This window comes from Aulonocara stuartgranti, assembly GCF_965226115.1.
Source record: "Aulonocara stuartgranti genome assembly, chromosome: 10".
Lineage (NCBI taxonomy): Eukaryota > Metazoa > Chordata > Actinopteri > Cichliformes > Cichlidae > Aulonocara > Aulonocara stuartgranti.
Genome location: NC_138946.1, coordinates 27063430 through 27134919, shown reverse-complemented (window position 1 = coordinate 27134919; position 71490 = coordinate 27063430). Strand labels below are relative to the sequence as shown.

General features: G+C 41.7%; 3 protein-coding genes across 9 annotated transcripts in view; 2 read left to right on the top strand and 1 right to left on the bottom strand.

Annotated features, from left to right (window-relative positions):
* The window catches only part of LOC309716032 (uncharacterized protein), a 116948-nt gene extending 110018 nt beyond the window's left edge, over window positions 1–6930 (top strand). For both annotated transcript variants that reach the window (XM_082549593.1, XM_082549592.1), the window contains exons 7-13: window positions 999–1073; window positions 1204–1335; window positions 1489–1590; window positions 1676–1846; window positions 1941–2043; window positions 2597–4099; window positions 4221–6930. In XM_082549593.1, the coding sequence (XP_082405719.1) occupies window positions 999–1073; window positions 1204–1335; window positions 1489–1590; window positions 1676–1846; window positions 1941–2043; window positions 2597–4099; window positions 4221–4246 (2112 nt within the window). In that variant the 3' untranslated portion in view covers window positions 4247–6930. The remainder of the gene's footprint in view (window positions 1–998; window positions 1074–1203; window positions 1336–1488; window positions 1591–1675; window positions 1847–1940; window positions 2044–2596; window positions 4100–4220) is intronic.
* A 7202-nt stretch (window positions 6931–14132) lies between these two features.
* mtmr4 (myotubularin related protein 4) lies at window positions 14133–68003 on the top strand. Of its 6 annotated transcripts, none has more exons than XM_082548588.1 (18): window positions 14133–14760; window positions 32442–32542; window positions 49933–50022; window positions 53841–53957; window positions 55533–55615; window positions 56222–56581; window positions 57938–58051; window positions 58148–58338; window positions 59530–59658; window positions 60403–60514; window positions 60940–61135; window positions 61277–61462; window positions 61706–61876; window positions 62932–63086; window positions 63239–64652; window positions 64792–64902; window positions 65024–65112; window positions 66298–68003. In XM_082548588.1, exons 2-18 carry the CDS (start codon window positions 32540–32542, stop codon window positions 66473–66475), a joined length of 3699 nt encoding a protein of 1232 aa, XP_082404714.1. In that variant the 5' UTR covers window positions 14133–14760; window positions 32442–32539; the 3' UTR covers window positions 66476–68003. The 6 variants fall into 6 exon arrangements, with proteins under 6 accessions (XP_082404714.1, XP_082404711.1, XP_082404713.1 ...); XM_082548585.1 differs by lacking the exon at window positions 14133–14760 and adding an exon at window positions 24708–25151; XM_082548587.1 differs by lacking the exon at window positions 14133–14760 and adding an exon at window positions 25488–26882.
* Window positions 17782–23507, bottom strand: hpda (4-hydroxyphenylpyruvate dioxygenase a). Its single transcript, XM_082548605.1, has 14 exons — window positions 23397–23507; window positions 23147–23173; window positions 22867–22929; window positions 22450–22554; window positions 22318–22360; window positions 22135–22217; window positions 20865–20954; window positions 20663–20769; window positions 20310–20387; window positions 19876–20038; window positions 19703–19774; window positions 19470–19592; window positions 19262–19378; window positions 17782–18111 (listed from the first exon to the last, which is right to left on the bottom strand). The coding sequence occupies exons 1-14, from the start codon at window positions 23397–23399 to the stop codon at window positions 17998–18000; spliced, it is 1188 nt and encodes a 395-aa protein (XP_082404731.1). The 5' UTR covers window positions 23400–23507; the 3' UTR covers window positions 17782–17997.
* Window positions 68004–71490: the final 3487 nt, after the last annotated feature.

Genomic DNA, 71490 nt, shown 5'->3' with positions numbered 1-71490 from the left:
TCCTGCTCTGGGCCGGGGGCAGTAAGCTGGGAATCACTGTTGAAGGCTAGCCCGTGTCATTAGGTGTTTAAACTCATGTCTTGTCCTTATTAAGCATTGGCAGATGCCAAACACTTAAGAACATGTGATGAGACAGCTGCTATTTGGCGATGGTGCAGAAAGCAATTCTGGGCTTTTGTAGTGGAGCAATTAGATTAAAAAGGCAAAATTTAGAGGGGTATAGAAATGTAGGCTCAGAGAGCAGGCCTGACATGCACAGGACGATATAAGGCAAACCCAGCTCTGAGGACTTAGAACCTGGTCAGTAGCTCGGGTAGTATAGTACTCACGTGAGCAGTTTCACCGACTGCAATTTTCTTGACTGATTCTACAATAATAAAGAGAAACCCCCAACAGTACTTGGCAAGCACTTGGTGACAGTAGGAAGAAAAAACTCCCTTTTAACGGGAAGAGACCTTCAGCAGAACCAGGCTCAGGGAGGGGCAGCTATCTGCCATCAGTTAAGGGTGAGGACTATAGTTTTAAAAGATATGTTACTAGCAATATTAAATGACTAAGTTAACAGCGAGCCACAGATTCGACAACACTTGTTCTAGGGCATAGGAAGCTCTTTTTTGTTTTTGGTTTGTTTGTTTCTTTGTTTTTTGGGTAATCAATCTGTAGACAATCAGCAATATATACACCTGCCAAAGTACTCCAAACCTGCTTTGTAGTACTTTCTAATACAATTTCTAATAATCATGGCACAGACAGATTGCACTATAGCTACACTTTAGCTGGCAGTCAGACAAAATAATGCCTTCATGTTCACCATTAACACACTTGTAGTCTGTGTTTGGCTTCTGGAGTCAGCTAGAGCTCACTTTGTCTATGAGGCCTGAGTCTCATGACATGACTGCCACCCAGTGATGGTTTAAGACACTGACAGTCCGCTGTATATATGGCCTCTGAAGAACTCACACTGACACACTGCTGTCTCCCTGTTCTGTCCCCTTCAGGCTCGCATGGCACTGGATAAAGGAGCCCAAGCGGTGATCTTTGATATCAGAAACGATGCCAGTGCTGCTGCTGAGGTGAGTGTTCAGACCCTGCTAAAGCTAGAGTTGCCAATAAGGAAAAAGCATGCTGAAGTTTCACATTCAGTATGATGTTTCTGTCTCCTCCTGCTTTGTTTACTATCATATTTTTGTAACACACACACAGCTGCAAGAAGTAGACTCCCTTCCCCGTCCAGTTGTGCTGGTGGAGGATAATAATGCTAAGGAGCTGATGGATTTGGTCAACAAGAACGAGGAAGCCAAAGTTGTCATTGAGATCAAGATGGAGCCAAAATGGGTAAGCATGCTGGAACAAGCCGGATGCTTTCTGCAAAGCTGTGTAAATCTAAAAATTTCAATTGTCTTAGTTAAGAGGCAACTTTTTATCTATTTATGTCTTTTTAATATGAACCTAGCGAGTGTATAGTGCAATCTTCTTTTCCCTTTTCAGCCACATTATGATGTTGGCATCCTGCTCACCATTGTCCTGGCTATTCTCACCATCATCCTGATCTTTGCTTTCCGCTACAAGTGCAAGTCCAACAGAACTTTGGTGAGTGACAGCAGCAGTGTTGGTAGGAAAGCCCACTAAAATGGATTCAAAGGTTTACCTAACGCTCCTCCTCTTGTGCATGCAGGACTCCGTCCATCAGCAGACCATGCGGGCTATTAGTCAACTGGAGATCAAAATCTACAGCTCTCAGGGCTGCTCGGGCTCGCAGCGCCACCGTGCAGCCTGGGGTTCGGCCAGCAGCTCCAACTCGAGCCCCGTCTGTGCCATCTGCCTGGAAGAGTTCCAGGACGGGCAGGTAAGAGGAGAGGGTGAGGGTGCACATTGCAGCTGTAGATTTAAGCATCGCTTTTCAGTTGGACATTCTAAGAACCACCTCCTTTTCGTCCCAGCTTCTGAGGATCATTTCCTGTGCTCATGAGTTCCATAAAGACTGTGTTGACCCGTGGCTGCTGCAGCACCGCACCTGCCCGCTCTGCATGCACAACATCATGGGTGAGGACGAGCAGATTTCTAGTTGTTTTTTGGTGAAGCTGCTGCAGAAACTGATGGTTTTCTTTGACTTTACAAGACAAACAAAGTTTAACTGACCACTCTAAAGCATCCATCCATCCATCCATTCTCTTCCGCTTATTCTTGTCAGGGTCACGGGGGTCTGGAGCCTATCCCAGCTCTCTTAAGGCGAGAGGCAGGGTACACCCCGGACAGTTCACCAGTCTAACACATAGAGACAGACAACCATTTGCACTCACATTCACACCTATAGGCAATTTAGAGTTACCACTTAACCTAACCCCACTAACTGCATGTCTTTGGACTGTGGGAGGAAGCCAGCGTACCCGGAGGGAACCCACACAAACACAGGGAGAACATGCAAACTACACAGAAAGAGCCTGGCCTGATGGTGGAATTTTGTGATCCAGATCTTAAATCTAAAGCCCGATTTTTTTTAAAAATATTTTTTGCATATCATAAATGTAACATTCTTCTTAATAAGTGCTGTATTTGCCAGTAATTGCTTTATTTTACCTTCTGCTTTGGTTCACAGGGCCGGAGCGGCAGTCCCAGAGGAACAGACTCCAGCAGAACACAGAGCAAAGCCAGAGCTTCTTACATCCTCAGCCTTACAGCAGTCCCCACAACCATCCCTACCCCCAGCATGCTATCCCCTTCTCTATGAGGCCCCACTATCCTCGTGGACCCTCTGGACCTTATCCCAATCTGGGCCACTATAGTGGCTCCTCTCCCATGGAGACTCAGACTGTACGTTTCCTCACCAGCAGGCCGTTGGGCTCAGCCTGTGGGTACCACCTTCCCACGGAGGTTCCTGGGAGGCCCCACAGGATTGGCGGTAACTGTAGGACCTCCACCCACCACTACACCCCCCGCCGGTCCTGCTATAATTACCGCTCATCCTGCCCAGGCCAGCGCAGCGCATCCAGCTCAAGACTGCACCACACGGTCACGCCACAGACCCGTGGGGCACCTGCCCACAGCCGGCAGGACGAGGGAAGCTGCTCGGGTGGCAGCTACCGTACGGAGCGCAGCGGATACTTAGCTGACGGACCAGCGAGCGACTCCAGCTCAGGGCCGTGCCACGGCTCATCCAGTGACTCAGTTCTCAACTGTACTGATGTGTCCCTGCAGGGAGTTTATGGCAGCTGGTCCACCTTCCGTAGCTCTCTGAGCAGTGACTATGACCCGTTTGTTTATTGTGGACCAGGTCCCGGACATGCGCCCCGCAGGAACAGCCTGGAGGTTGGTGCCCAGGCCCGGCCCAGGTCCCTGGATTCTGTGGTGAACAAAGCAGGCTGCCCTGAAGAACAGCCACAGACTGTATTCAGCCACATCCACTACCACCGTCACAGACACCACCACTATGAGGAGGGGGAGCACAGCCAGGGTGCGAGCAGAGGTTCAGATGAGGAGCAGGTGGCCGCCACTGCCACAGCTGCACCTGCTGTTCCTGTCCTGGACAAAGACTCAACCGTGTCCCCTCCTAAGCACAGCCCCTGCCACTGCCCCAAAGCAAACTCCACTGATCGGCCTAGCGCAGGGCCTGAGTGTCCAGACCACGACGCCGGCAGTGCCGCAGGACCTCCTGTGCTTATGTCCCCAATCTCCTTACAACTCCAGCCCCACTGCTGCCACCAGGGACACGGACACCCTCCTGCTCCTCTCGGGAGAGTGGGAGGATGTGTGCTTGAAGGACCCTCTGTTCGCTTCCATCAGAATATGGAGCTGCAGGATGACCGCAGCATCCACATCCACTATGGTCAGGGCCCGGGCTTCTGCTGCTCTCCTCCTGAGCTGCACCCCACCTTGCTCCCTGTGCCCCTCATTCTGGACTCTGGTGGGATGGAGGACTGGCCTTGCTGTGCTGGGGCCCATGTTGTGTGGCAAAAACGGGTGCAGCAGGCCCACTCAGAGCCTCAGCTCCTGGGGCCTGGGACCTCTATGGACAGGCCACCCTGTAGGTTCCATCAGGGGCCTGCTGCTGAGTGCAACACAGACATTTGTTTATACTGCCAATCATTACAACACAATCAGGGTGGGTGTCACTTCTTTGTCATAAATGCCATTGCTAGCTGTGTGGTCTCAAACTAAAGCCTCTTTGTTTACTGTGTTTATCATCATAGAATGAACTAGAGCTTTTTTGTGTGTGTCCACAGGATCAGAAGAGGAGTCTGGAGTGTGAGAACGTATTGCATCCCCATTATCACACTGCTACACAGGAGCCAGACTGGACAAGCCTCTCATTGGCTCTCGTGTCTTCCACAGATGTCTTTCCACCAGCAGTGCCTTCACACAGATGATCCCCCAAGCTCAAACAATCAAACGATCGTCACTATTAAAAGTGCAATTAAGTGAAATTTTAGAGTCATTCTCAACCCTCGATGATATTTAATAGCAAAATATACTAAAAGGAATATGTGAAGATGAGGAAAACAAGTTCATATAGCAGAGAGGAAACGCCCTTCTTCTGTGCATTTACTCCTTATCACCTCGTAGGAAGAACGCCCATGCTATCACAAGTTCCCATGCTCCTTGGTGACAGCTATCGAATGGTCCTTGCTGAAGGTGTTGAGCCCTCGTGAAGTGAGACTCTGTCTCTGCAGCGTGTCCCAAACTCTCTTCTCTCACATAATAACTTGATTTATCTTAGAGGTACTTCATTTTCACTTCTTCGTCTTCCTTTGCTGAGTCCAGTCTCAGCTTGAGAGATGCTTTTCTCTCCAGCCTACCTCAGCTCAGATTTCTTAACACGCCTCAAACACGAGGTCCTTAAAGGTACTGCTGTAGTGATTTTATTTTTCCTTTTTATGTCACGACCATGTAGCTCCCACAAACTCAACAAAATCTCTCTGCAGTCTGACCTGTCCAAACAGAGAGGAAAGGTTGATGCTCAGCCCCTCAAGCAAATGAGCATTCACTGAGGTTGCTGAGCTTTGCATGGGCCTTTTGTTTTCACTATTACAAATATGGCAGCTGTATTTTTTCTTCTTTTTATTTCATCTGTCAAAATGAATAGATTTGACTGAATTATGTTATCGTCATTACAAGCTATCGTCTTGGTATTGTCATTTCTTTTGCCAGTGGTTACATCACGTTTGACCTCAGTGCTGTTAAACCCCCTGATCTGTGCACAGTGAACAGGCCTCAGCAGAAGGACGGTCATCTGCTGCTTTAAACTCATCACAATGTTGTAGCGTCCTCCACAGAGCTCATACTCTCCACTTGTCTTCCAGCACCTAAAGCTGTAGAAATATGCCTTAATAACTAGGTATCAGTGTAACTGGAGTAAAGCCATGCTAGATACACCTAGCAGTCCTGAACATCACTTTAAGGAGCACCAGTGTCCTTCTTTTGCTTTCCCAATGTGTAGATCCCGAGTAATGTCTCAGGAGCAATCAGACACTGGAGAAAAATCAAAATAAAATGCCCAAAGCGGTAAAATAATTTTTTTTTGTTATTTTAAATGTGCGTTGCCAATCTGTGCCAATCATGAAGAAAGTGCCACCTCAAATCATAAGACATCCACGCTGTGCTGAACACTTGATAGAATTAACTTTTAAACCTTTGTTACCTTGGTTTCCCATCTATCCTCCACAGGCTGTATCTAAAAATGGGCATAGCCCATGTGGAAGTGCCTTAAACCTTTTTGTAATGGCCACACATCCATCTTTTATGTAAAGCCTATTCTAGCCACTCTGATAGATAACAGTTGGCCTGACGCTATCAATAACAATGACCTGCTTCTTTTCTAATTAACCACAGGCTTCTTCTTGTTGTACCAGACTAGAAAATCTGAGATCAGAGCAGTAGGAATTGTGTTTTAGAGTGGAATTCCTCTCAAGGCTCAGCGAAAATGTGAAAGGATTTTACCTGCAGTCAGACTGCAGACTGAGCAGAGAAAGCATGGACATTGGCCATGTAACCAGTAGCACTTACTAAACTCTTACCGGTGCCTTATTCATGTAAACAGGAACACACTAAGCTCTTACCTGTCTAACCAAAGAGGCAACTTCTTGAACACAGTTAACTCTTAATATGTTGTGCCTTTCTTTTCTTTTCTTTTTTTTTCTGCTCCCACCCATCTTTTGGATCCCACTGTGTGCTCCCACTGACAAGAGAGGACATGCTAGAATAGAAGTGGAAATTATTTTTGGAAGCTTTTTTTTTTTTTTGGCCTGCGGTCCCTCGTACCAATACCTCACTTTGAATGTGTCAACTCAGTGTCCTTTAGCTAAAGCATCAGGGTTTCCTTTTTCTGTCCAAATGGTCCCAGAGACTGAGATGGAAATGACTGAATGATAAGCAGCACTTTGGCTCAAGTAAATTTTATAGAAAAAGAAAAAAAAACAACATAAAACTTTATATAGTATTAATGGAAAGTAAGCCCGGAACCATCAGCACATGGGAAAAAAATTGCATTAAGTGATGCCACACAATATCTAGTGTGATTTCATCCTGTTCAAGATCTTTCTCTTTGTGTCATTTATGTGTTTGTATGTTGTTTTTTTTTAATGTTTTGCAAGAATAATGAGCTGAAACTGCCTTTTCTAATAGAGTGGGAAAAAAAGAAAGTCCCTCCAGAACTTTAAGGGATATGTCAGTATATTTTGGATACTTTGTGTATAAAAAAAGCGAACAACAAAAACAAAAATGAAATAGTGTTGTATTTTATATATAATAGAACATTTCAATATAGTGACATGTCACTAATATATTTATTTACTAATATATTTATCCATTTTGCCCAGGTTTGAAAGTGGTTTCTGTATAGACTGAATGTTCCTATATGGAAACTGACCGGTGCCATCACAGATGTATCAACCTGTCTTCATTCCAATTATATGCAAATAAATTATTTTGAAATAAGTCCTCACTGCTCAATTCATTATTTTCTTATTCTTGTTTTGCTTGATATTGCTGTGCAATACTCCAGATTTTGGTACTGATTTTGATCTGATACCAAGTAAATACAGGGCCAGTATTGCTGATGCTGATACTGATACTCTCATTGTTAACCTATAAGGGGTTCGGTAGGGGAGAGCAGTGTGTTGTGATTTATGGGATGAATCATCATGAACTTGGCAAATTCTGAACACATTTTAATGACCACTAAATGATACGATATGATATTTATTTATCATATTTATCATTTATCTTCTTTCTTTCTTTTTCTTTTTTTTTTTTTACAAATGATATAGTGCTTATATTTATGCCTGGCCTGTATTATTATCATTTAAGGTACCCTACCTTCCAAGTTAAAATAAGCCCCCAAAACTAACATTAACAAACCTATACATTTCATCCAGCTAGGGTTACAGAAACGCAGTTAGCATAAAAGCTAACTTATTTTGAAATGGCTCAGCAGTGATCGCACAGTGTTTCTGCTAGCTACAGTCTCACTCAGAAAAGTTGTAATGGAAGAAATGCATGGAAATATTTTGCAGCAGCAAAGTTGGTGGTAGTGATGTAACTTCCAGGAGAAAAGGCATTTAAAACTTTATTTGTGAGTAACTTTTAAATAATCTTTTTATCAGATTTGACCAGACACTCAGTTTAGGCAGTTTTTTTTGTGTTAAGTTACAAGATAATGCTCCATAGTGTCCAGATGTGTTTCAGTTTGGTTTCAAATTGGAGTTGCTTGGGGAGTTGAACAGGAGGGGATTAAAAAAATGTTCACACTGAATTTAAATTAATTTAAATATGATGCACACAGCAATGCATTAAGCCAGTACTCTGGCTTTTTTGGACCCTGGCTGCTTTTAAATGCATTTTCAGTCCATCCATTGGACATGACTATTTTCACTGACTCACAGTATGAATCATTTAATTATTAAAAAGGCGCTTTATCCAAAAAATTAACCAGTGTTTTATCCACACATTTCAAACTGTAATTTTAGTAGCTTTATTAGGAGCCTGTTGCAAAAACACATCATTTGTTCTTATGTCTTTAGTTGAGTTTATGAAAACTGCCAAAGGTAACACAGTTTGGCAAACATAAAATAGTACTTTTGCACCAACATGGTGATTCCCAAAGAGATATTAGCTGAAAACTTGTTGTGTAGATTTACCTTATAAAAACTGAGGAAACTGAGCAAGTGGAGGATGAAATAAGAATTAGCAATCTACAGCAGATGGAAGAGGTATCTGAAAGTCATGTCCTTAAGAAATCGGGGGAGAACCCAATAAAAGACCTGACACAGAACATGATACACCTGGGCCTTTAGTTGATCCATCTGCTATTCACTGCTTCATCATTAAAAATCTCCATGGAAGCGTGGCTGTTGAGAAGCCATTTATGACAAAGAGAAACAGGCTGAGGTAAACTGCTAAATTAAAAAAGAACTGTACTGAAAATCAGTGGCAACAGGTCTGATGGAGTGATGAAATTTGAAATGTTTTAGTTCAAATCAGAGTCCTTCAAGATGCATGAATGACATTCCAACTATTCCTGAAGACTATGCCAAGAAATGACAAGAAAGCTTCCCTAGGAGAGTTCAGGTTGTGCTGAAGAACAAAGTTGCTTATTGACTTTCAAGCGTTTTAGACTTGTACAAACTCTGTTTTTGCCTTATTAACTGTGTTTCCTTTTATGTTTGCAAGTTTCAACAAATCACTACAATAGTTTCCCATTTTTCCTATCAAAATATTCAATTTTATTTATATAGTGCCAAATCACAACAACAGTCGCCTCAAGGCGCTTTATATTGCACTGTAGATCGTACAATAATAGATACAGAGAAAAACCCAACAATCATATGACCCCCTATGAGCAAGCACTTTGGCGACAGTGGGAAGGAAAAACTCCCTTTTAACAGGAAGAAACCTCCGGCAGAACCAGGCTCAGGGAGGGGTGGCCATCTGCTGCGACCGGTTGGGGTGAGAGAAGGAAGACAGGATAAAAGACATGCTGTGGAAGAGAGACAGAGATTAATAACAGGTATGATTCAATGCAGAGAGGTCTATTAACACATAGTGAGTGAGAAAGGTGACCGGAAAGGAAAAACTCAATGCGTCATGGGAATCCCCCGGCAGCCTACGTTTATTGCAGCACAACTAAGGGAGGATTCAGGGTCACCTGGTCCAGCCCTAACTATATGCTTTAGCAAAAATGAAAGTTTTAAGCCTAATCTTAAAAGTAGAGATAGTGTCCGTCTCCCCGAATCCAAACTGGAAGCTGGTTCCACAGAAGAGGGGCCTGAAAACTGAAGGCTCTCCCTCCCATTCTACTTTTAAATACTCTAGGAACAACAAGTAGACCTGCAGAGCGAGAGCGAAGTGCTCTAATAGGGTGATATGGTACTACAAGGTCATTAAGATAAGATGGGGCCTGATTATTTAAGACCTTGTATGTGAGGAGCAGGATTTTGAATTCAATTCTGGATTTAACAGGAAGCCAATAAAGAGAAGCCAGTACAGGAGAAATATGCTCTCTCTTTCTAGTCCCTGTCAGTACTCTTGCTGCAGCATTTTGGATTAGCTGAAGGCTTTTCAGCGAGTTTTTAGGACATCCTGATAATAATGAATTACAGTAGTCCAGCCTGGAAGTAATAAATGCATGAACTAGTTTTTCAGCATCACTCTGAGACAGGATATTTCTAATTTTAGAGATGTTGCGCAAATGGGAGAAAGCAGTCTTACATATTTGTTTAATATGAGCATTAAAGTACATGTCTTGGTCAAAAATGACTCCAAGGTTCTTCACAGCGTTACTGGAGGCCAAGGTAATGCCATCCAGAGTAAGAATCTGGTTAAATACCATATTTCTAAGCTTTTCAGGGCCGAGTACAATAACCTCAGTTTTATCTGAATTAAGAAGCAGAAAGTTAGCGGCCATCCAGGTCTTTATGTCTTTAAGACATTCCTGCAGTTTAACTAATTGGTGTGTGTTATCTGGCTTCATGGACAGATAGAGGTGGGTGTCATCAGCATAGCAGTGAAAATGTAAAAATACTATGTCTTCTAATGATGCTGCCTAAGGGAAGCATGTATAATGTAAACAGAATTGGTCCTAGCACTGATCCCTGTGGAACACCATATTTGACCTTAGTGGGTGAAGAGGACTCCCTATTTACATGCACAAATTGGAGTCTATTAGATAGATATGATACAAACCACTGCAGCACAGTACCTACAATACCTACAGCATGTTCTAATCGCTCTAATAGGATATTATGGTCAACAGTATCGAACACTGCACTAAGGTCTAGCAGGACAAGCACAGAGAGGAGTCCACTGTCAGAGGCCATAAGAAGATCATTTGTAACCTTCACTAAAGCTGTTTCTGTGCTGTGATGAGCTCTGTATTTTTATCTGTATTTACTGTACAGCACTTTGGTCAGCCTTGGTTGTTTTTAAATGTGCTCTATAAATAAACTTGACTTGACTTGACTTGAAACCTGACTGAAACTCTTCAAATAAACCATTCCTCTGCAGATGACCTGTTAGCTGTTTGACAACTACTCTTTCAAGGATTTTTGATATGAAAGGAAGGTTGGAGATTGGCCTATAATTAGCTAAGACTGCTGGGTCTAGAGATGGCTTTTTGAGTAAAGGTTTAACTACTGCCAGCTTGAAGGCCTGTGGTACATAGCCGATTATTAGAGATAGGTTGATCATATTTAAGATTGAAGCATTAATTAATGGCAAGACTTCTTTGAGCAGTTTTGTAGGAATGGGGTCTAAAAGACATGTTGATTGTTTGGAGGAAGTAATTATTGAAGTTAACTCAGAAAGATCAATTGGAGAAAAGAGTCTAAATGAATATCAATGGTACTGAAAGTAGCTGTAGATAATATTACATCTGTGGGATGATTATTAGTAATTTTTTCTCTAATGATTAAAATTTTATTTGTGAAGAAGTTCATGAAGTCATTACTAGTTAACGCTAAAGGGATAGTTGGCTCAACGGTACTCTGACTTTTTGTCAGCCTGGCTACTGTGTTGAAGAGAAACCTAGGGTTTGTCATGGTCCTGAGTCTGACTCAGTGGTTTTGGTTTTGATTATTATCTTATGTTTTAGGTTCATTCTTGTTGGGAATTTCTCATTCTCAGGTTTTGTTTCTGTTTTGTATTTCAAGCTCCTTTTGTTCTGTGTCTCTGTGCCTGCTCTGGGGTCCGTTCTTCGTACCTCGCTAAGTAAGTTAGCTGGATTTGATTGTTGACGATTTCGCGTGATCCTGGATCGTTCGGTTCTCCGAAGCTCATCCGGGACTTGCTGTCATAGCAACAGATCCGTAAGCGTAAACCTGCTCGGGAGCAGGCTTACTTTATGTAAACAGGATTAGATCGCGGCCACTCAGGTATGTCCGCTTCATTTATACGAAAGCAACAGCGATATTTTACCACTGTTTTTCCATAAATAAATATTATCAATGTAACTAAAGATAATGCAGTATTTGATCCTTTTATTGATTCCATACAGATACATACAGGTCATTTCCCAAAAAAAGGGAAATGTACTATTAATCATTCTATTTCATGTATTTGATTATTTCAGATGTAATTCATATTTTAGAGTTGTAATAGTAAATTACTTCGTGTAATCAAGATGAGAGACCACGGCTATAAAAGCGAAGGTGGATTTGGGAAGTCTGTCGCAGCCATGTCCTGTCCGTATACGCGAGCAGCCCATTGCGGAAGGTGCAAGATTGATAAGGAGAGTTCTCAGAATTCCGCGTATATTGCGGGATAGACAGGATCCTTTAGCTCAGCGCGACAGTGTGCTCATAGAGAGATATCGATTTTCCCGTGAGTATTATTTACTTAACCAACTTGTTGACGAGGGGGTGCAGGACCACCACCTGTCTTTTTTTGCTCTGCCCTTTTCTTGGTTGCTGTTATAAACAAACAAACAGATTATTTCAGGCTCTCTTTTCAAGAGACTAAAAGCAATATAAGTGATAAATATTACCATTCTGTAGAATATTCTTATATTTCACTTTTACTTGTTCCCATGTTCTAGTGGGTCCTGTTGTGGCTCTAATGTGAAAGAGGATATAATGTAATATAATATAATATAATATAATACAGTTACCCTACCGCCTGCTGGTGATGGCCAGAGGGGCCGATGGCGCGATATGGCAGCCTCGCTTCTGTCAGTCTGCCCCAGGGCAGCTGTGGCTACAACCATAGCTGCCTCCACCAGTGTGTGAATGTGAGAGTGAATGAATAGTGGCATTGTAAAGCGCTTTGGGTGCCTTGAAAAGCGCTATATAAATCCAATCCATTATTATTATTATTATTATTATTATTATTAAATTACTTACGAGTTTAATTTGTCAGCAACTTTCTGCCAGCCCTCTCTCCTTGCTTTTGCAGCCTTTGCAGTGTTCCCTTGCGTTTTAATTAAACTCTGAAACTCCTGAAATCCCTCAATCAAGAGTTCTTGCTCTGCTGCCGAATAATACCAAGCGCGCTCCTTCGACATTTTCGCCGACCAATCAAAGGGTTGCCGATCAATGTTTCTACTATCGATGCGTAGCCCCTGTTAAGCCACCCAGTGATCTCACATTACTTCATTCAGCTATACTAATCGTCAACAACAGGTGTGTTCGGAGAACCGGAATAGCGAGCTCAAAGTTAGCGCGATGATTTGATCTTGGATGTAGTAAGCGAGGTACGAAGAACGGACCACTGGGCCCTATTTCAGGAAGCCGGTTTAGAAAACTCAGAGTGAAAAACGATACACGGGGTTGAGTAACCCCGAACTGTCCAACTCGGAATATTCGGTTTCAGAAAGGCTGATAACAATTAGTTCAGTCAACGCGGAGTTGCTTTAACCCCAAGTTAAGCGCGCGCACGAGGATACATAAAGCCCTGATTAGTGGAGCACAGATTAAGCGAGTCACCATGGAGACGGAGGGAAAGAAGGCGCGGTCAATGTATCTTACAGCGCTTGAGGCCGAAATTCTGATGGCAGCATATGCCGATAACATGCAAATTTTGCGGAAAAAACGTAACACAGCCTCAGCTGCAAAAGAAAGGGAGCATGCATGGCAAAACATAGCCGACAGAGTCAATGCGTGAGTGTTAATTTAAACATTGATCTAGGGATTTCCACCCATATAAACACGTTATTTTATTATATATTATTTTATTTTGTATTTTATACATTTTATTTTGTGATGTGATTTGAGCGCAGGTGCAACCCAACAGGCCCCAAACGTTCCTGGCAGCAAGTAAAAATGAAATATAAAAATATAGTCCAAACAGGTAAGGTGTAATTGTATTATGAGCCATAGTGCTTGGTCTGTTTGTCCTATGTAAATCGATTGCAGTTAGAGGCTACATTAATTTCCCCTCTGTAAGCACTTATTGAAATTATCTGAGCACATTACAAGTACATATTTGCTTACTCTGTATGCTCAAATGTGACCCGTTATAGCCAACAGAAAAAAAAGCAGAGGCCCGAAAAACAGGTGGGGGTCCTCCACCACCACCACTCACAGAGGCTGAGCAGGTGGCTTCCACATTTGTGATAATGTTGGCAGCATCACATATGATCTTCACAGTGCAGAGAACACAAATTAGCATCCATTACTATAATGAAATAATTTGTTAGTTTGAAATGCTACAGGGAACTATGTACCTGTACATTAATGCTGTGGAAAGACTTCCTGTTCACATAGTCTCCTTCATTTACTGAAGGAGCAATGATTGGAATGTGAGTGCCATCTATACAGCCAATCACGCCTGGGAACCGTGAGAATAAATGTAAAATTTAAGTAGTAGTTAAAATATCACCACATCATGAATTAAGTTTCGTTCATCCTGATACCTGCAATTTTGTGGCATCCCTCTTTGATAAATCTTGTGGGTCTATGACCGGGGAACACCACAAACGAGTACAGGAGACGTTTCAGTGCAACTGTAACATTCCTGACTGCCCGACAGACGGTAGCCTTGGAAACGTGCTCAGCGTCACCAATATTATACAGAAAGCTCCCGTTTGCAAAAAACCGAAGTGCAATACAAATAATATGTACAGAACTGAGAGGATGTCCACGATGTGTCACATGAGCAATAGTAGGCCTGAGGATGTTATTCAAATGAATTATAGATTGTGCTGAAAAACGGTAACGTTCACACAGGAAATCATCAGGAAATGATAAAATGTCCAAACGCGCTCTAATCACTCTCTCCTGGCGGAGAGCTCTGCGGAGAATTTGGGCTTCAACATCTACTGGCTCTTCAAGGAAGGGACACGCCATGTCTGACACTTCCTACAGTCAGGTTTCCGACACAGAGGCGGAGAAGGTCAGGGTTAGTTGAAGTAAACCTGCTAGGGAGCAGGTTAGCTTCACGGTAGAGCTGGGCGATAGAACGATAACGATATGTATCGCGATATAACTTTTACTCGATAGAGAAATTAAGCTATCGCGATAGACCTCACCGCTCTTGTCCTCTTAAAATAAAATAAAAATAATAATACAATTAAAAAAAGGTCAGCCAATCCAAATTAAGTAGCGCAGAGCCGAACCAATCACAGCCACAGCGTCACGTCGCGTGACTTGTTATGTACAGCACAAGTGCCAAGCCGCAAGTGTGTTTGTTTGGGAAGCAGCCAGCGGGTAATGGAGGACATGAGTGTGCCGACTAGAAAAATCAACCGAGCGTGACCGAAGAGAAAACAGATAATGGTTCCAATGCCGGAGAGACTGTCGAACGGAAGAGCCATAGAAGTTCTGTAGTGTGAAGGTATTTCGGCTATTTCAAGTCTGACAAAAAACAGAGTAGCGTGCACTGTAAATTGTGCCGAAAGCAAGTCTGGAAATACAATAAACTGGTGCATGCGTCACACTGTGCGCCACGTTATTGTTTCGGTGAAATGAATTTCTACAATACTGTTACTGTTAATTCTACTCTCTGCAGTGTTTAAATGCTTACATATACACACAGTTACTGTCCGTCCACACATACGACTCGGTTCTGCTTCTATGCCGCAGCTTTGTTTACTTTTTCCCACCGAGGCTTCTAGACTTCTGATTGGCCAACATTTCTGCACGGTTAGGAATCTAGCGCCACCTGCTGCTTTGGCATGTTCATAGCAGCGTTTTCCTTCATTTCTGCCTTTATGTGTGGACGGGATTATTTTTTAAAACGAAAACGGAAAATCTCCGTTTTCAAAAATACCCGTGTACGTGTGGACGTAGCCTCAGTCTCTGACTGGAAGCGCTAATTCGTCATTCGGCTTTTGTCAGACTAAAGTAACTGTTAAAACTGTTTGAAAAGCTAAGCTATACAACAAGGAGAGATCGAGAATTTCCTTTTAGTTCTCAGTTTATTTGATATTGACAAAAGTTAGTCAGTTTTGTCTGTTCTTCTGTAAAACAAACTAAGATTTATTTTTAGAATTAATATTTTGTTTCTAAGTGGAATTGACAATTTAGTCTGTTTCGTTTGTTCTATTTTGAAACTTAAACGCTTTAGCGGCTGCCTTTTGTGTAGTTTGCAATATTTGCCTTTATTTATCTGAAAAAGTCTCATGTTCCTTAAGTACATCTACCCTGTTGAACTTATTATGGGAAATAAATATTTAAATAAAAACAAGCTGCTGATTATTTCACATTTTACTTGTGAGCAACGGCACATTTAAATCTTACAAATATAGTTATTTGGCTTATATCGTGATAGATATCGTTATCGCCTGAAATGGAAAAAAAAAAAAACATATCGTGATATGAAAAAATCTCATATCGCCCAGCTCTACTTCACGGAGTGTGTCGTCATAGTAACTCACTCAGAATTAATCTAAACTCGCTTTGTGAAACCGAAAACCCAGAGTTTTCGTTAACTCAGGGTATACTTACTCAGAGTTTGCACTAAACCGGCTTCCTGAAATAGGGCCCCGGTCCCACATCTTTGTGTTCCCTTCCCTGTTGCCATGTCTTGTGTTAAGTTCGTGTCTGTGCATACCTGTTGTACTTCCTGTTTTTATTCTGAAGGTTTCTGTCTCATGAGAGTGTTCTCAGCTTTACGTCTGTGTCTCGTCAGCCCTGATTTCTCCCAGGTTTGTTCCCCTCCTGTCTCCCATCCTACGATTAGACCTGTGAATATTTAAGCCCTGTGTGTTCTCCTGCTTGTTGCTGGTTCATCTATCCAGAGTCGTACGTAGTGAGGAGGTAAAATTATTAACAAGATGATCAACCTCTGTTGGAGTAGCGTTCAGGTAGCTGCTCTGCTCTGTGTTGGTACAGGGCATTGAAGATGATAACAGTGGCTGGATTATATTCTTAAATTTAGTTACAGCGCTTTCAGAAAGACATCTACTGTGATGAAGTCTACTCCCCACTGCTGTGTAATCATTATCGTAAATGTAAATGTTATCAGGAAATGATCTGACAGGAGAGGGTTTTCAGGAAACACTGTTAAATGTTCAGTTTCTATGCCATATTTTAAAAAAAGATCTAGAGTGTGGTTAAAGTGGTGGGTGGGTTATTTTACATTTTAAGAGAAGCCAATTGAGTCTAATAACAGATTAAATGCCATGTTGAGGCTGTCACTTTTTTGCATCTACATGAGTGTTAAAATCATGACAATAATTATTTTATCTGAGCTGAGCACTAAATCAGATAAAAAGTCTGAGAAATCAGACAGAAACTCTGTGTAAGGCCCAGGTGAACGATAGATGTTAACAAGTAAGACTGGTTTCTGAGTTTTACAGCTGGGGTGGACAAGGCTAAGCATCAGGCTTTCAAATGAACTAAAAGTATTGGTCTTTCGTTGATTAATAGGCTGGTGTGAAAAATTGCTGCCACACCGTCCCCTCTGCCTATGCCTCGAGATTTCTGGTAGTTAGAATGAGTCGGGGGTGTTGATTCATTTAAACTAACATAATCATCCAGCTGCAACCAGTTTTCTGTAAGGCAAAGTAAATTGATTTGTTGATCAATTATTAAGTCATGTACTAACAGAGACTTGGAGGAGAGAGACCTAATGTTTAATAATCCACATTTCACTGTTTTACTCTTTGGTTCAGATGTGGATACTGTATTGTTCTTTCTTTGTGATCTTTTTTTTTTTTTATGTTTAAGTTGTTTGTTGCTGGTTTTTAGTTTGTTTTTTTGTCTGTTTGGGAACTGACACAGTCTCTATGGACATGGGGTTTGGGGGGGGGTGTAACAGGAGGAGAGAAGCTGCAGAGAGGCGTGTAAGACTGCAGCTAGTAGTACTGTTGTGTCACCTTGAAAAGCAATCTGCATAAAGCCTAAAGTGTAAGAAGGACATATGATCAATCCTGGATAATGCTTTTAGTTTTTAGAGGGATTGCATGCTACTACACGCTCAGCTGGCTCTTTGGCCTCTTTTCCACTCTTTGTGCAAAGAAGATATGAAATGAAAAATTCATATCCCACATATTATAGTATAAATAATGTGTGCAATTGTTCCTTTGGTACTGTTGTCTGGTTATTTCTCTCTGCCTCACTATACTAAATCACACTTTAAGTTTATTTGGAGCAAAACAGAGAATTTTTTTTTTTTAATTTATGTACATATCACGGTGATGTTTGATTATATTTCTTTTGAATTTCTGTAGTAATAGTGGTGTGTCATACAACCATAGTACCTACACACATAACTGTCTCCTGGCTGTGGTTCAGCATGAAGATGTGAGCATGTCAGTCTTCACAGCTAACCCTCCACAATAAAGCATAGCAGTGTCAGACTATTCCTTTAATATTTGAACCTCTATTTACAAACCACATATGCCAGCCCACATGAACATTTGTTTCTTTATTTAGCCAAACACCGTGCAATCTCCTGACAGCTAAAAGCATATCTGATAACACTCTCAGCTTGTCACACTCAGATATTCAACACTGCGTAAGTGTTTGCCGTGCTGCAGTCGTGGTGGGTGTTGTCGACCGCCTCTGAAACGTACAGCCGAGTAGATAAGAGTCCCAGTGTGGCTTGGCAGCATCAGACGTCAGCGGATCAGTAGAAGGCTTCAGCCTGCCCTTTGGGTGTCAGCACAGTGAGGTTGCCCCTGGCGTCTTGGTCATTCTCAATAGCCTCAAAGAGAGACTTGAAGTTTCCTGCCCCAAAGCCCTGGTGAAAGAACAGACACACACAGATGGCTAATTACCCAAAGATCTACCTTCTTCTGTGTCATTTGTTATGGCTCTAGGGATCTTCTCTCAGACAACGTTCAGGGTGTTTAACGCTTTGATGTTGGATCACTAATGGTACATAAATATCCTCCCAAGGTTCAAACATCTCCTCTGTGACAGCAAGCTGCGCTCACCGGGCGCTCGCAAATTAATCATGTAAATATTTTCACAGGTAACCCAAAAAACAAAGATCAAGTGTTGGTGGTTCCTCTGAGAAATTCTTTGCTGTGGTTCAGATGCAGTTTCTCACTTTCATGCATTGTATCCACATCTGTAGACACCGGAGAGTGACAAGATGAGCGTGTTCTGACAAGCAGAACGGGCGCCGAGTGTTATGAATTGAGTGCCACAGGGTGCAACCCAATCCAGAGATCCCCCTCGCTGTGAAGCAGTGAGCCTTTTAATCTGCATCTGTGACAGATTTACTGAGCTTTTACAAGTACACTGCTCTTGTAGCATTCATGCTGGGTGGGAGCTGTAAACAGGTGTTCTTCCTCAGGTTCTTGAAGGTGGCAGAGGCGTGAAACAGAGCCCTAGGCCTGTAAATCCCACCAGTAAAGGCTAGATTACCTACGCATACTGGGCACAGTGGGCAACTGTCCCAAAGGTCTGGTCCCTTCAAAAGCCATATTTCTATTCAGTAAAAACTTTATCAGAAGTTTGCAGCATTCAAAAACTGCATCACCTGAGAGAGAATTGTCAACATGTGGTTTCAGTGGTTTTAAATGTGTTTTATGTGTTATAATCACATCACTTCCATCTTTTGATATAATTACCACGCAATAACTCTTTGAAAATAGATTATTTACATCATAAAATGTCCCAAAAATAGTCTAAAGGACTATTTTTTAAATATTCAAAAAGTCAATAACCAAAAAGTGCCATAATGAAGCAAAACTTTTTGAAGTAAACCGTGAATTCGGTCCAAAAATACGTATTAGTCAGGGTTAAGTTGTGCCCAACTAAAATATTTGCCCTCCATACTGATGGGGTTAATACAGGTGTGATATGAGAGGCCTTAGATATAGCAAAGCCCTACTCTCTGTTTATACAAGTTATACCAGTAGACTGCCTAACTGGTCACTTACAAAGTGGTTATGTCTCTGAATGACCTCCAGGAAAAGTGTTGGTCTGTCCTGCACAGGCTTGGTAAAGATTTGAAGGAGGTAGCCCTTGTCATCAAAATCCACTAAGATTTTTAATTCCTTAAAAAGAAAAACAAAAGATCTTTTAGATTTAAAGACACAAAGAAAAAAGAACAAAAAAAAAATCAGCCATGCCAAAAGCAGTCCTCACCTGTAAACGGTCGAGGTCTTCAATTACTTTGATTTTGGCAGTTTTGAGATTCTTCCTCAGGGTGTCGTAATATGTGTCAGGTGCTGAGAGGAACTCCATCCCTCGGGCGCGCAGGTTCACTATCTATTTAGTGACAAGAACAGAGGGAGAAAAAAAGACGAATCTAAAACAGGCCCTGCAAGCATGAAGCTTCAAAATAGCCTGGAGTTTTCCTGCTAATTACACAGACTCACAGATTCAATAATGTTCGATGTGTTGAGGGCGATGTGCTGAACACCTGGCCCCCCGTTGTAGTCCACGTATTCCTGTGAGGACACAACACAGGACATCACACACACACATTTTTGTATCAGACCCCTCGGGCTGCTGGGATCCATGTCACAGAGCAAACCTCTGAAAGCCTCACCTGGATCTGCGACTTCTTTTTCCCCGTGGCAGGTTCGTTGATTGGCATCTTAATGGTCTCTTCGTAGTTTGTGACAACTATAGACCTCAGCGCGCTGTACTGTGTGTGGATCTGCTTGTCATCGATTGACCAGAACCGGTGAAACATCAGACATTTCTGGTACCTAGAAATTCAGGAATACGAGCTAAGCAATACTAATCATTGGAGTTAAAAAGGAACTACATTTCCTCTTGTTCCTTCTTTCTTGGAGCAATCTTTGAATTTTGTGAAGAAGTCATTTTGTATGAGGGCTTGCTGTTTTGAATAAATGCACCAACATTTTCCAGCAACAGCGGTGGAGCGACTGCTTGTGGTGTTTGTTTACTTTGTCCTTTTGCCCTGTGTGTCTGCTGCACCCGCAGCGAGTGTACGTGCACTGGAGACAGGAGACCTACCAGTCTGAAATTGGCACCATTTGGTCATCTGGCTGGTTTCCCACAATGTGATCGATGAAGTTCAGACCTGTTGGTGGACTTTGAAAGAAAAGAAGAATAAGCAGTCAGGCTGCTTAATGATATACAGATGTGATCAAAATACACATAATCATGTTTTGTTGTGATTTTATGATAATCTTTTAGTCTATAATTCCACAGAAAAGGGAAAATATGTACTAAAATGTTATCAGGGACTGACAGTGGTGAAATCTAGATTCATCTTACTTCTTCCATGTGTATGCACAAAAAACACCAGAGGGAAAAAAAGGCACACAGGTTGTAGCAGATGAGGTGGTGTTGTGGGAGAGACTCACAGATTAGCTAACAGGGGATCTCTAAACAGAGGCTCTTTGTAGCTCGGCAGGAAAAGGCCCTTGTAGGGACTTAGGTACTCGATGAGTGTGTGTGTGGTATCTCCATACTGAGGACAAAACATTTGCACAGCATTATTATTGGCTTTCAGTTTCTTCAATGTATTTACACAGGGCTTTCTAATGTGAGTCACCCTTTATGTACCGTCTGAATCACTGCAAACTTGACCCTCCCATGGCTGTCCTGCTCCACCCAGGGCTCCTTGACGACCACAGCTCCTCGCTCCTTGGCCGTCTGTCATTGGAGAGATGTCAGGATGGGTGTAAGATAACGGGAGTTTGCAACAACTGTGTGTCTGTGGCTCCTGGAAGCCCTCCAGTGGCCAAAGGGAAAATATCTTCCTAAGAAGCTACAAAATGGTGGTTCAGAGAGCAAAGGCTGTTGATCCCTGCAGTAAGTAAATGGCCTGCATTTGTATAGCGCTTTTCTAGTCCCTAAGGACCCCAAAGCTTCACACTACATTCAGTCATTCACACACTGGCGATGGCAAGCTACATTGTAGCCACAGCTGCCCTGGGGCGCACTGACAGAGGCGAGGCTGCCGGACACTGGCGCCACCGGGCCCTCTGACCACCACCAGCAGGCAAACACGGGGTTAGTATCTTGCCCAAGGATACTTGGCGTGCAGCCAGGAGGCAGCCTGGGATCGAACCACAGACCTTCTGATTAGTGGCTGACCTGCTCTGCCACCTAAGCTACAGCCACCCTAAGTGCGCATTGATTCGGTATCTTTGCAGCCACCTGATAGTCCACACGGCAGTTTATGGCTTGCCTGACCTTGTCTGAGGTAAAGAGAGTTCACAGGAGCAGCTAAACCTCAAGGCTGCAGTAGGAGTTGTCACAACACTGGCCTGTTTACCCCAATTTCAACACACTCCTCACCCCATGTCAGTATATATAGTATGAGGTAAGAGGATTAAATCTCAGTCACAGAAGTGAGCTAATGTGAGCACAGTGGAGCTCTAATTATTTACTATCTCCTAGTATTATTAATATGAACCTCAGACAAACAGTGGATCAGTGCAGCTACTCTATATTACCCAACTTTTGTCAGGAATTTCCCAACTTTTGGCACAAGCATGTAAGTTTTTATCTTATCTTAGTCTGGATAAGCAGAGACTGAAACTAACAGATAAAAAATGAAACAAATCACTGTCTCTTTATGGCTAATGTTGGTTTACCGTGTAGAATTATCCACAATCGTGCACCACAACCAGTTGCACAGTTCAAGGGACACAGAAAAACACGGAAATTTAGAGTGTTGTGCGAAATTTCTGTGTTCTTCAGTTAAGCCAACTGGGACAGGGACTTTTTTAACCCCACAGTATCAAGAAGTTGTTTTTTTTTTTTAATTTTATTTTATTCTCACGCTAGAAAGATTTAAAGTTTACCTGAAAACAATCTGTCATCTTACCTTGAATAAGAAGTCACAGTCCTCCACTTGGAAGGCAATGTCTTTAACTCCGTCTCCATGTTTAACTAAGTGTTCTCCCATCTCTGGGGGGGCCAGAATATAAATGATTTATAAAGCAGAATATAAATCATACCGTCATGTCACCTTTTTTATAATCTTAAGTGATCTGATGAGAAAACCTGCCTTCATTTCCAGGATTCAGAGCAGATTCAAATGCAAATATAATCTGTGAGGAGAGCAGAGGAGTAGTTATGTTTTTGCACTGAGGGTGAGATCTTCTGCCAGGTTGAACACTGTGAACGTTACTGTTCGTACCTTATTCTGTCTGATGACATGTGACACCACCTCTCTGCTGCCAGTCTCCAAACCCTTGTAGGCCAGGGGCTCGAAGCCCAACTTATCACAGTAGAATGAGGCTGCCTGTGAAGTAACCACACTGTTACTCTGATGAAATCTAACGATGCGAGACGTACTGAAGCTAGGACATGCCACAGTGTGATGTGTAGTCTCACCTGTATGCTGAACAATAATCCACAATAAAACTGTTTTTACTGATTATTCTGTTTATTTATTTAATTAATTTGACATTTTATTTTTTTCGGTGCAACCAGCTCTCTGACCTGTATATGAGTCTGTACAGGCTCAAAGTCAGCTCACAGATGGATGATACGGTAAAGATTTGAATAACTAACAGTGAGCTTCTGGTCATGTGTAGAGGGTTTGGATACTGACCTGTTTGGCGTTGCCGACCCAGAAGGTGATATGATGGAACCTGATAAACCTTCCCCTTGCAGGCTAGCAAGTAAAAGCAGAACTCAAGATTGACATTGGAATGTGTGCAAATTCTTCAGGTGACAAGTAACACAGTAACCAGTTATAATGGGTAGTTGAAAAATAATTCTGGGATGGTTTATTTTTTCCTGCACCAATTAACCATCTGTGACTATTACGCAAAAACACAGTAGCACACATAACAAAACATCAGACACCACAGAGAAAATATTAATCTCACCTTCTCTCCTTTGTCTGTGTAGCTTGTCTAAGAAGAAGGAAAAGAGGAAAATCATAATAGCTTCATTAACACGCGGTCAGCAAAAACCTGCAGTCAACTGATCTCGTATTTCTAATGTGACTTAATTGGTTCTTATCTGCTGAAGAGGCCATTATCTCCACAATTACTCAGCTGTGGGAAGGCCCAGAGTCCCACAACTGACAGCATCTGCTCATTATAATTGGCTTTGATTATAGTCGAGTCTCCTTACCATACTGCGATTTCAGATGGGGCTTGGCTCGAGAAGAGAAAGATTGGAAATCAGGGCCAAGCCAAAAATGAGCAGATAAGTACTGACCTGATGACCAACTGTGATTGGTCCTTTGGGGTCTACACCCACCTGTCCACCTCCTCGCTTCCTGAAACTTCGGCAGCAGTGACCCAGGTTTTGGTGCCTCTCCTGTCATTTTTGTGTCTAATCAGTGTCCAGTCCTTAGTCGTGCAGTCGTCATAGAAACATAGACATAATAAACAAAGCCAGGGAAAACATTACAGACACAGATCTTTTTCTTGAAACTAAACTTACCACTTGCCACTGAAATAAACAAACAAACTTTTAAAAATGTATTATTTAACTGAGGCTGATGAAAAGCTAAAAAACAATCATAATGCATCCACAGTGTGCAGAACTGAACTGGGAGTTCTGCACTAAGCAAAGATGCGGTGTTGTTAAAGGTGAGGATAAAAAATATTCTGAATTTCTGAAAGCCCTCTGTGGTTTCTGACTTCCACCGCCAGAGGGAGCAATATTGCCGGACAAAATAAGCACTTACTGTAAGATTAGTGTGTGCCAGCTTGGATGTGATGTGATTTGAATTACTGTCTCCATACATTGTGCTAAGAGTCATACATTTACATGTTATACATTTACTGAAAACAGATTTTCACTCAGTTTTTTTATTTTTGCATTAAGGTATGTGGCAAATAAACCATCCCTTTAAACAAGCATATACTGTAGTGTTTATTTATCGATCTATTTATGTATTTATATATTTAGGGTGCTTGTAGTGTCTTGGGTGCTTCAGGATAACTGTGCAACTAACTAGTTGCATTGGTCGCATGATTAAAGGTTTTAAGTGTAAATTTAAAGGGTTGGTTGTTCACGCTACAAATTAATCAATACTTTCTAATTATTCTATTTATTGAATTAACCATATTTAATATCTGATATCAAATATATTCCAATATAACTCACATCTTACAGCTATTTATTAGATTTATAGTGTACATGCTTGCACTATAAGCAAGAGAGTAATGCATTGCGCAATCTCAGTCTTACTGTTCACTCTACTTTAACGTAATTGCATTTTTATTCTCTGTGTTTTGTTTTGTTTTTTTAAATTATTCTCACCCTATTAGGCCTTGACTATGCGCCTGTGGCACGTATGTTTGACTATTTTGTTTATTTATTGTAGACTATACTGTTTTTATTCTTTATCCTGCTGCTGTAATACAACAAGTTCCCTCGTGTAATCAAAAGTTCCCTCGTGTAATCAATAAAGTATCAGTCTATTTATTTAAATAGCTATATTACAAATAAATTATTTCGTTTGATTTCTTATTTTAAAGATAAATCATCGATAGTTCAGTTAAACAATCAGCTCAAGCGTACATCTCGCGTGTTCCGCTAATGTGAAAACCCTGCTATGTTCCAGCTGGTGTGTGTCTGTGTGCCGAGCTCACGTACTGCACGTTGTTTGTGTGCCTCCAGTTGGTGCCGCGCTGTGATTTTCTATTGGTGCGCTTCAGGAGTGTAGTGGCACCTGATTGGCTCCGCTGTGGGCGTGTTTGACCCGCTGGCTTGTCTGCTCTCAATTCTCATTGGTTGGTGAGAATTCTGCAGCGTCGTTGGTCTCCTAGTGCTCGGTTACCTACTCGATTATTGGTTGCGGCTTTTGTCATCGGGCGAGAATGCGGAAGTCGTGCAGTCTACTGAGTCACCGTTGTGACAGCTGATTGTTTCTGAGTGAGTAACTCGATTTAATTTTTTAAAATGAAGTAACTTCTAAATGATATATTGTATGTGACATGTTCTCAGGCCGTCAGACTTGTCTCGAACTTGTGGACCTTGAGCGGTTTTGTCGTTTTTGTGGGCAAATGAGCGAATTTTAGTCACTAGCCTGTATCAGTGTTGCTATCCGGTAGCTAGCACAGTGCTAACATTTACGCGCACACACGCACACTTTCGGTTCACCAACTAATCGGCTCCTAGTATAGTGCCAGGCTGTGCTGGGGCTGTGGTCCACTTTCACTTTCACCATACGTTTTTTTTTTTTTGTTTGTTTTTTTTTTTTTAACTTCAGCCTCCTCGTCATCGGTTCACACCTGTTGTGTTGTCACCAGTCAAACCGGTCACCTGACATTTAAATGGAGCTCACAGTCAAGAAAGCTGGAAATTTCTAGACCGTTTATGATCAGAGGAAAAACACCCCGGAATCCCCTACTGTACTTGGAAATTATTTTTATACGGAAAGTAAAACCGGCTCCCCAAAACAAATGGCTCTTATTGTTGTCACTTCCTGATTTTTATTTTTATTTTTAAATTTCCCCTCAGTTTACATCAGGGCACTTTTTTTTTTAAATTAGCAGCCTATGGAGAAGTGAAGAAACTAGTACCTAGCTTTTCTTCAAAATGTACTTCTGTAGCTCGCACTGCTGCATCACAGTGCTGCTTTTGTTTCGCTAGCAGTCCACAACCTAAAGGTATTAATTTTGCTGTCACACGAGTCAAAGACAAGATGCTCACAATGCTGTTTTTGGTTACTAGATGTTTGTCCTTTTTGCTTGATGTAAAGTGGACATACAAAAGCTCCATATTTTTATTCTTGGCCTGCAGTAGAGTAGCTTTACGGGATTCCATTTAAAATGATTCTTATTTATAATACTGGCCCTTGGAATAAACTGAGGGACTGCCCCGTCTTGAACAAGCTGCTTTAGCTCCCCTGCCTTTAAGCTAACTCTATTCTCATTGGTGGATCATGCAAAGAAAGAGTTCAGTGTTTGAGTTAACCATATTATGGTTATCTCATTGCTATGACATAATACGGGGCCAAGAGCAAAAAAAAAACCCCTGAAACAGAGTGTTTAGAGGGAGAGTGTTAAACATGAGGTCCAGGGACCAGAATTGGCCAACAAAAACTCCAATCTGGCCTACTGGACAGCTTTGGGTAAAATGAAGGACGGCATAAACTTTGGCCTTTCAGCTGTAACTTGGACAGGTTTTCCTGTTGATAAATACCTCCCACATGACCATTCATACTACACTAAAGTAATTAAGTAATAAGAAGTTAGTAGTAGAGCTGGGCGATAGAACGATAACGATATGTATCGCGATATAACTTTTACTCGATAGAGAAATTAAGCTATCGCGATAGACCTCGCCGCTCTTGTCCTCTTAAAATAAAAAAAATAATAAAAAATAAAAAAGGTCAGCCAATCCAAACTAAGTAGCGCAGAGCCGAACCAATCACAGCCGCAGCGTCACGTCGCGTGACTTGTTACGTACAGCACAAGTGCCAAGCCGCACGTGTGTTTGTTTTGGAAGCAGCCAGCGGGTAATGGAGGCAGCGCGTAATGGAGGAAATGAGTGTGCCGACTAGAAAAATCAACCGAGCGTGACCGAAGAGAAAACAGATGACGGTTCCAATGCCGGAGAGATTGTCGAACGGAAGAGCCATAGAAGTTCCGTAGTGTGAAGGTATTTCGGCTATTTCAAGTCTGACAAAAAACAGAGTAGCGTGCACTGTAAATTGTGCCGAAAGCAAGTCTGGAAATACAATAAACTGGTGCATGCGTCACACTGTGCGCCACGTTATTGTTTCGGTGAAATGAATTTCTACAATACTGTTACTGTTAATTCTACTCTCTGCAGTGTTTAAATGCTTACATATACACACAGTTACTGTCCGTCCACACATACGACTCGGTTCTGCTTCTATGCCCCAGCTTTGTTTACTTTTTCCCACCGAGGCTTCTAGACTTCTGATTGGCCAACATTTCTGCACGGTTAGGAATCTAGCTCCACCTGCTGCTTTGGCATGTTCATAGCAGCGTTTTCCTTCATTTCTGCCTTTATGTGTGGACGGGATTATTTTTTAAAACGAAAACGGAAAATCTCCGTTTTCAAAAATATCCGTGTACGTGTGGACGTAGCCTCAGTGTCTGACTGGAAGCGCTAATTCGTCATTCGGCTTTTGTCAGACTAAAGTAACTGTTAAAACTGTTTGAAAAGCTCAGCTATACAACAAGGAGAGATTGAGAATTTCCTTTTAGTTCTCAGTTTATTTGATATTGACAAGAGTTAGTCAGTTTTGTCTGTTCTTCTGTAAAACAAACTAAGATTTATTTTTAGAATTAATATTTTGTTTCTAAGTGGAATTGACAATTTAGTCTGTTTTGTTTGTTCTATTTTGAAACTTAAACGCTTTAGTGGCTGCCTTTTGTGTAGTTTGCAATATTTGCCTTTATTTATCTGAAAAAGTCTCATGTTCCTTAAGTACATCTACCCTGTTGAACTTATTATGGGAAATAAATATTTAAATAAAAACAAGCTGCTGATTATTTCACATTTTACTTGTGAGCAACGGCACATTTAAATCTTACAAATATAATTATTTGGCTTATATCGTGATAGATATCGTTATCGCCTGAAATGAAAAAAACATATCGTGATATGAAAAAATCTCATATCGCCCAGCTCTAGTTAGTAGTATGTGAGTAAGGTTAACAGTGAAATAATCTACTGTTTTCGTTTTGTTTTTTATTGGGGTTTTTTAAAACAAACAAATAAACAAAACAATGGTTCCACAGTTAAAATAAATAAATAAAATGGGACATTCTCTGTGACGAGAAGCCTACTTAGAATTAAAGTGGGCTGCGTTTGGCCCATCATGTGAAATGAGTTTGGCCTTTCCGAATCAGAGGAATGTGAAGCCTAAGCTTCTGGCTCATAGGGATTATCTATGTAAAACTTTGCTCATGTTTAATCCACATCTTTAACGGTAAATATTGACAGAAAATAAGGGAGAGCGTTACTTAAATTTGTTTTGTCAAAATTATTATCAGGTTGTCTCTTCTTGAGTAGCTTGTAGACATATTTGTGATTCTTGCATGGAGGTTTTTTTGTTGTTTGGTCAGTTTAGTTTTGATTTGGTCTTTAGTTTGGAAATGGGTTTTGGCTTGATTTTGAGTAATTCCAACTGTAATGATCAATTGTGAAATAGGGCTGCAAAACTGGACTATTTTCATCACTGGCTGAGCTGCAGATTAGTATAAATTTTGTTGCGTTGTGGAACATGGCAACATAAAAATTTCATAATTTTGAAATTCCAATCCTTTAAATTATCTTGTTCATTTGACAAACAGTCAGTAATCCAGAAGATAATTTGTTTTCAACACCCAATAATCTTCTCAGTTTTGAGAAGAAAACAATTGTGTCAAAAGGACTGACTCGTTTTTGTTTGACCACCTTATTGATTAATGAATGCATTTCTGCTTGTTCCAAATATGAAGGACAAGAATTAATCAGACTTATGTGTTCAACAGTATACTGCAGTATACTTCAGTGCTTCCTTAAATGTGTCCATAGCGCAGAGGACTCAAAGTAACAAATGATGGCCTTGAATGATACATACTTCTGTTTCCCCATTTCACAACACAGTTCCTGATTTCATCCTTTATTGAGATCTTGTTACATAATCTGTTTTTGTTAACCAGAAAAATTCAAACCATACCACCCCTTTAACTAATATCAACTACATACTATATAGTTCTTTGACTGTTTTTAACTGAGTAGTGTCTCAAAACGGCATTCGACATGCATAATCATGCACATTTCTGACAATAGGTGTGGTTTGTACCTGGAATTAATTGTGACATCACCTCCTTATCTTTAATATCAAAATAAACACTACCGTTTGTGGAATTTCAGTTTTGATTTCCGGATCAGTCATGTCAAACGTCTCTCACCGTCAGCACTACATTACCTGAGCTCAGATGCTACCTTCAGGGTAGGGCTGGGCGATATATCGAGTTTTAAAAAAAATATCGATATACTCCTTCACTGAATACAACTCCCCCTCCCCCATAGCTTCACCTACAGGCAGCGACCAGATGGACACGGCAAATCTCCGTTAGCGAGTTGTGGGGCTGGACGGCGTCAACCACGCTAACGCTAACGACATGCAGCCCACAGGGGCTGCACGGCCTAAAATCCTTTCATTTTCTCAAAAGTTGACAGCGCGCCTTATGTATGAACTTTGGTTGTGCTTACTGACCGCGAACCGATTTTAGGTGGTACACGGCGCTCAGCAATCTGTCAAAAAATGTTTTACGACTTTGGTAAGCTATGGAACTGCAGCGCTTGATGGATTGTCGGAGCATTACGGCTACCGTAGTCTGGAGCCTCGCGGAGTGATACGTACTGTGCTTCGACGTAATATTACCATATTGTGTGTGTATAAGGACCATAAATGGCACCTGTTAAGAGACATGGTTACGAAGCGGATTTCAAACTCAAGGCTGTCAGTCACGCTGTAGAAGCTGGGAACAGAGCAGCTGTGAAATCTGTCTTTGTTATTATGCTCAGCGTCTGTTAGTTTACATTTTGACTGCACAATTATGAGCTTTTTGTTATGCACAAAAACAACATTGTTTTCTTTTATTTATGGAGCATGATTATTTAATAAATGCTGATAATTTATTTTTGAGTAATTTCTTCATGCAAATCTATGCTGTATGTAAATAAAAATGCCTGTGTGAAATCTGGGACACAGTGTGACTAAGAACTCTCTTTTTGTTCTTAACTTATGGCTTTAAAAAAATATATCGCCACCCAGCTAAAAAATATCGAGATATGAATTTTGGGTCATATCGCCCAGCCCTACTTCAGGGTAATATTTGTTGTCACAAGCATTTCCCATACACTGGTGTCAGTGTGAGTGAGAAGGTATTTCATCACAAATGTAGTCGGTGTTTAGATTTACAGCCTGCTTGCTTTCAGTTTCACAACCGGGATGGTACATGCTAACATTGCTGCTCTCAGATTAACTGTAACTGACATTTATATTTAACCCTCAATCTGCTTTGAACTACTTCTGTCATATCGTGGCTCAAATATAAGTTTATTTAATATATAGCTTTATTTTTTTTAAAATTAATAGCTTTATTTAATAGTTTTTCTTCTAAATGTGTCTGTTTTGTTTTTTGTTTGCTTGTTTTGTTTTGGGTTTTTTTGTTTCTTTCTTTCTTTTTTTTTAAAGCTTCAACCAATTCAAATCAGATTTCAGTTTTTGTTTAATTAAATCTCATGGGGCTATTTATGCTGAGTCAATAGATGACTCACATTACCTGAAGAGCAATATTGGACCCTTTTCCTCTCCTGAAAATGGTTGCCTGCATGTGATTTCTGTATTTATTACTGATTAGCAACAAAAGCAGTCCCTTCTGATCATGAGTCACGAGTTTGTTGTAGTTGGGTGAATTGTTAAGAGTGTTTGCCCTGTAGTATGGCTTCTTTCACTTTGAGCAGAGTGGGAGGGAGAAAGAGTAAGCAATAGAGACAGAGCGTGAGAGGGAGGGAGGCATGCCATGCACTGGACTACAACCAGTTTGTATTTGGGAGACGGAGACTGCTGCTACTCTGCAAAACTCTTGAGCTTTAATCAACCCCAAAAGCTAGACAGAAGCTTAAAGCAAAAGTTTGATTCGATACTTTGAACAGGTAAGAGAAGTCTGCTTTGAGACAATTTTGAGAGTTGAGTAGTTTTTTGGTGTTTGGTTTTTGTTCTTTGAGCTTTGAGCTGTGTGCAAAAGGGGGTGTGTCGGGTTAAAAAAAAAAAAGCAGTGTAGGGAAGTGAGATGAAGGCACTGCACAGTGAGAATCTAGTTCAAAGCTGGGTGCTTGCATGCAATCAATGTGTTGTTAAAGTCTGATTGTTTACCCAAGGAAGTGAAGGCTCTATGTTTTGTCTCACTGCCTGTGTGCCACTCTTTTCATAGTAAACTTCCACTGAACATAGTCGCTCCCTCCTGACTTGGCTCGTATATACACAGGAAGTAAGAGTGCAGTATCAGTGTCACTTTGCATGCAGTCATTAAGTGTTTGTTTTCAGAGTAGTGCTTTTTTTATTGTGTACAGCTGCTGGATCATTGCCTGTCGCTGTTCCAATATGGCACACTGTCCAATCCAGGAGCAGCAGATTCAGCCCGCTTATGTTTCTGCAGTGTTGAGATGTAAATGAGTTGTAGGTCACCCGTGTTTCTGTGACAAATGCACATCAATACACAGTCACTGTAGAACATACAAACCTACAAAGTGCAGATTTGTGCTTACAGACGGTGTTTACAGTGTCCTGTCTGTGAGGTGGTTTAGAAGCTATTAGAGGATACGGACATTCACCTCAGCACCTTTTTTTGTTTTTAATGATTTTGGTGGAAAGAAAAGTCGCAGAGTTTGTTCACATCTTCTGTCTAGCTCCCGTGTTGTTATCTGTTCTGCTGCTGATAATCTGCAGAGGAATGTTGAGTTTGCATTTCCTGTAAATCAGAGTTTCTCCCCTCTGGCCACGTCAGATCTGCACCAAAGTCTCTTTCACGTTGTCAGATCGCACACATGTGCCTGCGTGCTTGTGTGCCGTGTTGTTACACTGACTTGACCACAACTGGAGAGGGAACTTCTTGGCCCAGGCAACCAGTTAAACTTGCATACCTGACATTTTGTGAAGAACTCTTGGGCCACGAGGTTTTGTGTTGAGTCATTTCTGTAAAATAAAAGTATATCCATACTCAACTTCCTCAACAGGTTTATTGTTTTAGTGCCAGCTCCTTATTCTGTACTTTGGTCCAAGACTGTTTGAAATCCAGCCCTTCACACCATGGCACACATTCCCTAACCCATCAGGGCGACTGTGGCTCGGGGGGTTGGGAAGCGCATCTGTAACCGGAAGGTCGCCAGTTCGTTCCCTGGGCTCTCTGTCCTGGTCATTGTGTCCTTAGGCAAGACACCCTACCGCCCTACCCCACCTACTGGTGTTGGCCAGAGGGGCCGATGGCACGATATGGCAGCCTTGCCCCAGGGCAGCTGTGGCTACAACTGTAGCTTGCCTCCACCAGTGTATGAATGTGAGAGTGAATGAATAGTGGAATTGTAAAGCGCTTTGGGTGCCTTGAAAAACGCTATATAAATGCAATCCATTATTATTATAACCACCCACACACAAGTCTGAAGGTTGTTGTTGTTTTTTTTTTATGTTGGCAGGAGGCATCGCTGTCCCGACAGAGCCCAGTAGGCAAGAGGAGAGGGAGGGATCTGAATAGGAACACCCAGACTCACTGTCTACAGCACTGGCTGACAGCATGGTGAGCCAATCACACTCCTGACTCCTCACTATTGTATATGTTTATATGTACTCTGCTGTAGATGCCTGACTGCTTTTAAAACAGGTGCCAAACTCCCTACATGATTTTCTTCATGGTAAACTGGCAAGCTGGGACTTTACACTCACACAGGAAATGGCAGAATGCGGTTGCAAGCCGAAAACAAAGCACAGACTGTTGCAACACATATAACAATACACAACGCTAAAGCAGTTTTGTAAATGCCAGTTTCTTAAAAAAAAAAAGTCTTGACATTTCCCTTTATACTGTATCAGTTTGCATTTCTGACCACTTTCAATCAGAAATACAAAATTGTTAGGATTTACTTGCAAACTAAAATATAGCAATGAAGCAGTAAAACTGAAATGATTTTGCTGCAAACAACAGATTTCTAAGCTCAGCATGTTTTACGTGCAGGAAGCCAGTGCATTAGTGACTCCAGCTGGTTCTTAAAGGTGCCCGTGGAGAGATATGGCGTCAAATCCCTTCCCAGTCTTAAACAGGGACTTGTGGAACACTATTTAGAGTAGGTAGGTGAAAGTAGATCGTCCTCTTACAGAGTCTCCTCGCCCAGACACTAGTTTTCTCATCAGGGATCCAGCTTCATTGGCCTGTTGTTTAGTCCTACGTGTTTCTGCTTTCATGAAAGTGCTATGTAGCACCTAACAGATGTTACAAGTCTTTGATGTAGCTTGTTGCCACGTGGCCCTCGTACAACTGTGTTTTGGAGTACACTAAAACCTGTTGGCGTCCTATTTACATGAAGGAGCTCAGCGCATTACATGTGGCATTTCAGAATATGAGAAGCACAAGTCCTGAACAAGGCAATGAGCATTTAGTTCTCTAAGAGCTGAATGCTCACTCTCAATGTAGATTAAAATGCTCTTAGTGTAGCCAAGTGGTGAAGGTGTCTACTTCAGTAAATGCTGATTATCTTCTGTGTGCCCTCTAGTGGATACTATTGGCTACTCATTTCTGTGGTTTAACTGAGACTAAATGGTTTCTTTGTGTTATGTAAGGTCACAACAGTAATTGGTATAAAAAAGATGGAGGTGGAATTGTGCTGCTTCAAGTTTCTACATGCATTTTTGTTTTGAATTTTTTTTTGCTGATTCTCACATTTTGCGGTTCTTTGTCTAATCGCACTGCAGATGTTGGCCTGAGGGTTTTAATTCTATTGGAGTACAGAAAATTTAACACAGATCTGAGACTATTTGTGGATAACAGGTCTACATGTATTTGAAATGAGCCATGCGACTGTGTATTTTAGTCCTAATTTAACCTGATTAGTGAGTACAGCATATTATTTTCAGATGTTAAGACATGCAGAGCTTTTCAATTTAAGGAGATCCATAACTTTTAGGAGTTTAAGTATCCAGTATACAAAATGCATTTGTAATTTTCTTTTTTTTTCTTAATTTTAATTAATTGCTCCATCATAGAGAGTAATTTAGGACACCCTTAGTCACCTGATGGGCCGTCTGCTTGTACCTTGTCGGGCAGTGAATGGGCTTCAGAGTAAATGGTGCTTTAAAAGAGCGGAAGCAGCAACCAAATGAGTGACAAATTCCTCTTGAAACTAATGGGAACCACTTTTATGGGACAGACATAGGAAGTGTAACAGGAGGATACATATCCCAAGGTTCTGGTCAAATGGGTCCACAGAATGTCACTGTGGCTGGATGCTCCCAGCCTTTTTATGGGAGCCCTGGGCTTAATTGATGGCATAGCTGATGAACAAACAATGTGCCCACAGGAGCATAAAATGAGGATGCAGAGCTTCGCTGTCTAGGGTTGAAGAGTGTTTATGCATTTATAGGAAAGCTAACCTCTTCTTGGTTTGGGTGTGGTCAGAGGTATGCGCTGCATGAGTAATCAAAGGCTCAAACTTATCAGGTGGCATGATCACACCCTAGAATGTTTCAGATCAGCCTAAGCAGTATTTGAAGTACAACTGTGATTTAGAGATGTGTACATGATGGTAGTGTTCGATCAAATATGAAATTGTAATCGTTACTGTGCATGTTACATTAATAGGACCTTTTTAAGTTGCCCAGTGGCCACAGTTAGGATGACAGATGGGAGTATCATTACCTTTTTGAGCTAAGGGTTATATTCTCAGGTGGGATTGGGTTGTTCCTCAGGTAATATGATCGTTTTTAATCCTCTATGTGAAGCAGTGCTTAATTGCTTCCCAGCCTTGAGCTTGCTTTTTTTCCATCCACTGAAACAAAATGGGAAATATTGAGCTCATGTTGTTGTCCACTCATGCTATTGCATTGTTAGCAAGATAATGGGAGCACGGAAACGGGTATAGCAGGATTGTTTTTACTCTGCCTACACTGCGTGCATCGTAGTGCTACTATATAAGGTTTGTGCACAATTGGAAGGCAAAGTTAATGTGGCAGCACTATGGAAAGCCACATGATGCTCTCACTTAGGGTTGTAGTTAAAGCGAGGGCTGTTAATGATTTGAGTGCAGCCCTACTTAAAGGCACCTTTGCCTCAAACCTAATCTTGGTTGGGTTAAATCATTCTGGCTGGCTGTCTCCGGTTCCTCATTCCTACTTTTCATTCCATTCAGATAATTGTTAACTTTATTTTTTGTTCAAAGCTTTGCGTGTGTGTGTGTGTCCGCAACACTTCCCGTCAGAGCCTGCTTAGCTCAATCTTTTTTAAGATGTTGCCTGGCAGCCAGTCAGACGTTACTCTAGTGACAAATGTCAGTGAAATGTATGGCCTACATTTATATGCCTGATGAATTATTTTAATGTTTGTAATGGATCATATTAAGCTAAATACTTGTCCAGACTGAAGTCACACTTCCAAACACTAACTGTACACCAAACCCCCATACCTTCTTGTTACTGCTTCACTACTTAAAAATTACTTGTTACTTAAATTTCAAGTACTTTGGTTACATCTATGAAAGGCATCCAAACACATACATGTATTTACAGAAATACTCAATTTCTGAAAATTTAGCTTCATTTGGCCCTCCTTCCCAATGCTTCGTGTCTTTTTCATATCCTGCTTCTATACCTGTGTGTCAACATGTAGGCTGACACCCTGCATTGGTTACTGGCTGACCTCCTTTCCTAAAATACAACCTGAAACAGAGGAGCCCAAATCTTGTGCTCACTTCTACGGCTGGTTCAGCCAGTACTGGACAAGCAGAGGGAGAGAATTTATAGCTCAGTATTTGGACTCTGGACCAGTTAATGATACATTTGTCAGTAGTGATCCTAAATACATTTATTTTTTTAATGGCCATAAATGAACTAAAAAGAGCTTCACAACCTGCTCAGTGAACTGATGATTCAAAACTCTTGGTTGTATATGCTTTTTTTTTTTTTTCATTTAGATATTGCCAGTCAAAAAATAACCAGGTTTTACATAAATACATTTTCAAAGATGTACATGCTACAGTTCTAATATAAGATTTAATGATGAGTCAGAGTAGCTGGAGATCTTTAAAGTTCAGCTAAGCTCATAAAGGAAAAGCCCCCTACACTCTCTCAGGGGTAATGAGGTATCAAACTTATTTGGGACTTGAGTAGGGATGGGTATCGAAACCGGGTTCTTGTTGAGAACCGGTTCCCGCTGTTTCAATTCTTTGGAATTGTTTGCCATTTTTGCAAACGATTCCCCTATCGACTCCAGTCGCCCGAATGACGTCACCACGTTACGGAGCGTCATTTACCTGGCAAGAAAGATGGTACCTAAGCGGCTTGTAGGCAGGGACATTACTGGATATTCTTGTGTAATTGCTACAGAATAATTTATGTTATACTTTGTTATTGCTACAGAAGAATATTTATTTTATTATTTTACATTTTTTTTTTTTCCCGGGGAACCTGTGACACCCCATTGAAGAGCCGTAGCCTGTGGATCTCACTGTTGGGTTTGTAAGGCCATGTTACTCCTAAATTTCTATCTTGTTCAAGTGTCAAGTGTTCTCCTTTTTTAAAAAAAAAAAGAAAAAAGAATCGATAAGAGAATCGATAAAGAATCGAATTGTTAAACAGAATCGAAAACTGAATCGGAATCGTGAAAATCTTATCAATACCCATCCCTAGACTTGAGAAGTCTTAATTATTGGGATTTTGCCAAAGGAAAGAAATCGCTTTAGACTGAGTTGCTAAGCAGACATCAGAAAACTTGGTGTAGCTCCTAGAGTGTACCACCTTCTTCTCCAAAGCCATGAATGTGTGATAAAGCTACAGTGAGAGGTGCACCTGTTTGGGCTTAGCTGTAATGTTGTATTTCACTTCTTCATTCCACTGGTGGAAAATAAATGTAATGGGCCACAGTTTCAAACCGTGACATGCAAATAGTTCTCGGTAAGGTTTTGTTTAATTTATGGAGGTGGATCTTATAGCAGCAGATGCATGCTCCCATTAACGTGATGAAATGGAAACCATTCTGCACACAAGTAGATTGCATCCCTTCTTCTCTGCTTCCTTTCTCATGGTCTCTACAGACTGTATACATTACATTAGATAAATCTTATAGACCTATATAGAACAGAATAACCTAGAATAATCTACTGCATTGATCGATTTAATATGTAACCTTGGGCAGCTTGTCTATTGTTGCATAAACAGTGTCGTGGACATTGAGATCTTCTTCCTATAAAAGACTTGCAGAAGAAGCCAAACTGTTTGATGTGCAGGGGGAAATATGATTGAAATCCAAGTGGGAATGTCTTGTTTCTACATTGTCAAAGTCTGTGAAATCACCTTAGGCATTAATTCCAATATCATGTTGGACCTCTCCCCCTTGGCTCTTGACGGAAGCGGTCGCACTTTCTCCTTCTCCCTTATCTTTCCTGCTTGGCTTCTCATGTCTTTTGTATAGTCTCACTTATTCTCTAACCCTAAGAGAGTCTCCCAGACTTGTTCTCTAGAAACATAAAGAAGAATTATGGATTTGATCAACTGGTCCCTTAACGGAATTGACACCCTCCTGGGCTTGGGAGAGCCCGATTGTCCTACGGAGACATTTGCTGCCAGATACTCGATGGTCGGTTGCGTCGTGCGTCTGGCAACACTCTCGATGGAGGACTTTGAACGACATCTACCAATTCTGAACTACGGTAACAGAGTTCTGGCTGATTGGAGCTGGCTCAGACCTGGCTTATCAAAGAATAAGAAGTGGCTACAGCTGTTCAAAATCCCACAAGGCTGCCCGACATGATAGACGATGGGCAGGGCTGTGAGTGCTCAGACTGTTGTTTTGTTTTTTTTGTTTTTTTTGTTTTTTTTTGTTTTTTTAACGCAATATGGATAACATCTTGAAGAAGGGAATTGAGAGACCCGGTGACCAGTGACGGACATTAGACCAAATTGGAAGCAGTTTGTTCGCACTAACCAAAACAACTACCATCTTCATCTCATGTCACCCCCCTGGATGCTCAAGGCAAAAGCTGATGGGAATAAAAATTCTCCCTAGATAATAAGACTGTTTGTTATGACTCTCTCCCTCCTCATTCAAGGTCACCCGCGTCTACCGAAGATTGTTGACTTTTGCTTAACCGGGTGAAGGGACACTTTCTCTCGGTTGAACACGGAACACACACACGCACATATACGCATGTACACTGACACAGACCTACACTCACTCCCTGTTGGAACGCAGTCTGGGGGGAGTTCTTCTTTTCTCCTCGACTTTCCTCATGTTGTGCATTTTCCATTGTTGTTAGGTTCCAGGCCGCTGCTCGTGCGGCTGACCGGCCAGTTACCTAGCCTGACCTGTCTCCCCAATGTGATGTTTGTGTATTGTATGCACGATCGGGAAGGTCAGTCTCTTAATTGCCCCTTGGGGATAAATAAAGTCTTCTGAATCCTGAATGAATCCTGAATGTTCATCAGCTTAAGTCCATGTCAGTCATTATATTCCTGAAATATGTATTCATGCCTCATAAACAGCTGAGTTCTGTCTGCTGGAAGGAGACGCAAGCATCCTTAGGAGAAGCTTCTCCTCAGTGTTCACATTTGGATAAAAGGATTCCAAATGGTAACGCTTAGAACAATTCAAAACTTAGCAGGTGTCAGCATGGCAGTTGTAAGCCCTACTTCTGCCTCTGAGGTTCAAGTTCTCGCCACTAACCGTTGCAGACAGCATACTTTACTCTCTGCTTTCAAAAGCCTAGAACTATGTTGTTCTCTTGGTAGAGAGATAATCAAAATCTAACATTAAGTGGTGCTTAAGCACGAGAAATGTTGACCATGCAATGACCCAGAGCCAAGGACATTAACACCAATTACTGGGCTTCACATGTATTTGCTGCAGATGCATTTCAGACTGCATTCTCTCACTGATATTAGGACGCAATCCACTGTTATCAAAATTATGTTCTCAAGGCAGAAAGTAAACAAATTTAAAGTACATATTCTATATATGTACACACAGTGTATACAGGATTGCATCTATAGTTTTATGAAGCTGCCTGTGAAAATGGCCTTCTGTGTTTATAAATGGGTTAGAACTGCATGGGTGCAAATGTAACAATATTAGGGATACCTCCCTGTTAAAATACAGACTTCCTGATCATATTGTAGCTACTAGCACACTGCATTACAACCGGCTTCCTAGTTTCAGTTATATCCATCCAATATCCAGGCATATGTAAATGTGTGGACCCCATGATCCACGGTTTCAGCATTGATTTAACTTCCTTTGTAAAGCCAGTGAATAAGACTTATGTCTCTGCACCAGCTGTACACTGTCAGCTGAAGCAGTTCACTTAATACACTTGTGTTGATGGTTTCTTTACACAAATTGCACTTAAGGGCAATAAACATTTACCCGCATGTGGAAATTCATCCTGTTAAAATGAGGCAACACCTTTTGCTGGTGAAATTAATCCTATTTAATAGTGCTGTGTTTAGCTTATGCTGCATGTACTGCGTTACGTAATGTGGGGTCATACAGCTGTAGGTGAGTGGCTGTCACGACTCTAACAGGAAGGAGGTTGGGGTAAGAGGGAGGAAGAGCTATGTCTCGCCTAGAAGTATATGTGCAATCAGTGTCCTTCCTTGATATGATACAGTGACGTGCAGGATTTATAGTATCTAAAATTGTTTCAGGATAATGTGACAATGACACTCGGAAGTGGGGAAGAATGTCTGTAAAATGCTGTGTCACCAGCAATCTCTGCATCCACCGTCTCTTCTTGTTGCCCTCCCTCCCTCTGTTCTCTGCCACGTATTTGCCTTCTGCGCTACATCAGTAGCTGCTAGTGTGACCGTTTTGTGGTGGGATACTGTCCCAACAGTGGGATGCGTTCTGTCTCTCTGTTGGCTTCAGGTTGTGCATTCCTTTTTTGGGGGCATTTTTTGCGCATACAGCTATCAGTAAACTGTGTGTGTTTGAGCCACAGCGTACTGCAGTCAGTGGCAATCGGAGCATCTTCTGGTGGTCAGCGATGCACTCGAGGCTTTACCACCTTGTTGCTGAGGGAGAAGCATATTTCTGAAGGGATGTCGGTGAAGGGTGAACAAGGAGGAGGTGGGGGGAGGAGGAAGAGATGAGAAGGAGATGGGGAGAAATGCAAGCATGCGAATGTGAGAGAGGGAGGGAGGGAGGTAGATGCGCATGCAGAGGGTGGAGCTTAGCATCAGGCAGTTCCCTCCGTCTTCCTTTCTCTCCTGTTTTCTCTTCTCACAGTTTCCCCTCATCCACATCGCTGGGCACATCTGCAGTCATTTCCACTCTTCTGCTTTTGTCTCACTTGTAACTCAGCTGATCCACTGGACTGCTGCGCCTCTCTGTACAGTTTTTCCAATTTTTTTTATGGACTATCATCCTTTTTGCCAGCAGTGCAACAGGGGCTGTCTTCAGACACGAGCGTGCACCCCTTTCTGGGAGTGGTGGGGGGGTGGGGTGGGGTGGGATCCTGACTTAGAGCCAGGGCTGCTGTGTTGTCCCACAAAACCTCGAGATAAGGGGCAAACCTGCAAAAGCTGCGGGGGGGTGGGAAGCGGGGTGGCAGGCAGAGGGGGTCGAAGCAAACGAAGGGTGGAGAGGCTCAGGAGAAGAATGGTTATGCCGGCTCCTCGTGCTCTGGTCGTGCTGCTCCTCCGTAGGCTGCGTGTCATTCAGGCACAGTCCTGCCTTTCCTCGACATGAGCCTCGCAGTAAGGGTGTCCTGCTCCATGCTCAACTGCTTTGTAAGTGTTTCATTTGTTTCCGATGGGTGTGTTTTAGGGCCCTCCTCTCTCTATCTCATCCGCCTGTGTGTTTCTGCCTCCTTTCCAGGTAGTGGAGGGTGGGGGTGCTGCTCGACACACGAGCGCTGCAGTTATTAAGTAACAGCAGTAACTTGATATAAATAATTGAATTATCTCAGAATGTTCTAGAGTACGAGGCGATGAAAAGGTGCTTCTGTTGCTGTCATCATTCACCTCTGTCGGATGGACAGCTTTGAGCTACTGGTATGTTGACTGACGGGGAGGAGAGGGGGGTGGGGAGCTGCCGGGACTAGGATGGGTAAGATGTTTTCATGCATTCACTGTTGCAGTCCCGGAGCACCAAAGTGTTCACTGCAGTGAAGGTCCTGCTTCTGAGTTAGGATGTACATGGGCTATGAGGAAGAGGCATGTAGAACAGGTGTTTGTTTTTGTTTATGCCTTGAGATGGTAAAGAAAAGGTTGACAACCAAGGATGTTGACCTCTGACCCCCTCAAGGTTAGCAGGTAATGAGCACAGGCAGTACAATGTGGCCATTAACTACTAACCTTCAGGAGGTCAGCTTTTCAACTACGCATTAAATCAAATCACACTTTCCTGCCAAGAGTCCCATGTTAGTAGCCACCTAAAGTTCATTTTTTGAAGCTGATATAAACAATGTCTGGTAAGATACCTAGTAAATTTAAAAAAAAAAACAACATCTTCATACACAAATGCCAGTAATTTGAGATATACATTGTTTAAAAAATGACACTTACCTTTGAAGCCAGCAGACTTTCCATAGCCAGACTTTCTTTGTGTTAGCTATTTTGTCACTAGTATGAGGACAGTAGTTATCAACTTTCTTTGTTAACTCAGACTTTCTGTTTCATGCTCACATAAAAGGGGGTGTTTGGATTTTACTTTCTTCCCATACAAAATTGGCAGATCAAGAGCCAGCTGCTTTGGCCAGAGACATTATCAGAGGAACAGGTGATGAAACTTTTTTAAAGGATATTTAAAAGAAAACAGCAAAGGAAATACAGGTGGTGAAAATAATCATTAATCTTGTGAATTCATAGGTGAACGTGTTTATTTTCACCACTCGGTGAAACTTAATTACTCGCAAATTATAAAGCTAGCATTCTTTCAGCTATCACGCTTTGAGTATGTGGTCGATAAAAGAATCAGTGAAATTTTAGCCCTTCCACGTTTTATAATATAATATAAAAAAATGTTACTTAGCACCAAGAAAGCATCAGTAGTTTTGCAGGTATATAACACATCTAGAGGGAAAGATGTATTTCAAAAACTTTCATGGAAATGACAAGTTGAACAAAATATTTTTCTTCAAAAACTACAAATGTGAACCTTTTGAAAGTTTTGGGAACTATGAAATATGAAAATGAGACATTTCTAGCCTCTGGGACACATGCCAAGTCTGTACTAGTATTTCATAGTGATCCATAGTGTTTCAGATGGTTCAGCCACAGTAGAGGACTGGCATGCTGAGATCCTTTCAGGATTATCACATATATTTCACCTAGAGATTTATCAAGCTATTCCTCTGTTTCTTTATACAATACAGATTCCAAAAAAGATTTTAATAATACTGGCGAAAATTATATTGTCACAGTTTTTCTTAAAGAAAGCTTTGTTTGAAAAGCTGTCAGGTAGGATGAGTGCAGCTGCTCCTTCTCCCTCTCCTTTCTCTGTGAACAGATGTAGCCAGGCGTTCCGCAATTTATGATCTCTCTCCAATATGTCTGTGACGCAGCTGAGTCGGCACTTCTCCTGCGTCAGTGTCTGTATAATTTAGTATCCCCATCCTTTGTTGCTTAAGTGGATCAGAGCAGTCTTCTCCTGTGGAAGGAGGCTCCATCATTTTCATCATGGCCACCATTGTTGTGATCCCACAGTTGCGGGGGCATCTTCAGTTACTATTCTAATGTGCAATGTTGTCTGCAGTAAATGGAACTATAAACATATATAATTGAATTGGATAAGATTTTTCCATGACTCAGATTCTATTATTCCCACTAGTTAAATAAATCAGCAGTGTAAGTATAGCCAAAAGCTTATTGGGGGATGTGCCTTTAGGCTGTATCAGGCTGAATGCTAACTCTCTGCCTAATGCCAAGGTGGAAATAAACGGTAAACAGACTTTGTGTTATGACCCCCGAGGAAGACAACACAACAGAGATGAGGGACTGGGGAAAAAAAGCAAAGTGTGTAGCAAGTTATTGAAAGGAAAGGTACTTAATTTGTATTTGTTGTCTCAGTATAGCCATACCAAACCAAAGTCTGTACTAACCTATGTGAACGTTTATGCAAACCTTTTTTGGGATAATGCCAGCCAGTTTATTATATTGCTTCGTGTTTCACCAATATAGACAACCACCTCTGTACCCTAAATAATGAGTTTTGACACTCCAGTATGTATGAATAAAGACGTGGTTTGATGATCATTAGAATATTTTCCAGGCGTTTCCTAGGGTAGCTGCATAGGCGGAAAACAACTCATTTCTGATGCCAGAAATAAAACAGAATGACACCCAGTCATTCTGTTTTAAAGACAGGCCTGAAATATGGCAGAAACCACTCAGTTCAAAACAGACCTTCAAGGGTTACTCCTGGAAGACTTTCAAGGGGTAAAGAGTTAAAGGGAAAACTAACACAAAGGTGTCTCAGTAAGGGCTTTTGCCACCATAACCCTTTTCCTCATTTGGTGTTTTGAAAGTCAAACCATTCAGTGATGCCTCATGTCCTGTGGATATGGGCATTGTCTTCCTGGAAGAGGATAGAAATGTTTAAGGGGCGTCCATACAGATAGTGACAAGAGACTGTGGAATGTCGATCAACTGCACCATCTTCAAGAGGCAACAGGCAAAGTGACAGTTAAATGTGAAAGTTAAATTTTCAACTTGAAGGCAGTCAGTCGACTTGTCTACCAGTTTGAGTGACAGATACCACTGGTTGAGAAGTAGGGCAAATACCACAAAGTAAAGTGCAACAAACAAATCACTTAATATGTTAATGGTCCACACAGGAGGACTTTTTATAGATTAGCAGTGACTTGTCCTGTAAGTGTGTCTAAACCAGAACACCAACATGTCCCTCGCAAGACATCAGAGCCATCAGACGCCTAGACTGTCAGGGCCATCGGTTCATGCTTTTGCTTTAACTCGCTGTTCGCTTGATCGATTTGTTCTTACTTTGCTACAAAGTGTTACTCCAACTTTGTGCATTTTGGATGAATTCTATTCACGTAAAGAAAACCCTGCCCAGTTTATTTTTTTCAGTACTTGGAGTACTGCCCAGTTATAACACAAAAATGGGATTGATTGTTTAGAACACAGTGATCGATTGAACATTAATGTAGGCGGCAACAGGACAAGGAGAAAGAAATGTATTTAGAGAGATTTGTCATAGTCTGTCATCTTTGATCTGGACTTTTTTACTTAGAATCTGCTCCCTAGCTCTACTCAGAAAAATATCTTTGGCCTGGTTATTTTTAATGTTTATATAAAATGTTTTTCATTCTGCCCTGTCTATGCACCCTCTGCCTGCAGTCATTTTCGTCCTTTTTCCCCTCGCTTTTTTATTTAGAATCATCGTTTAATATATTTATCATGTCCAACACGGCAAATGACCGAACAGTTAAAAGCAGAGATGTAAGTGCGTGTTGTCCACATATTCAGTAGGTCACCTCGGCATCCTGTAGTGCTTCTCTAATCTGAAAAACTCTGGGACAAAGCACCAGTCAGATTAAGTAAATAATCTGGTGAGTAAGGACAGCAAATTGTTAGAAAAAGCTTTTGGGTGAAAGGGCCTCTAAAAAGAGGCTGTCGTATCCATGGAAACCAGACATTTATTCATGAACACTGTGCCAATGTCTCTTTCACTTTGTCTACCTATTCTGTCCTGTTTCCATTTGCATACATGCAGGACCATTTTCACACATGCTTTCCCCAGAGAAGTAAAACTTGGAAAAAGCAACTGTGCATTATTCCCTCCACATGCACGCTGCTAATCTGCCTTGCCACGGCTGTCTCGTTGGCTGCTACAGTAGCTGATATCATAGCTGATACTGTTTTGGTTATTATTGTTATCTTGATGTTTCATGTGCTATCAGCTCTGACATTTATATTTGGTAAATGCACGGAGGCGTATGCGCGCATGCCTGTCAGCTCCAGCTTTTTGAGCTGGTTGGACAAAGGTGGGGGAGGGTGCGCAGGCTCGCAGCAGTGACGAAGCAAAAACGTGTCGGGCACAGGACAAGCTGTGCTCCATCTTTGAGAGCTGTTTAGAAGTGAGAGCATCCCTGTTTTCCTTTAATCTTCTGTAAGCTGATTGTCTGCTTGTGGAAACAAAAATCACAATATGGACAAAATAAACTCCCTCCAAAAAAGTGTCCAAATGTAATGACGGTTTTTAAAGCTAGGTCTTTAAGCATCATCTTTGTGCAAAGAATCTATGAAGCTGAAATGTGCATATATCCATGTTTCCATGTAGTTCAATGAGTCTGTTCCTGTGGTATTTTTTTAAAATCTATTGCTGTTAATATAACAGCAATAGATTTTAGCTCATCGGGTAGTGTCTTGTGCTTCTAGGGCAACACAAAGTACATCGTGTACTTGTGGGAATCAGAGAAATGCTGTGTCAGAGCTCTGCAAGAGAAAAGTATAAATGTGGCCAAGAGTCTACCAGGTAATGCTGCCTGGGGTATTTGGAAACCAAACCAGATTAGATGGATTGTTGATGGGAGATGAAAGTGTGTGGCTGTGGTCCAAGTGTGTTTGCTTTTTTTTTTTTTTTTTGTAAGATATTATGATGTAAATTGACACATTTTTACAGGAAAAACTGATTTGGAGGTTGGTTTTGGTTAACTTTAGAGTAATTGATTGTAATTGAATTTCTCAGAGGGACTATAATACTAGTGGCTGAAGTAATTTGATGTGGTGGTCGATCAGCCTGTGATAGGACCCCTCTAGAATGTGTTTCTTCTTAGAGAGGCACCACAAGTTGGTGTTTTTAAACTGAGGATTTTAACATTTGATTTGGTGGAAAACGCCATTCGTGTGATACTATATAATCTTAATTACATGCAGTCAACTGGAGTGAAAACATTTATGCTAACTCTCCAAAAAGTTGATTCTGTTCATCTGGACGTAGCGTTTTGTGGGAGAAACGTTTCGTCACTCATCCAAGTGACTTCTTCAGTCTCAGCTGACTGCAGGTTTCCCCAATCTTATAAACAGTACATTTGCATAATGACTGAAACCAGCCCACTGAAGGAACAATGGGCTGGGAGGTCAGTTCCTTAATCTGCACCTTAAACCTACACATACGGATCAGTATTTAAGGTTTGACTCTCATCATCCACTGGAGCACAAACTGGGTGTCATTAGGACGCTACAACACAGAGCAAACACCATCCCCACTGACACAGCGGCCAGGGAGGCAGAAGAACGGCACATCAAGAAGGCCCTGAGTAAATGTGGTTATCCCAGCTGGACTTTTGTCAAAGCTGGAAAGACGCTTAAAGAAAGCTCCAGCCGATCCAAGAGGGAAGGACAACTGCTGCCCAAGCGAAAACCTGTAGTGATCCCATATGTGTCAGGAGTATCGGAGCAGTTGAGACGCATTTTTTCTAAACACCGGGTCTCTGTGGCTTTTAAACCCCAAAACACGCTGCGCCAAAAACTGGTCCACCCCAAGGATCGGGTCCCCCGACACAAACAGAGTAACATAGTGTACGCTGTTAAGTGCCAGGAGGATTGCCAGGATTTATACATCGGGGAAACCAAACAACCTCTGGCGAAGCGGATGGCACAACACAGAAGAGCTACCTCGTCAGGCCAGGACTCTGCAGTCTATTCACACCTACAGGCCAGTGGACACTCTTTCAAGGATGAGGATGTACACATCTTGGACAGGGAGGAACGCTGGTTTGAGCGCGGAGTCAAGGAGGCCATTTACGTGAAAAGGGAAAGACCATCTCTGAATCGAGGAGGGGGCCTAAGGGTACATCTTTCGCCATCTTACACTGCTGTGATTGCAGCCATTCCCCACCTCTCTGTGAATGGTACTCATGGTCATTGATCAGTGGGTTTTGGTCAGTGGTTGTTGATCAATGGTCATGAGAATTTGCATAATTAAGATTAAGAAACTGACCTCCCAGCCCATTGTTCCTTCAGTGGGCTGGTTTCAGTCATTATGCAAATGTACTGTTTATAAGATTGGGGAAACCTGCAGTCAGCTGAGACTGAAGAAGTCACTCGGATGAGTGACGAAACGTTTCTCCCACAAAACGCTACGTCCAGATGAACAGAATCAACTATTTGGAGATTTACTTTCCTGGATGATTGAGAATGCATCAAGACATTCATGCTAACATTCAAGTTGTGATACCGATTCAGAGCTACTGAGAACAACAAATGAGTGTCATCATGGTGGCTTTGCTAGAATTTACATGAAAACTAAAAGGAGTTTCAACCCATTTTCTATCAGATTTCTGTTTGTTAACAAACAACAACGCACTCATTAAAGCATATTTATCTGGTCTAAATATAGATGATAATCACTGAACAGGAGTTTTTTCCTCTTCCTCACACACAGCACACTTTACTTGATCGTTGCATTACAAAACCACCACTCTCCCCTCATTTTGAGTGTGCATTTATATGAAGATGGAAACGCAGCATTACCGTGAACGTAAAGGCAACATTTGGAGGAAACGGAGCCTGCAGTAATAGATAGCACTTACCACTGGAGCAACTCATTAGGGGGTTTAAATGCCTCACATGGACACATTCACCATGACACCCACCTCTGTGCCAATCATCACCACCACTGTTTATTGCAAATTATACTATAATAAAGTAACAGATGACTTTCAGTTGGGATTTATCACTTTTCTCTCCCATTGTCAGACTTCTACCCCCGTGCCTACCTCAAAAGGCCCTTTTTGAGAGAGGGAACGCCCTGGTAGCTGGATATTCTCCCTTCCAAGGGTTGCCAAGAATTTGACACCTGTGCTGTTTTGTCCATGCAATACCTAAATCTAGAGCTGCATCCAGCCATCCTCTCCTGCACTGCTTAGCCACCTTGGGGTGCCAACTGTTTTCATCATCCATGACAGCACCTGTGCTATCACAGATGTATGTTTTTAGCTCACTGTAATTATTACCTACTGATGGAGCTATGTCACATAAGCTGAAAAATACTGCCTTTTCATTTGTCATTATTACTTGTGATGTGATGCTTTTAGGAAAATGTTGGTGATTGGTGACTTGTAGGTGAGGGGTTGTCACTGTAGGGACACTATGTCCATCTGTTACCAGCCCAATGGGTGGTATGCTTATCGTGTGGTTTAATTACCAGTTTGAGCCTCCGGATTACAGATGTAACCACTGTAAACACAGCAGGAGTTCTCTGTGGTCAGACATCAGTTGGTTTCTGATATAATTCCTGAAATTTCAGCATGTCCTCCTCTTGGGATGCAGTGTTAAAGGTTTTTCATTTTCAGGTTAATTTCACTTTGTTCTTACTGTCTTGTATTCGAATCCGTATTTTAAAATTAAACAACATTTTCAAACGCAATACTGTAATTGATCTCGACGCCTCCTCATGCCATTTTTTTTTGGGGGGGGGTTAATATGCATGGGATCTTTTTTCATTTTGCTTTTTAAAATTGAATAATTTCACCTAACTGATACTTTGCTGTTGTGTGGTTTATTTGTTTTTTTGTTTTTTTAAATATACTATAGCTATCTTGGTGGGATGCTAGAAGACTCAGTGGATATGATTCACAGAAATAAACCACCAAGTTAGGCCTCTATTTCTGATTTTATTATAAAACCAAAATGACACAGGGTCGTACTCAAATGGAAAAGTGAAAATCCAGCAGAGCAGTAAAGTGGCAGAAATGACACAGCACCTGAACGAGAAGGATTGGAACTTATTCGTGTTATAGCACAAAGCTAGAAAATTGTTGGACATGTACCGCACTAATGTACCATACTATATACACTATAGAGTATAGAATGGTATATTGGGGAAGATGTTAATTTGCTTAATGTGCTTACTTTTGAATTATGAAGTTTAAAAAAAAAAAGATTATAATAAATTATTTGCAAAACATTGGTGTTTTTAGAATAGGGATTAAAGAGAATAAAAGCCAAGGGCATGTCCTTCAGTTTCATCATGTGATTGCTTTTCACCTCTTTAAGTCCAGTGATTGAAGTATGACCTGATGAACATATTTGCTCAGCCCGAGTTGGACACAGGGCCCTAAGCTTCAAGGACAGACTCGACTGCCATCATTGTTCCTCTCGTTCTCATCTCCGCCACTCCTTAAAGTGTTGCAGTCTAATTTTAGCCGACCATCTATTAGAAGAGAAGTGAACTTGAAAAGACTGCAGCTGTTTTTTGTTTTTTGTTTGTTTGTAATTTCTAAGAAACTGAGAAATATTTGCTATCATATTTGCAATCAAAATAGTTACATTTATTATCTGTATGTATTTTTTTATGCCCCAAGGAACTTTTTAAACTATAGTGAAGCATGACTCATGAAAAACCTTTTTTTTAAAAAGGTAAAATCCTCAAGTTAATCACAGTATCTTTGTTTGCACTACACCCAGTCACATAGTGCACTGGTTTGTGATAGGCAGCACTGGGTATCTTTTACACTTGCAGTAACCACCTGCACTGCAGTGCCAAAGCAAACACACTGCAAACATCAAAAGTTGCATTTCTTTTTCAGCATTAGTATTCATCAGGCAGGAAAACTGTCAGTCATAAGCAAGTAATAAACATTTTAAATGGTTTGGCACATTGACCTAACACAAGCTTGTGTACTACTTCTTTTCCTTCTTCAAATGTATAATTTTAGGGCCCTCGCAGTAAATTTTTAATCTCCTATGTGATGTCTGACCTGGCTGCAGGAGATTGCAAAACTCTACCTGGCACGTATGAACCATGAACTACCAGAGCCAAAGGACCTGATAAAAGCAGTGAGAATATTAACTCTGGGTTTGGTTGTATTGATTGTTTCATGTCTCTTCACATGCTTCAGTATTGCTATCAACAAACTATATGGACTTTGTGTGTTGCTTCAGTTTCTCATATGTAGTCTCACATGAATCACGACAGAAGTATTTATCTTTCTATCGCTGGATTGTGTTTGTGTCTGACAGGGTGAAGAGGGGCCTCCCAGTCTGGAGTACATCAAGGCCAAGGATTTGTTCCCCCAGAAGGAGCTGGTGAAGGAGGATGAAAGCCTTCAGGTGAGGTGACAACCACTTCTACAGCACTGTCCCATCTGCTCTCACGCCCAGCAACATGACTTAATATTAGAAAACCAGGAACAAGTGTGGCACTTCTAGGTTGTGATGTTAAATCTTGGTGGCTAATAAAATCAATGTTCCTCTGAAACACCCTCACCTTGACGCCTGGTCATCTCATGATTTCCGAGATATTACTGCACAAGTCTCAACTCGACAGGCTTGAGGTCAAACATGGAAGAAGTGATGGTGATGGGGACCCAGAGGAATGCTTTTGTTTTTTTCATTGTCATGTAGCTCAACTTTTTCCTGTGCTAAACACTGACGAAATTAATTAGCTATTAGAATAACAAGTATTTCCATTTGAATGCAGCAATTGCCCACACTCTCTACAGATAAAGTATCATAGAGTTCTAATAAGAAAACAAATTCTCTTCAGTAAACTTTTTTTTAAAACTGGTTCTGAATTAAGCCAGCATGTAAAGAAAAGGGATATTTTTATGCAAAGCTTTAATAAGGAGAGCAGGAAGTTGTTTTGCACGTACATATGAAAGTACTGAATTGTGGCTGAGGCCTTTCTTTAAGTGCATTGGTTGTAAAGGAGCACTTGTGCTTGACCTACTTTAAAGCATTTATTTTATGAATATAAATGTAAATGTTCATATTATTAACATAAAAAGGCTAAATACATATATGTAGTTGGCCTGTTGAAGATCAACTTCTAAATACAGTAGAAATTTTACTTGAGAGGTTTGTATATGTGAGCCATACTGCAGAATAGACTACCCCAAGCTGTTCCAAAAATGTTTTACATAAATATATTAGAAGCCGCTGCAGAGGATAAAAAGGTTCAGAAACATTTAGGTCAGTTTAAGTGAGAAGGATTTCAAAGTCTGTTCCAAGTGAGGATACAAGTAGCAGAACTGTGATGGCTAACTTGCGCTTGACCCTCTGGTGTTAAGCTGGCGCTCTGTGGCTGTCTGCTGGTTAATGGAGCTTAGCATCATGTGTCTGGAGCACTGGACAAAGGAAAAATGGAGGGAGGAGGGGCCTGGGGTCACTATCTGTTGTTTCTTTTTGTGGCTTTCAATTGAAGCCACTTGAACTGCAGGGAGTATCAACCTGTTCAAATGTTTTATTATTAAAGTGCTATGCTTTAAAGGGCTTTGTGTCAAAGGTATTTTGTATATTTTTTCCAACTGAGCAGTGTGCAAAGGAAGCATGGCTGTATCGTAGTCTGCTAGCAAAGTTTATGAGAGCGTCTTTTAATCTGCTGAATTCTTATGGCAGAATCTTTCTGTTTCTGCACTCTTACGCTTTCTTCCCTTCCCCTTGCATTCACACATGGAGTCACACATTGTATCTGTGCTTTTGTGTGACTTTTTGTGCATGTGTAGGCTCTCCCATGATGGTTTCACTGACAGCTGATGTCTCTTACTGCGGACAAATTGCAGGCATTTCCCCACCCCACTGTATTTATTACCCTACTGCCTTCCCTCCTGCGTGCGTGCAAGTCATGGAGCATGCTTTCAGTTGCGCGTACATTTGCTCACGTGCATGTCCTAACAGGCAGGCTGCTTAAACCGGAAGTCACGACTCACAAGTCAGTGTTTTCTTTTTTTTCCTCTTTAAATGGGGCTTTCTACTCACCCTCCCTCCCCCTCTCTCTCGTCATATTTATGCTGCTGAAGGCTTCGTAGAGGAAACGTGACACAGTATCTTATGCTGCACTTGCTTGCTGCCAGTGACTCATGCACCTACTTTTGGAGCACAGCTTGTTTAATGCAGCTTGCAGTCTGTACAGCATGTTAACTATGGCACTTCTAGCAACACACTTCAAGTCTTTTCCACAGCAGATAAATGTGTACACTCTCTACCTGAATTTGTTTATTTCTACTGCCACTGAGCCAGTATTTAATGAAATCATATACCTTTCCTTTGCTTTTGTGGCGTTTTCCTTTTATATATTGTAAAACAGTATCCTCGGTCCTTTTCCTCAGTCAGTAGCTACATGGTTTTTAAGCTTAACCTAGGTGTCAGCGCCATTTGTCCTCCTGTCACTTTCAAGGACAGGAGGACAGTTGAAAAACTGAAATATTTTAATCCCAAAGATATTTCAAAGTCCCGCTCTATTGTGCCGAGAAGGAGGGGGCTGCTGCTGCCTATATTTGGCTCTGCTGATGTCTGAGCGCAGAGTACTATGTGCTCCATTTCCCAGTTTAAGCTACACTTTTTTTTCCCCCTCGTCATGCTTCCTGTCTCGATTCATGTGGAAGTTTTCAGTTATTGATGAGCAGCAGGTGCAGTGATAAATAGCAGGGCTTTTTTTAAAAAAAAAAAAAAACAACAAACAAACATTTTTATGGATCAGCCATCATCAACATCTTTTGACCTCTTACCACTCGATGGGATTTCTACATAATAGTCCTGCTTTATTTTAGAGTTTTATGCAATTTGGCATGAGAGTAAATAGTCTGTTGGACTGGATGGAGTGATGGGAATATCGGTCACATTTAGCTTTTTGTGCTGTGGAGCTCTTCTTTCAGCAGTGTTAGCTGTTTCAAGTGGGCCTGCTATAGCCTTGCATTTGCTCTGCTGCATGTTGTCTTTTTTTAACATGCACTAGTGGGTCCTCTTCAGCATGACTCAGCAGTGCATGCTAATACAGAATGAGGTAATGTTGTCTCTAAGCAACACTTTCCTCACTACTTAGCAACTCAACAACAAGACCGGTGTCGCACTTTTCATTAGTTTGAAGCAGCCATAGCACAATAACTGTGCTCGTGCCAATCGCATCCAAGTGACAACTAAGGAAAAAAAGTGTGTTTTAGTCAAGACGGAATGGGCCTAACACAGTCCCCCAGTTCATCACAAAGCCGAGAGTGTTTCACAAAGTTATTTTATAATCTAACACTTGTGCTCCTGGTCAACACCATTTATTCAAGATCTTTTGTTTCAGTGCATCTTTTTTTAATTATATTGAAAAAGCAGTAAAGTAAACAGAATAACAACAAGAGCAGCTGGTCTGAAACTGATTAAAAGCTTCCGGTTTTAGATAAATGAAAAGATGTTTTGGGAGTTGGCACGTGCAACCATGTGTCTCTTCCACTCTGTCGACTTTTAAGATAATACCCTGCCTCAGAATGAAATGAAAAATGTTCTGTTAACCTCTGTTGGGAAGCAATTACCTTAATGTAGGGGTCTCGTTGCGGCTGAAGCCAGGGCTTGGCTGCGACTAATCAAATGGCCATGGAATGTTAATGGACAGTTTGGGATCCCTCTCCCTCTACACCGGAGCAGACAGTCTCCCTCCTACCAACAAGCCCCTCTGTGCTAACAAAGGCTCTTCTGTAAAACTCATATGCCCTAATTGGACAGCTACACATGCACGCTTTTTCTCATGTCCCTCTTTTTCTTTTATCTTCAATATTACTCTGACAGGATGATCACAAGCTGTCAGCTATGCTGGGTATTGCTTATAAAAATGAAATGCCGTGCCAATATGATATTTGAGTTTAAGTACCTCTAAAAGTATGACAAGGAGCTTAACAGATCATGTCACATATCTTGCTGTTTTGCTCTGAGATTACTTTTTTTCTTTTTTTGACCAAGTTAAATTTAATTTGTCATTGTCCAAAAATGACATTCCCACAATCAATATTTAGAATGAGTTGCACCAAAACTGAGGACGCAGCATTAACATAATATGTTCTGTCAGGATTAGACTTCCAGTAGATTGAATAAAGCTGTTAAATGCGTGCTGGTGTAATGTTTCATGCACATGAGACTTAAACAGTTCCATTGTTTTTGGGTCTTTGCAGGTGCCGTTCCCAGTTCTTCAGGGGGAAGGTGTGGAATATCTTGGCCGTGCTGATGAAGCCATCATTGCCATTTCTAACTACAGACTTCACATCAAGTTCAAGGACTCAGTCATCAATGTGAGTGCATGTCTCTGACAACAAACCTAACAAAGAATCACAGAACTGTCACTTCTGCCAGAGCCCTATGCCACCAGCAGAGGAGAGGGAAGGATGTTTAGTTTGGATGCAATTAGACTTTTTCCCTTCCCCCATATAAGTTTTCATTAAGAAATAACTGTGGCAACAAGGCAAATAAACTTTCAATGGGGTACCCATTGAGCACTTTTAGCTTACTTGGCATGTAGTTGTTTGTACCAAGGTGAAATCACAGGAGCACTAGACCCTCTAATCCTGAAACCACAAAGGTTTAGTGTGACATCCAGGCTGGCAGTGCTCTCCACCAGCTCGCTCCTGCTGACGTCAGGCCTTGCTCAAATACAAATAGGCTGGTTGTTTGCATTCACTGGCAATGAAAATCCTTCTTCCCAAATCCATGTCATCTTTTCCAGAAGGATTCAGCTTCTGGAAAAGATGACAGTTTTAAAAACGAAGGAGGTGGCGAGGGCCAATCACCGAGGCACGTCCTCACCTTAACTTTAAGCAGAGGAGAGTGAGATTACCACACAAAGTTCAAATGTCACAGACTAACAGTCCTTATCAAACTGATTTCCTACTTAGACAGACTCCTGCCTTGACCCCAGAAGCACACATGAACTGTATGAATGCCAGCAAACGACCTTTCACCCACACCTCCCCTTCACAACTCTTTACAGCCTCTTACTTTTAAGCTGTTTTCTTGCCCTTTACTCCCACCTGTGTTTGTCTTTCTCGTCATGATTTCCATTTGACTTGGCCATGTGCTACAAATAGTGCACAGCGTGATGTGCTCGGTTGTCTTTTCATCTCGCAGCCTCTTTGGTGTTTACTTTCCTTTTAACTCTTCATTTCCCAATGCCTCCTTTTTGGGTTTAATAGTTTGTTGTTTTGTTTTTTTCCATTTCCTCCTGTCTTATTTCTTCCCTCCCTCCTTCTCTCCTTGTCTGTGCTCCATGGTGTCACTGTGTTTTAGACCTACCCAGGTGTGGACATTGACATATCTGTGAGTACCATATGATAAAACATCACCCTCTGCCATAGTCTAGACAGCTGTCATTAAGCTCCTCTTCACTTTACATGATTGGGATGCACTGAGGCCAAACTGTAATTTACATTCAGCAGAGTGGTAGATGGATTAATCATTTTGTGAAATGACTGTGTCGCCAGCACTCTTTCTCTTGAATTAAACTGGCCATTATTTGTAAAAAAGTGCGCATACATAGTCCTTATGCTCAAAGGTTTGTCCATAAGGGATTTTTTAAACCTCGTCGGGGGTTCATTAACATCGTACTCTAAAGTACCACTTACCTGCTTGAAAAGCATAAGGGACGGCAGGTTTGTAGCTGTCACATGGTATCATAACAGTTCTAGAGGCAAAGTTGGAACACCAGTGTGGCCTTTTGTTCCTCTGCAGTCAGGTTAAAGGTTTACTTAGTGTGTCTAACCTGGATACAGTCTGTACTAGACCAGAGGGTGGTAATTTCTCTGCCAGTGTGCTGTCTGCTCACACAGTGGACCATCAGGCTAAATGCACGTGCTCTCTGTCTCCCTCTGCAGGTGCCTCTCAGGCTGATAGAAAGTGTAGAGAGCAGAGATATGTTCCAGTTGCACATCATTTGCAAAGACTCTAAAGTTGTCAGGTAAGAAGAGCCCTCACTCTTACACTCTCTTACAGCACAGTACTCTGATACACATTTGAATTAGTAATACTATGGGTTCATTTAGGAAACTGTACACATTACCAATTGTAAATTGTACACATAACAACAGACTGACCGAATTTGGAGTTCAGTTTGACTTACTTGAGATCAAATTAAGCAATAATGTAAAAGGACTTGACATGGAGAAAAAGTCAAATTATGTGTTTTTGCAGAACTGTACTTGTGACTAAAATCATCAATGACTACAACTTGTGACGCACTGTCATTCACCCACCTTAGATAGGAAATGTAAAATAATATGTAGGTAATACTTTTTTGAAACTAAGGTTTCAAAGGTAATAAAGGGTGTTGGTAAATTCTCATCTTTGTGTTCATGAACAGTTTAAAACCAGTGGAACTGTCGCATACTCGGTAGCAGATGTGCCCAGCAGCATTTTGGTTCCACATTATTAAGCAACCACATTACTACTCTGGTTTAAAGGCTGGAAAATCACAGAACAGCTGATTTGTTTTGTTTTGTTTTTCTCCTAGTCCCCAGTGCATGAAGGGTTTGTTGGATCTCACTAATCTTTCTAATCTCCACAGATGCCACTTTGCAACGTTCAAGCAGTGCCAGGAGTGGGTCAAACGTCTGAACCGGGCCATAGCACACCCATCACGGCTGGAGGACCTGTTCGCCCTGGCCTATCACGCGTGGTGTCTAGGAGGCAGCGCTGACGATGAAGATCAGCACCTTCATCTTTGTCGCCCAGGTTCACACACATTCGTTCACAGTTTTAGAACAAGTAAATGTTTGAGAGGGCATTTTTCATTTATACCCTCGCACCATGTTCTATGTGTGTTTGTAGGTGATCATGTACGTCAGAGAATGGAAATGGAGGTCAAGAGGATGGGCTTCGATACTCAAAACATCTGGAGAGTGTCTGATATCAACTGCAACTACAAGTATGTCACTGATGCTTAACCATGAGAAGCACAGCAGGTATATCCTGATGACTGCATCTAGTTTTAGTAGTATAGAATGGTATCATGATAAAGAGTAATGATTGGATAGTTGACGGTGAATGGCAGAATTTTAGAGTTAGTTACTTTTTGATGAGATCCAAGGTTTTTCAGAATGAGAGTGTCACCAGGGATGGGAGGGAAGAAAAGGGTACCTCAAAGTGAAAGGCAACACCTAGAAGCAAATTCCACATCTTTTAGATATATGACTTTGATGTTTTCATCATCATCCACTGTGACTAGAAGTCTTAATTGATTAATGGATGTCCAATAGGTACACTTTAAACAAGACAAGCTAATGGCTAATCTAGGATGTCTTTAAAGCTGCAATTTTCCCTGTCATTGAAACAAACAGCGCGCTGAGGCTACCAGGTTGGGTAGTTCAGCCTAAGATAAACTGTATTAAGGCAGTCACCTAAGTAGAAACAATAGACTGAATGGGTGTATGAGTGTGTGCACCTGTACATCGGGGTCTCCTTTGCAGTCTGGGTAAATAAATGCTACAAAAAAAAGGTCAGTCTGTTTGGAGGGCCCAGGAGAACACACCCCACTGAGACAGACACACACACACACACACACATAGGACAACTGGCTAATTAAACAAGTCACAGCCTGCTGAGGCCCATGACTCAGCACTGTATTTTATACACACACACACACACACACACACACACACACACACACACACACAGTCTCTCTCCCTCCTGCTATTAGACTCTGAGCAAGTGAATATAATTTGAAGAAAGTATCCTGGGAGAGAAAGAGGAGAAAGCAGAGACAGATGGAGGTTTCTGATTTGTTTTCTGGTCTAGCTGAGATATTGATGCTGCAGTGACCCTGAAAACCAGAACATTTTAGGGAATGTCCTTTTGCAGCCAGTTTCATCTTGGTTTTCCTCATCAAAAGATAATGCAGCATTATAAACTGTTTTAAAACTTCCTTTAGAACAGGGGTGTCAAACTCAAATACACAGTGGGCCAAAATTCAAAACTGGAACAAAGTCGCGGGCTAACATTAATATTTATTGAAAAAAAAATCTTCCTCCAGATATAAGAATGAATCTTTTCTTATGGACTCAAACAAGTTTTGCTGAAAAACTGAATATGGAACAAGCAAAGCTTAATACTAAACAATATATACCGGTATATATTAGCTGTATAATACCAGTAAGCCAGCTCTAATAGTAATTTGGTATGGCTTCGTGGGCCAAATGTAATTTGGCTGCGGGCCAAATGTGGCCCGCGGGCCAGAGTTTGACACCTATGCTTTAGAACCTCTAACTACCTGTTCATCCTGTAGGCTGTGCTCCAGCTACCCACAGAAGCTTCTGATTCCAATCTGGATCACTGACAAGGAGCTGGAGAGTGTGGCTTCTTTTAGATCCTGGAAGAGGATCCCAGTGGTGGTCTACAGGTAACTTTGTGTGCATGTTTTCTCCAGCTTATATGGGTGCAAGCTGAAGAAAATCCATCATTTTAGGTTAATTAACTCTGTAACCTTCGTTTCCAGGCACCAGAAGAACGGGGCAGTGATCGCCCGCTGTAGCCAGCCTGAGATTAGCTGGTGGGGCTGGAGGAACACAGATGATGAGTATCTAGTTACGTCCATCGCTAAGGCCTGTCAGATGGACAGCGGAACCAAGGGTGCACAAACAAATCGACAACGCGGGGAAGCTACTGACTCTTCCGATGGTGATTTTGGTAATCTTGCTGTTTGATTTTCTTTGCACGTCCATACTTGCACTCCTCATCCATTTGCACATCTCTGCATTACACGATGACCCTGTTTGTCAAATTAAACCATCCAGGGTCTAAATTCACTCGTTTTCTTAAAGTCACAGCTAGTGATCGCATCATATTGCAGTCTACTCAGGCAGCCCACACACCTATACCAAACAGAGTGCTTCCAGTAGTGAGTGTCTGAAACAGACTCTCTCTCTCTGCAGTCATCCAGACACATAACAGCAGATCACGCTGTGCAAACCTGGCCAAACACTCTCTAACTCTAGACTTCTTTCACAAACTTTGACCAGAGAGAAAGAGATGCATTTATCTGTTGTTTAATTATCAACTTTTACTTCCAAGAGAACCAACACATAATAAATTGTAATGTAACTGCATTTTCAATAATACCTGCAAATACATAAATACATCATCACCAATTTAAAGTATAAAGGTAGCTGATTAACATGAATCGCTTTTATTGTGCACACCATAAATTTAATTAGCTTCTTTTTAATCAGCACTTTGAACTTTGAGAGGAGATCACTAAATTTCCAGGTTGTAAACAGCCTCTAATAGCTGGGACTCTGGTGTTTTCAGAGCTTTGCAAGCATTCACAGGGCTGGGAATGTGTTTTGTTTTTGTTTTTTTCCATTGCTGATGTTCTCCTTTTTAACAGAAAGTACATGCATCAGTGTTGCTGCATTGTAATTATTGTGAGTTACAGAAAGTAGGACAGCTGTCAGCACAGCTTTCACAGTTCAGAAAAACAACTCTTTGTATCTTTTTCAGTGGTTTTGCTTTCCTTTTCCCCCCTCCATATTAACTTATAAGGAACACACAGATATGTCAAATTACAGAAAGTGATAAAAGAGCTTTTAACACAATTAGAGAAGGGTGCAGAGAGAAGTATTTCAGTTCCAGTCGTCTTTCTCTGCAGAAGCTGTGGGAAGGAGGCTTCTTGACTTACCAGGTAACACAGTGGTGTTCATCATGAGGAGATATTGATTTTCAGTAGGTTACAAATAGAGTCAGTTTCTCTTAATCATGTTCCCTTCCCTTCTTGACACCGTCCTCCTCCTTTCACACTTTCTCTTTCTTCCTTTCCCTGGCAGGTCGATTCGCATTACACTGTCTGCTCATAATGATCAGAATCTTCTCTTTCCCCAGACTCATCTCTGACGGGCGGCTCCAGCTGCAATGACAACACTGTGACACAGAAGCTGCTGATTCTGGATGCTCGCTCATACACTGCTGCAGTGGCTAACCGAGCTAAGGGCGGAGGCTGCGAATGTGAAGGTTGGCATAATCCCAAAACATTTTGCACCATCTTCAAAAAGTCAAATTAAACTAGAAACATTGTCATCTGTGAACCTTATCTGGAGTGTGTGTGTATCATTTGGTGTCTGATTCTACTGAGTCAAGCAGACAGGAAACTCGGTGAGAAGTAAAACAGTGTTTTTACTCAGTACTCTAAAATTGCCTGCTTGTGGTGACTTAACATAATTTTAATATCCAACTTTATAATTCCTCTCAGCTCTATGGAGCTTAATTATTTTTTAATTACTTATGTAACAATCAGAAACAATTTGAATAATACTAAAGCCAGCTGGACAAGTATATGGGTAATTATATCATAATTCAACTTTTTCCTTGATCAGCTTGAATATTTAAAACTAATGGCTTTCAGATAGGCTCTGCTATGATGGCAGTTTAGAGGATATTGGTTGTGATTTGTAGCTTTTGCACACACTTTAATTCTTGTCAGTGCTCATGTTGTTAGACCTGTCTTATAGAAATCATCCTTTACAGAGCAAGTTTAAAATGTTCTTCGTGTAGTTTTTGATCACACATCTGTTTAACAAAGTGCTGTTTTTCCATTCTGGAAACAATCCCCTCTCTCTACAGTGACTTGCTAACACATTTAGTGCAGTCCAGTTTGACTAAATGGACAATGTTATTGCTACCAGTGACTACACACAGTCACTGTTAGATGACTATGAATGTTGCACTGAAAGCAAATTGTTGTTTGTTTGTATTCAGAGTACTACCCCAGCTGTGAGGTCATGTTCATGGGAATGGCCAACATCCATGCTATCCGGAACAGTTTCCAGGCTCTCAGGGCTGTCTGCAGTCAGATCCCCGATCCTGGAAAGTAAGTTGATCTATGTGACCTTTCTCTCTGAGCGGCTCTGGCCTCATTTGCACCTCCCTCCACCTTCTCTGTTTTAGTGGGTTCACCACACAGTAAGGCAACACCACACAGGCACAGGAACACAGTCCTGTTCCTGCTGGGCTTGCCAGCTGTCTGTCTGTACACGTCAACCAACAGCACATGTGTGTTATGGCTGTCCATTTGTTCCCATGTTTACATGCGTTTTCAATACGTCAGCTGTGTGTATTTTACATCGAATGTGTGAAGTGAAGCAGAAAGGCCTCCAGAGAGGTGCCTCCCTGCTCTGTCATAGCTAACCCAAATAACCCAATCTATGCTGTATCCTGCTGTATCAGATTACCTCAGTTATGACATATTCCATATAGGTTAGTTGTTGCCTAATCAACCCCCTCTCGTGTTTCCAGCTGGCTTTCAGCACTGGAGAGCACCCGTTGGCTGCAGCACCTGTCGGTCATGCTGAAGGCTGCCACTCTGGTATGTTCAGCAGTCGAGCGGGACGGTCGTCCTGTCCTGGTACACTGCTCAGACGGGTGGGACCGCACGCCTCAGATTGTAGCCCTCGCCAAGGTCCTGCTGGACCCCTACTACAGGACATTAGAGGTGAGCATCTGCACAGTTCAGTATTAATCTAATGTATTTGATTTTTAAATGACATGCAGGCATATTCTCATAGATATGGTAAGCACTTATTTTGCTGGATTCTCTTGTTGCTTTTGGTACTGACTTCTGTGCTATCCACAGGGTTTCCAGGTGCTCGTAGAGACGGAATGGCTGGACTTTGGTCATAAGTTTGGGGACCGCTGTGGCCACCAGGAGAACTCAGACGATGTGAGCGAGCAGTGTCCCGTCTTCCTGCAGTGGCTGGATTGTGTTCACCAGCTGCTCAAACAGTTCCCCTGCCTGTTTGAGTTCAACGAGGCCTTCCTGGTGGGTGGTTGGACAGCACTCTATACTAGTCTGTCTTACGCATTAATCTCTACATGTTCTTTAAACTTCAAAAAGTGGCCAGGATTACATGAAACCATACATTTGGCCTAATGAATAAAGTCTTGGGTCACATGGTCATGTTTCACATCAGTCAGCTGTCTCACACACACCGACAATGAGAGTTAAAGTTAATCAGTGCTGTAATTAAAGGCCTGACTTGATGCATCTTCTTCACATGTCCAGGTCAAGTTGGTGCAGCACACATACTCGTGTCTTTACGGCACGTTTCTGTGCAACAACGCTCGTGAAAGGGAGGCAAAGAATATCTACAAACGCACCTGCTCTGTGTGGTCTCTGCTTCGCACAGCAAACAAGAACTTCCAGAACTTCCTCTACATCCCTTCTCATGACATGGTACCTGTCGGTTTTCACAGCTTTTGTACAGGGTGGGCCATTTATATGGATACACCTTAATAAAATGGGAATGGTTGGTGATATTAAAGTCCTATTTGTGGCACATTAGTATATGTGAGGGGGCAAACTCCTCAAGATGGGTGGTGACCATGGTGGCCATTTAGATGAACAGTTTCCTGGAAAGTGGATTGGTTGTCGTGGGCCAGTTGAATGGCCCCCAAGGTCTCCCGATCTGACCCCCTTAGACTTTTATCTTTGGGGTCATCTGAAGGCAATTGTCCATGGTGTGAAGATACGAGATGTGCAGCACCTGAAACTACGGATACTGGATTCCTGTGCTGGCATTTCTCCTGCGGTGTTGCTATCAGTGTGTGAAGAGTGGGAGAAGAGGGTTGCATTGACAATCCAACACAATGGGCAGCGCATTGAACACATTTTATAAGTGGTCAGAAACTTGTAAATAACTCATGAAAGAATAAAGTTACGTTGAAACCAAGCACACCATTGTTTTTCTTGTGACATTACCAATAAGTTTGATGTGTCACATGGCCCTCTTCCTATTGAAAAAACAAAAGTTGTATCCAAGATGGCTGACTTCTAAATGGCCACCAAGGTCACCACCCATCTTGAGGAGTTTGCCCCCTCACATATACTAATGTGCCACAAACAGGACTTTAATATCACCAACCATTCCCATTTTATTACGGTGTATCCATATAAATGGCCCACCCTGTAGTTTAGTATAGTTGCAGCTGGAAGTTGCTTCCTGAGTGTTTCCTTTTAAAGCCACTGTGCTTTTCAGAAAGTGTTCAGTGAGGGGACTTGCTGAAGGAAACAGTTGATCATAGTAATGATCATAATCTTCAGTCACGATCTCAGTGAGCACAATAAGTGTTTTGATTAATGGATAATGTGACTCCAATTTTGAACTTCAGTATGATTAAAGATTAAATCTATCCTACTTTCCCTGCCATCCTTTCTGATGCACGTTCAAAGAGTTTGGATCTTAGACGCCATTACTATGTACTTATCCTCCCGGTGCATTTGTCTGCCAGGTGCTGCAGCCAGTCTGCCATACTCGGGCACTACAGTTGTGGACAGCAGTCTACCTGCCCACCTCCTCCCCCTGCACTGCTGTGGATGATTCTGTGGATCTCTACCTCCCGCCCTCCATCACAGGAGATGAGCTTACCTCCCGTTCCCTGGACAGGTCTGTTTGTCTGAACAATACTATTGCCGCAGTCTGACTAGTAATGTTATGGCAAACAGTCAGACTGCCCTCTAGAGTTCAAAATGGAGAACTGTATTACTGCATTTTATACACATTAAAAAATAAGATCTGTATGTACTGGTGATTTACAGACTTCCTAAGACCCGCTCCATGGATGACCTTCTGTCAGCTTTTGAGAATGGGATGCCCCTGACACGAACGTCGAGCGACCCCAATCTCAACAAGCACTGCCAGGAGGGTCGCTCTGCACTGGAGCCCTCACCTGCTGTGGAAGAACCCGCTGTAGAAGGCTCCAACGAGCTCATACCTGACACTGCGGTGGACAGTGGAGAGGGACAATCTGTGCATCCGACTCCAGAAGCTGTCCCAGGTGTAGTGGGTGCTGAAGAGGCTGTGGATGGACCCTGTTTCACTACGCAGCCCCTGCCTTCCCTGCCCCTCTCACCTGTCCCCCTCAGTGAGGATGTCACACTTGCTCACACTGCCTTTTCCACTCCTGCCCTCATGCAAGCTTTGCATCAGATCACAGATACTCCACTCCAACAAGCTCCAATGGAGGCTGAGAGCCCTTGTAGGACTGCTGAGAGTATACCATCTCCCACTCATAAATCAGAGCCCTGCTTACCTCTGCCCTGCAAAAGCACTCAACCTGCAGCCAACACACCAACCTCTGTATTTCAAGGACAAATTGATAGTCAGTCAAAGAGCCTGCTGGCTGTAAAGCAGCTAACACCACTCCTTCCCATGGGGGACTCCACTGAGACTCTTACAGGTGAGAATGATCATCCCCCCAACTCGCCCTCCGCAGTGACCCAGGAATTTACGCAGAATACTTTGAATGATGAGGAGCAGCCTGAGTTTCAGCCACAAGCTCAACCCCAGAAGGAGGAGGAGGACACGAGGACAAATGGGGCGAGTGGAAGAGAGCGCGTGTTAGCGGCAGCTCCTGTAGACTGCATCCAGGTCACTGCTCGCCCTCTGATCTCCCAGAGCCAGCTCTCGGACCTGTGCTTGCTCAGCTCCCACTGGGAGAGTGTCCAGGGTCTGGTCCAGTCTGCCTCTGGTGCCAGCCGGGGCCAGCACCCCAACATCCACCAGAGCCGCCGGCTTGCCAGTAAATTCCTCCGCGCCCAGGGCTTTGCCATTGCCAATGGCTCGCAGTGCTGCCGCAGGGAGGCGCTCTGTTGTCCGAGCAGTGCGCTGCAGATTGGATGGCCTACCAGGAGTGCAGGCTACACTGGACTGTGTGGGCCTGCTGCCCTCACCAGCTACTCACTGGCAGCCCATCAGCTCCTGCCAGCCTCTTATTCCTCACCCTCAGCTTCCAGCTCGCCACCACCTCCCCAGGCCCTGGCTTACCTGGATGACGATGGGCTGCCTGTGCCGATGGATGCCGTGCAGCAGAGATTGCGTCAGATCGAGGCGGGTTACAAGCAGGAGGTTGAGGTGCTGCGACAGCAGGTGCGACAGCTGCAGATGAGGCTTGAGAGTCAACAGTATGGCACCCCTCCCTCAGAGCCATACGTCGAGTACGAGGATGACATTGTGAGTGACTTTTTAAGCACAGACTTTACTGAAAGAGCTAAAAGCATTTCTCTTTGTCTTCAGAGTATTTACTCTCAATTATTTTCAGAAGAGTTCTTATTTGTATCCATCCTCTGATCTCATTCTGTTCTCTCCTTAGACATGTCTGCGTGAGTCAGACAACAGCAATGAGGAAGATTCTCTGTCTACCCACAGCGAGGACCGTCTGTCCGAGGGCAGCTGGGATCGAGTGGAGCCCAGGGACACTGAGGTGAGTGTCCTACAGAGCTTCTGTCTTCACGCTTCCTTTCTTGTTCCCACTCACTTCTCACTTGCATGTCCAGGAGCAGAGCTATGTCTCACACTTTTCTGATACCTATCTCTGTGTGTAGGTTACGAGGTGGGTGCCCGACCACATGGCCTCCCATTGTTTCAACTGTGACTGTGAGTTCTGGATAGCCAAGAGACGTCACCACTGCAGGTAGAGACTTCATTGTGTTTCTTTTTTGTTGTTAATTTTTCCAACAAGTGCTCAAACTTGGAGGAAAAAATAGATAAATGCCAAGATTAGACTAGATTAATATTAGTGTGGAAATATTTGTGTTTACGTATTTGCTCAGATTAAGAAAGTAAATGTGAAGCTTCAGCCATAAGCCTGTTAGCTCAGGTTAACTAATGCTAGCTTTGCTAGCTGTCAGCAGTGTGAAAGCATCTTGTTGCTGTGTTACTGGGCAATTATGTGCTCAGCTATTCCTTTTATTCTGGCGCAGTTTTGAAGGCAAATTTGGTTGCTGTTTGAATAAAACCAGACAAACTGTTCAGCCGGTTTTCAGTCTTTGTGCTAAGCTAATCTGACCAGCTACTGGTTAACATCAAGTACAAGATTAGTCTCATCGTCTCACTCTGAACAAGAAAGAATAAGTACATTTTCCAAATGCTGTGCAAATTCTTTTTAACATTTAAGCCTTAATATTTTTTCGCATTTGAAGTGAAGCTGATTCACGATTAGCACTTGCCTAAGAGATCTGAGTGTTTCCTTTTAAAAGCTGGCTGTGTTTGTATATTTTGTATGCCTGTTTCTCTCTGCACTCTTTAGTTGCACAGTGACTCTGCCAAAGCAGCAGCATGCCTTTAAAAGACAATTTGCTGTGCATTTTCCAAGCTTTGGTTTCAGCATCAAAGGCTCTTGACTCACTGGGGAATTAATTATATGCTCCACTGAGACATTTTAGGCAGGGGGGAAAATTCATATTCACAGGCAGAGCAGCACTCTGAGCAGGGCATGTGTTCAACTGTTAGATCCATTTTTTATGTAACTTAAACACAGCAAGTTTTCCAACATGTAATAAATAGAATCAGCTGATTTATAATGTATGTAAACAATGACTTGTGTTTCCGTTCCCAAATGCAATAGAGACGGATGGAATGCAGTAAAGTTGCCATGTGTGAAAAGACCTTTAAATGTGCTTCAGGAAGAAGCGGAAAGCTGTTTGTGCTGCTCATCAATCCATAATCTGCATTTAGCCTTTTCATTTTTGCCCTCTCTGGGTCCTGAGGATCTTTTATTTTGAAATCTTATACGTTTGGTATCTAAAATGTCTTAGAAACCTTCACATCAAATATTATTTGTCCTATTAATAACGTTACATGTGTTCTCCATTTTCAGGAACTGTGGTAATGTGTTCTGTAAAGACTGTTGTCACCTGAAGCTTCCCATCCCAGACCAGCAGCTTTACGACCCCGTGTTGGTGTGCAACACCTGCCACGACCTGCTCCTCGAGTCCCGCACCCGCGAGATCCGTAGCCAGCAGCTTAAGAAGGCCATCGCTACAGCCTCCAGCTGAGAGAAACCTCTGAAGCATTGTCGCCTCGGCTTTGTCCTGCTCGTATGGGACTGATGAGCTGTGCGCTGTTTTTACCGCCAATCAGCTGTAGTTTGGCTGCAGGGGCGGGAATGAGGAGCAGTTGTTACTCTTTGGGACGCTGGGCTTTAAAAACGGAGATGTACGTATAGACTGTAATAGAAGGGATTGCTAAGGCATGCTAGCAGGTGGAGGAGGGGGTTGGTCAAAGACATTTTTAGGCCTAAGCGCCGCAGCGTCCTGCTGCCTCCACACGGCTCAGTCCTCTAGTGGTGCCCCCGCCTGAGACACATCTCCAACCTGTCCACACACCTTTTAGTACCAAACACCTGCACCCTCCTGACGGACACCGTCTCGCAGTTCAGAGGACAATCGCTCACCCTTCCACGTGTCGGGGGACTCCAAAGCCTGTACCTGTACTACTGGAGGCTTTCAACTTTAAAAGAAAAGAAATGCTGCTACAGTATTTAAAAGTCTAATTTTGTATTCTTATTTTGTGCACTACTAGCTGTCATGTAATGGAGGGCACTTGTGACCAAACTTGAGCAAAAGGGAGAAATCTGCTGTTTACTTTGCCATTGCATCTTTTTTGCTGTTGTTGTTTTTTTTTGTCCTCTCGGAGCCTGAATGTAACATGTGATGGATAACTGGACTGGGTTTATGTTAACGTGCATTTGGTAGGTCGTGTACATGTTCTTTGCTGCAGTGTGTTCTGTATGTGCACAGTCGATGTGGTTGTGTGTTTTATCTATGCTTTTCTCTGGTATAGTCGCGGTGCAACGCTCTGAGGGATGTGTGGCGCACACTGATGTGGTTTTGCGGGGACAGAATGAGGGTGGGAGGCAGCAGGTTTCTGTGAAGTCTTCTTCAGATGAGTCATTTGAAGGTGCTTGGAAGATGTGACTGAAGGGTTGTGCTGATGTTCCTCTAGTCGAATGGCTTGGTGTCCACATAAAGCTCTATGTCCATCTGACTGACTCCTCCACATGCTGAGGACTGAACAGAGCTCTTAGTTTTTTGTTTTTAAGGGTAGTTTGGCAACAGTCCCCTTAAAAATGTTTGTCTACTGGTTGTTGAGACAATGGTGCCATATTTTGTTTTGTCTCTCTCTCTCTTTTTTTCTTTTCAAAGGATATTTCTTTGTTATGGATGGCAGCAGGTTTCTAATCGGCCACCTCTCTGTATGTTTAATGGTACAGATAGCTAGCTGCTTAATAACACTGAAACGACTAAAGATTAACTGAGAGTTTGATAACAAGAGGCTAACAATGTCAGTGGATAATCAGATATCGCTGGATTCGTTACCTTTGTAGTTATCATCGTCTAATATTTGGAATCTTTTGCACGGTGTTTATGAAGCTGAAATCTTTGAGGAGCTCAGAAATGTAACATACATAGTTATCTGATCCGTAGTGGTGGCTAAAACCTGTCACTTAATGATTTATTGTTGTAAAGAAATGCACTGTAAAAATGAAATCCCATGGGTTAAAATAAAGGATTATATCATGGATCTGGTTTCCTGTATTTTGTTTTTTCTTTTACAGTATGCATCTCATTTTCTTTTGTCTATAAGTATTTAAATCACCTCTATAGTGTTGTGAAAAATTATTTGCCCCCTTCTTGATTTCTTTTCTTTTCTTTTTTGGTTTTTTTTTTTTTTTTTTGGTTTGGGTTTTTTTTTTTTGGTTTTTTTTTTGTTTTTTGTTTTTTTGCAATTTTAATATTAAATAAAGATGACCTGAGTAAATACAAAATGCAGTTTGTTTGCTTTTGTTGTTGTTGTTTTTTTTAATGGGACCTGTCTGACAAAGTGAAGAGCTCAAAAAGCAGCACATCATGGTATGATCTAAAGACTACTGCCACAGAAACAAAGTCACTGACATCTGTCGCTCTGGAAAGAGTTATACTTTTTAAGCCTTTGAGACTCCAGTGAGCCATTATTCACAAGTGGAGAAAACTTGGAACAGTGGTGAACCTACCAAGGAGTAGGCGGCCTACCAAAATTACTCCAAGAACACATCAACGACTCATCCAGGAGGTCACAAAAGAACCTCTAAACATCTAAAGATACTGCAGTCCTCACTTTCCTCAGTTAAGCTCAGAGGTCATGATTTAACAATAAGGAGGAGGCTGGGAACTCCGTGGCCTGTCTCAGATGTCCTCATTGCACGGAATTTGACCTTGAATTCGAGATGGTAGTAGGGCTAGTAGTTATACTATGAAATGAGTCCTATCAAGATCAGTCAAAAAGGCATGTGCTCCCAGGGGGCCTATCACAGAGTGTCTGTTTTGGTGAGCAGAGTGTACTTTTTTGTGATCTGCTTGGGGAGTGTCACTGGAGTTGGTGACACCAGACTGATCAGGAAGGCTTGCTCTGTGATTGGCTGAAAAATGGACACATCCATACATATGCAATAATACTAAGTGCAATAATCCTTTCTGTCATCGTTGTATTTTTACTCAGTTGTATATAGTATTTGTATTTATTCTATTTTTATCTTATTGTATATTTATTTTATTTTATTCTACTGTATATAGTATTTTATTCTATTCTGTACAGTTGTGTACTGTATTTATTCTTATTGTATTCTAATTTTTGCCTCATAACTTTTGCACTGTCCACTTCCTGCTGTGACAAAACAAATTTCCCACGTGTGGGACTAATAAAGGTTATCTTATCTTATCTTATCTTATCTTTTGAAGCTGTGGCGAAAAGGTTACCAAACAATGGTTATGTATCACTGATGTATCTCTGCTGCCACAAGGACACCACACAAAGTTTTGATCCACCACTCTTTTCTTTACATTTTGTTTCTTTATATTAGCAGCCAGACTTTTTTATAATGTTTAAACTGCTGTTGTTGAATAGTTCTTCAGTCTTTCTGAAGGTCTTCCAGAGGTTTTCTCTGGACATGGGCTGTTTTGTCACTTATTTTTAGTCCAGTCCTGATCATCGGTACCTGAACATTTCCAGAGAAATGTTTGTTTGTTTAAGCCAATTAGCACTAACCCAGGAATCATTCACACACTAAAAAGGCCTTAAAGGATGAATCAGTGTTCTGTCAACACAAAATACCCAACTTGGCAAAGAACTTATTTCATATAGCACCGTTGAGTGCTTTGATACTGATGGCCTGTTGCAAAAACACATTCCTGTTAGTTCCCATTTCTTTAGCTGAATCTACAGGAAAAAGCCAGTTTCAGGTTGCAATACATTTTTTTTTTTTTTTGAAAAACTGAATAAGTGAATTAATAAAAGTAGTGGTGGCCTTAAAAAATCTAAAGGAGTATACTACTAATAATGATAACAATAAGAAATATAATGCACACTTTGCAGGGTGTCATTCAGCAAAAGCTTTCGAAGTAAAGAAGATTAATGGATTTGAATGGATCTTCTTTCAGTGCTGAAAGCGCTTTTTTGCATTTGTCCACTAGATGGCGTTTTTTCTCCGCGAAAAACAGAGTTGTGTCTGTTTTCAGCAGCAACTTTGACCCAATTAAGAGAGAGGCTCATTGCACAATTTCACTGTTAAAGATTTACTCACTTTCCCCACTTTCAAGAGTTACTAAAATTCATCTTTATCACATGAAACAGTCATTTCTTTTGTAGAAGCAGGCTTCATTGTTTGCTACTTATTATGTTTTGTGTCTTCACACCACAAAGATGTGTATGAAGCAGGTCCTTCATACACCATACCAAAGCACTGTTTTCAGATGAGCTGCTGGTGTCAACGTTTCTAAGAAACATCAATTCAGGTTCTTTGACGCTTTTTAGCAGGGACTCTTGGCAATGTCCTTCAGTGTACCTGCTCAGCATGATGAATAATGCAGGCTCAGGTTATTCTAGGGTCCAACTTAGTGAATGTAAATTAAGTTGACAGCTCAATCTATTCTGTGAGAAAGCAGAAAAGAAATTTGGGCTTTTTTCCTCACAAAACTTTGAACTAACTGTTGTGAACTGCACCAAGAACAAATGTATTGAAGTTTCCACTTTAACATGTTCAAGCTTTTATTCATACCAATAATCACACAGTTTTGAATAATATAGTCAAACATGTCATGCTGAACCTACTTTACAGAGAAAATGTGGTGGTAGAAAGTACAATAGCCTGCTGTAATTGATGGAACCATGAATTCTGCGCTATATCAGAAAATCCTGAAGGAGAATGTCCGGCCATCAGCTCATGCCCTGAAGCTCAAGTGCCTTTAAGTTATCCAGCAAGAAATGAAACACAGCAGCAAGTCCACATCCAAACAAACAAGCAAAGAGTCCAGACTTAACTCAGATTTTGATGCTTTGGCATTCAACAGGCTGTTAGAGAAGAAAGAAAAAGAAATCAAAAAAGGCACATTAAAGGTCAATTTTAACTGTCTATTTGTCTCAACTAGATCTTCCATAGATTTTGCGGGCGATTCCCTTCTATACATTGTACTTGTTGTGTCATATTTCTCAGTTTCATTACCTTTAGGTGTTATTTGTTATTTGTGTTATTTGCTTTAAAGCTGTTATCCTTAAAATTCTGAATAAATAAATAAATGTCAGTATCTCCCTCCTTTAAATACAGATTTTTAAAACACCTCTTCTGTAAAATTTATGTAGGCACTTTGGTCTGTTTTTCCTATAGTTTCTCCATCATTGAGAATTTAAGCTCTTACCATTATTAGAAATAGTTTTTAGTGTACATTTATTTTCCAAGCAAAATCCCTCCAAAGGAAGAACCCGGCAAGCGTCATGAAATTTCATAGAAAATGCATTTTAAACCCTCATCAGTTATTTTGTTCCCAACTTTTTATCTTTGTTCTGCCTGATGTTGTTTCTTCTTCCCCCTGTAAAAATCCATTCTGCCTTGTTTGTGTTAACAAATTTTAAGAGGATGAATGTTCTCCATACCTCTCTTCTGTTTGCTGTTTAACATTGTTGCAAGTTTTCGTAAAACATTTTTTAATTTCATATGTTTAGAAATACTCTGAGAGGAATCCATTTCAATTTTAGTGAC

Coding starts and splice junctions, on each gene's coding strand:
- hpda (XM_082548605.1), bottom strand. Junction 20,770..20,864: donor AGTTTGCAGTGATTCAGACG/GTACATAAAGGG, acceptor TTTTGTCCTCAG/TATGGAGATACCACACACAC. Junction 19,775..19,875: donor AAAAGAAGTCGCAGATCCAG/GTGAGGCTTTCA, acceptor GTGTCCTCACAG/GAATACGTGGACTACAACGG.
- mtmr4 (XM_082548584.1), top strand. CDS start 40,690: ATGAGCCTCGCAGTAAGGGTGTCCTGCTCCATGCTCAACTGCTTT. Junction 59,659..60,402: donor CGGAGGCTGCGAATGTGAAG/GTTGGCATAATC, acceptor GTTTGTATTCAG/AGTACTACCCCAGCTGTGAG. Junction 61,136..61,276: donor CCTACTACAGGACATTAGAG/GTGAGCATCTGC, acceptor TGCTATCCACAG/GGTTTCCAGGTGCTCGTAGA.